The 60,948-nt window shown below is 42.9% G+C and overlaps 1 protein-coding gene across 1 annotated transcript; it reads left to right on the forward strand.

Annotated features, from left to right (window-relative positions):
- The first annotated feature begins 42,335 nt into the window (after nt 1–42,335).
- Nucleotides 42,336–60,663, forward strand: LOC129859377 (delta-type opioid receptor-like). The gene is made up of 4 exons (XM_055929096.1): nt 42,336–42,508; nt 42,760–43,061; nt 54,154–54,506; nt 55,145–60,663. The coding sequence occupies exons 2-4, from the start codon at nt 42,823–42,825 to the stop codon at nt 55,678–55,680; spliced, it is 1,128 nt and encodes a 375-aa protein (XP_055785071.1). The 5' UTR covers nt 42,336–42,508; nt 42,760–42,822; the 3' UTR covers nt 55,681–60,663.
- The last annotated feature ends 285 nt before the right edge of the window (nt 60,664–60,948 follow it).

Genomic DNA, 60,948 nt, shown 5'->3' on the forward strand with positions numbered 1-60,948 from the left:
ATCACCTTCATGTATTTGTCAATAAAAGCCTTTGACGCTTATGAAATGCTTGTAATTATACTTCAGTATTCCATAGTAACATCTGACAAAAATATCTAAAGACACTGAAGAAGCAAACTTTGTGAAAATTAATATTTGTGTCATTCTCAAAACCTTTGGCTACGACTGTACATATGGGGCAGGTAGCCTAGTGGTTAAAGGATTGGGCCAGTAACTGAACGTTTGCTAGATCGCATCCCCGAGCTGACAAGGTAAAAATCTGTCGTTCTGCCCTTGAACAAGGCAGTTCCTAGGCCGCCGTTGTAAATAAGAATTTGTTCTTAACTGACTTTAAATAACGGTGAAATAAGTGAATAGGGATAAAGTGACTAGGCAATAGGATAGATAATACATAATACAATAACAAAAAGTCTAAAAACAAAAATGCACACAGGAGGAACTCAAAATCCAAAAACACCTCACGGCCATCGAAAAAAAAATAACATGTTAAATTAAGTGCTTAATAAAATAGAGTAAGTAGTATTATATAACACACACAGGACTCACATTTAATTTATTCATTCTGAGCAGCACATCTGTCCAGGGAGGAGACATCAGTTGAACGGTTTTAAACGTGGCAGTATTTTAGTCCTCGTCATGTCTGGCAGTGACTTGGTTTTAAACGTGGCAGTATTTTAGTTCTCGTCATGTTTGGCAGTGACTTGGTTTTAAACGTGGCAGTATTTTAGTTCTCGTCATGTTTGGCAGTGACTTGGTTTTAAACGTGGCAGTATTTTAGTTCTCGTCATGTTTGGCAGTGACTTGGTTTTAAACGTGGCAGTATTTTAGTCCTCGTCATGTTTGGCAGTGACTTGGTTTTAAACGTGCCAGTATTTCAGTCCTCGTCATGTCTGGCAGTGACTTGGTTTTAAACGTGGCAGTATTTTAGTACATTTTAGTACTACAGCCCACACTCCTATGCAAAGACGAATTGTTGGTCAATATTTTGTTTATCAATACATGGTTGTGTTTCTATCCCCTGCCGGCCCTGAAATGAATGACGTCGCACTCCTAATCCTATCGCACAGCAATACTGTAGTCTATACTGTCGTGTACTGTCAAGGCTACTGGTCTATTTACTTTCGAGCATGCTTAGCTATTGAATGAGCGATTGATAAATGGTATCCAACTATTTGTTGTGTAGCGGGAATCATTTAGACTAGTTATGTCAGAAAATGAGAGACATGTCCTGCAATGTGATTATGATTTAAAAGTAAAATAAACATATTAGACGACATGCTGCTATGCGATCTCCTTACCAACGGCAAATGCATCTGTTTTATCATTAGGCCAAGTTTAAAAAATGTATTAGCCTACCATTATTATAATTCCCGTGCATCAAACACCTCGCATTTCTCCAAAACGAACAATAACCCTCGGCCTATTTGCTTGCAATACAGTTGACCAACCTTCTAGAAGTTGTGCGCACACAGGGTTTGAGATGTGGGTGGAGATACGCACACTTTCTTGTTCGTCATGGATAAATACCAACCTGTGCAGGAAAACTTGCGCACGCAAGGTTTAGAGTATTTTCTGCCGCGCATGCACCTTTGATAAAAGAGACCCAGATCCGGCATAGACATCCTGTGTCAAGTCAAGGTACCAGCGCTGGAGGATAGATATAAGATATATAAGAAAACGCTCTCGTCTTCAAGGGACATCTCAAACAAAACTCTAAATGATAGAATAGGGCTAAATCAAATCAAACTTGAAATGCAATTAAATAGAGTTTGATTTGATTTAGTCCTATTCTTTAACTTTGATTTTTGGATTGAGATGGAGACTGAATCCAACATGGCAATGATTAATTTGTAGACAAACTGGAATTAAAGCCAGACTAAGTATATGGCACAGATGGAACTATCCAAGCAGAAGATGCATCCCCTTCAAATGTTGATATTTGGTTGCACTGACAACCAATCACAACTCAATATCACTAAATATCATCACATTTGAAATCAACCAGAGCTTATAACCCTAAATTGTCAATAAAAAAAAATCTGAGTTGAATTTAAACAATAGCTTTTGATGACTTTGCAAATGCTATAGAGTCTGAAATAGTATCATTGGTGATATGCAGTGTGAGTGATTTAATTTACTCTGTTAAACCTACCCATTAGAATGACTTCAATAGCAACAGTGGATCTATTTCGTTTTTAAGTGGAGATCTCTTTACAATCATTCTCACAATAGCACATTGGTCATTTATTATTTACTTTCATTTATTCAGTGGAGCCCAATTGAGACCAGTGTCCCATTTGTAATGGTGCCCTGAGGACCAAAATTCCATAAACACAACAGAAAGATCAAAACTACAAGACAGCTATAAATACATTACATCAGGTTATTACAACAAGTTATACTAGTCAATTGAAACAATTGCACACTTCCATAAACTAATTTAACAACATAGTTTTAACATGCCCTATCGGCACCAGGTAATCCAGGTGTCATTGGTTTTGTAAGGTATTCCAATACTGTGGTGCGTTAAAACTATTTACCAGTAGGTAGTGTCAAATATCATAGCTAAGCAGGGCTTGGTTGAAACCCTGGATGGGAGACCAAAGGGTAGCTGTAGATAGATCAATTCTCCAGTAGGAGGTGCTGCCCAGCCTATTGTTTTATATTTTATAGTAGGCTTATGTGTCTATGTTGAATTTTGGTTACCATGAAGACATAATCCTGTGGTTGAAATTTCACCCTCAAATCCAATGTATTTCCCACGTAGATTCCACGCCACAATACGTTGACAAAATACACGCCTAGTGGGTTTTAACCAGATCCTTATGGTCGAAAAGTAGTGCACTATACAGGAAATAGGTTGCTATTTGGGATGCAGCCTGAATGTACAGACTCCCATTTTAGGTGGAGATATATATATATATATATATATATATATATATATATATTAATCTTTCTTTATCTCCTGTCCCTTATAGTTTATTGATCTTTGGAAAAGACTGATTATGTCAGGCAGTCAAGTGAAATGAAGAATGCATCTGTTTGAGTGGGCTTGAAATTGGGAGTGGAAACGGGTGCGGAATTATCATCCCCAAAATGTTATTACGTGCCCCTGTAATTCTGACTGGGGAGAGGGAGATGTAATATCCCTGAAACAAAAGCAATTTGAGAGGAACTCGGTGCACAAACCCTGAATTCACAATGACTTCTCAACGTCTCACAGGACAATTTTTCTCTTGACTTCTAATCCGAGCTAATCAGCTCCATCTCAGCCAGTGAGAACTCAATCATGTCCTCATACATCCTCTGACTTTGAGAAAAAAACAGATGGATCTGGAATTTGGACTGTCCTTAGTGTGGTATTAGCATGGCAACGTCATCCTTGTTTTAGGCATTCAAGGTGGACTGATGTCTAGGGGCAGGATTGAGGATGGATCTTTCGGCTGTCCCATTTTGACAGGGCTTATTAGTAAGAGTAATGCCCACTGTCAGGATGCCACCTCTGCCCCCAACTGATTGCATCTACCTGGCACTGCAGGATGAGCTGTTACTTTGGGCTTCTTTCTCTTGGTTTGGGGAGGAGGGTAAACATGTCATGCCTGCCGGAAACAGACATATTATGAGCTCTGAGTCTGTCGGGCACTGTCTGGGTAAAAGGGTGAGAGAACCATGTGAGAGAACAGTCATTGTACTGTAGATTTACTTCTGTAGACCTGTGACAAGCTATGACAGACATTGTCAATCACCCATACAGACAGATTTAGTTCTTTCTGAGATTTTTCTGGCACCCCCGTTGCGGTCCCTGCAAAAGCCTCTGGTTGTTTTAGCATGACCCATTCAGCTTTTATATATAGCTCAGTCGTTTGTTGTTTCCCAGCATGGCGTGGACAACCCTAAAATGAAACATCATGCCCAGCAGAGTAAAAATAAAATGTCTGTAGAGTGGAGCGGTACTTTAAAGAAATTAGGGGGAAACAGCGCCAATGGCCATTATTAATGATTTTGTTTTGTTGACGAAGCAGAGGTGGGGGTCGCCGGGGGGAGTGTGGCGCATCGGGCCCAAAGAAATTGGGGTACATATGCTTCTGCTCTATTGCAAATGATGTCAGAGGGGGAAAAAAATACAGTGTTCGTTGTTTGCAGTAACGTCGTTGTTGTTGTAACTTCGCAAATGGACAAGGCAGTTTCACCATTAAGGATTCTAGCTTTAAAGCCTTGAGATACTGTCACCAATCAATACCAGTCACCAAAACAGTGTGCAAAGGGTAAACTCAGACCTTCACACAATCTATCCGCACCTTCTCATCTGGGGAAGAATCGGTCTGAACGAGCTCTGGAGCGATATAATTAGAGCTTCTGTGTTGGACCAGGAAGAGTAATGAGACATACTGTAAGGCAGATCATTGTCTGTGTTTGCTGGGGGAAAATAGGTTGCTGTATAAATAGGTTGTTAAGAGGTTGTTGTTGGTCCAAGGTGAGATGCTAATGGGACAAAATACACCTGTTGCCTGGGCTTATGGTGAGGTTCTCTGTGATGACTGATCCATGGTAACATGCAACCCCATTCTCCATCCTCCATCCTCCATCAATAACAGTTGGTACCTAACTGACTGGTATCTGTTCCTTCTCACACTTGTACAATTTGACAGGGACTTACAGTATAGCCTGCTCTAAGTCTGTTTCCTTGCTGCCATGGAAACAGCGTAGGCCTATGGTGAAGCTGTTTGGATTGGATGCCATTTTTAGCCTGTGTTTGTGTTATACTTGCCGTATATGACAAGACATCACTTGGCAAGTTGCAAGTGCTCTCTCCTGTTGACTGTCTCGTTTACATTCGGCTTCGCAGAGAGATTTCATTAATAGAAACCCATGAAAAGAGAGCTGGTATTGATTTTAAAACACATTAATGATGCAACAGGGTATTATTTACGAGCCTCACACCCATCTCCATCACACACTCTCTGTGAGTACACACTCACACTTGCCAACGTCTGAATTAAAAAGCAGCAAACAAGAGGTCCATGCCAAAGAGGGAGTTGTGCTCGGGGCATCGTTATACTTCAGAAGCAATGGAATCCTTCCCTGTGCTAAACCTTTGCCGTTGAAGAAAAAAACACTCCTCAAGACCTCAAGCTTTGAATAATACACCTTCTCTGTATGACTCCTCGCAGTGGTGACTCAAATACATCTGCTTACCTACATGTAAGCAGTACACAGTAATGCACATTGCTATGGTACCCCCATTCACTAGGAATTGTAGAGAGTCTATATATATATCAAAAAAATACCTTGGAGAAGGAGAGTTTCTATAACACACAATCACTCCGAAGGCTCAGGGGATGCATTCCAAATGGATTTCCTATTCCTTATATATTGCGCTACTTTTGACCAGAGAATAGGGTGCCATTTGGAATGTAGCCTTTGAGTGGTTCTCGTTTGGTCTCCTGATTAGGATCCAAGCTCTGACGAAGGGTCTCCTAGATGAGGGAGAGAGAGGGAGAGAGTATACGCTATCTCAGCCTTAATCTGATGCAGTCTGTGATGAAGAGGCCCATCTGTGTCATATGCGGCTGCCTAGCGCCTGATTAGTTTGGGCTTATCATTATACAACATGGCTTAGGGAGAGACAAAGAAGTCACAAAGTCAGGGTCTCTATATGCAGTCCATTCAGTCAGCGGGAATTTGAATCAATGTGCAACATAAAATTCCACCACACTGAGGGCTCGATTTTAACAAACCAGTAGCGCCACAGGTTCTGAAATATTTGCGCTATTTTCACAACCAGAATTATGGGTGCAGTAGCTTGCAGTGGCGTGAAAGGGCTGTGTTTTGATGAATAAATACGTTTGTAGGTATGTCGAGGCTTGACCCCTCACTGGCCAAACAGAACGTGCTCCATGGCTAAATACTGTATGTGGTTGCTTCAAGTTGTGTATTTTATGTATTGAGTTGTCATCAACTCCAATTTGAATGTTAGTCTGTTATAGCCGTGTGGAAATAACAAGTATTGAAGCCATGTAATTACTTAGAACCATGTGGACTGAAAACATGTTCAATATATCTAGCAAATGTGGGATAGGCCTATATTTTGTTACGTTGTTTCTGTAGGATATTTAAACATAGCATTCACTCTGATATAGGCCTACTGTAAAATGTGTTATGTCTGAGTGTAACGGTTCTCCTCTTCCTCCAAAGAGGAGGAGCATGGATTGAACCAAGACGCAGCGTGATACTTAGACATGATATTTATTTAGACACGACAAAACAACAAAGACAAAAAACGAACTATACTTGATTAACTACAAAACAACAAACGACGTAGACGCACCTGAACATAAGAACTTACATATAACGAAGAACGCATGAACCAGGAACAGACTACATAAACCGAAAAAAACAAACAAACAGACAACAGTCCTGTGTGGCGCAATGACATACACAGACACAGGAGACAACCACCCACAACAAGCAGTGTGAAAACACCTACCTTAATATGACTCTCAATTAGAGGAAACGCCAAACACCTGCCTCTAATTGAGAGCCATACCAGGCAACCCTTAAACAAACATAGAAACAGAAAACATAGACTGCCCACCCAAACTCACGTCCTGACCAACTAACACATACAAAACTAACAGAAAACAGGTCAGGAACGTGACACTGAGCCATGGATGCGCCAAACATTGTCTATAAGCAAGATTAAATTCACTATTGATAAGACCTAAAAAGACAGTGAATAATTCTAATCAAATTCTAATAAATGAAGCAACAACTTGTTTTAAGTAGGCTATGTCAAAATACAGTTAAAGGCACCATAATTGCTCCCTGTCAGCATATTAGGCCTAAACTCTTAGAAAAAAAGGTATTTCAGTTTTTATATGACGAAATTGCAAACTAACATGCGTTTGACATTTTTGCCTCCTTAGGAGAGGAATAGAGCCCTAAAGACTAAGACTGTCTCATAGTTTAATGAGCCAGTCAGGGGCTTACTGATTCATTCGATTTCATACAGAATCAGTTTGTGACAAACAGAGCCAGTCAGTCTTATACAGGGTTTTATATTGCGGGCAGTTTCTCTGTCTCTACTGGCATACTGATTTTTCAGGATTATGCAGTCGCCAAGGTCCTCGACTTTTGTCATGAAGTGTCAGCCTTGACTGGAGCTGCTTCTTTAATTAATGTGCATTTTGGAGAGTCTGCTCTGCCTACATCATCATTATGATAATGGAGATGTAGGCTACATGAAGTGCAAACAATCTCTCTCTCTCTCTCTCTCTCTCTCTCTCTCTCTCTCTCTCTCTCTCTCTCTCTCTCTCTCTCTCTCTCTCTCTCTCTCTCTCTCTCTCTCTCTCTCAGAAACACACACACACCCTCTCCTTGTCCTTGAGACTTTCCGAACAAGAATCCGTGGAGAGAGAAAGAAGAGAAGGTGATTGCAGGTTTTCGTCATCTGAAAGACTTTATTATAGCCATCAGTGGAAATCTATTTAGAGGGAATGGCATGTTCTGTACCCCTAAATGGAAACCAATATGTCCGCTCTCCCCAGGTAGCTGCTCGCTAGGCATACGTGGTAGATTCTATAGATAAAACCAGCGCACCTTGAACACCTGACTGTTTCTCAGTCTGCATCTATGATCCTTTCAGTTCCACATCCTTTCTTACTCCTCCTTTTTGTTTTGAGCACTCAGTGACATGGCTGTCTTCCTATTATTCATAATCACATCCTCTATTATAGCTCCATAAGAACTCTTTGGGCCGATTGCGGCTTGCAGGGCCTCTCCAGTCTCTATAAGTGGCAGTGGTTGCATGCTCCGCTGCTTCCCCTCCTGTTTCTCAGATGCTGACGCTTTCTGGATCTCCGATTCATCTTCGGATGAATTGTCATCAGCTGCATCTTTCTAAGTGAGCCTTTCTGAATGAGTGTGATTGAGTCTCAAAGAACACTCTGCTGCTTTTAAGTCATTACATTCTAGAAAGCCTTTGGCCTGCAAAAGGCTTCCCCTTAAGTTTAGCTGTGGTTATTTCGAATTGATGGGCCGGGGGAGTGAGTCGGGGCAGAGAGTGATGATTCTAGTCCTCTCGTTTACAGACAACCTCTGGGACGAGGCCACTACTCACTCTCCCAGGGAAGACCACGCTCCTGGTCGCCTGGCTTACGAACCCACTCTCTTTCCTGTAGCTTCTCATGTTGTTTCTATCAGACGGGCTTTGGGCCAACTCGTGGATCTTCATTTGTGACCCCCTGCTGTTAAATCACAGTAGCCAGAGTGAGGTAGTGGTCTTCTCAGTGTGAGTGTCTCAGTAGGAAAGCATTGACACTAATTACTCGGGCAGGAAATATCAACAGGTAACTGACTGCATAGGCTACTCATATTCACTCGCTCATCATCCCAAATGGCATCATATTCTTTTTAACCAGGGCCCCTAGGGTGCCATTTGGGACACAGGATAAAATGTGTCCACTATCTCAGCACCCCCCCCCCCCGAAGTATTATATTTGATTGATTTTGGTGTTACAGAAATATTGTGTCTGAGACTATCCTAACCTCTCCATGCCCATGTGGCAGTGCAGTGATTGGTCAAAAAAGTATTCCACAGAGATAGAGATTGGCTGCTTTTATAGGTTGAATAATTTGTTTCCATACCAGGCTCCATAATAATTTGACCTTTTCTGCTAGATATCTAAACATTCAGTAATGCCTTTATCAAGCTCTGTTTATCCTCTTAAGCATCCAGATAGTAATTATGCTGGAAATCAACAATGCCAAATGTGCTACAATGGGGATAGTTTTGTTGTTTATTTTTGTCTCACCTTACAGTATTTTTTCTGCAATTATTTGATCTGCTCACGGAAGCCTTCAGAATATCAGTTGAATGTGGACACATGAAAAAAGAAAAAGGCTTTATACCTTTGCCAGATGCTGTCACCCCTCCCCAATCAGAAACAGTTTGGGGAGGGGAGGTATTTTTCCAACATAATTTATTAGCAATACAAAACTAGATGATTACTCTAAGGCCATTCATTTGATACATTTCAAAAGAGACTAATAGACTCACCTGTGTATACAGTATGCCTTTATTCAATTTAAACCAATTTATCATCGTAATTATACCTCTATTTGACATAATGTGAGTAAAATGTCATAGGCCTACTCTACTGAATACAGTATGGAAAAGTTGCGTCAAAGGGCTACCCATTGAGCCACCCTTGTTTCTAGGAAACCACACACAACGTAAATCATTTGACCAAATATTTAGGAAGAGGTCAACATTTCAAGGAGTCTGTGAAGTAGGAAAAAGTGGTAAGCAAATTATGTCCGAAAAACTGATTTTCACCAAGTCAAATGAACGTATTGTGTCAGAGGTTTTATGATGCTTGTATCTAAACCAAAGTAGGTCATTTTAAAATTATTCTATACATCAATTGGGGTCTCTATAAGTTTCAATATGAGGTCGTCATGAAAGTGCATCCTTGTAGTTGTGTGGGCTAATATAGTCAAAATGTTTGCCTTGGGTTATGTTGATCCAATGGTTGAGCCAATGGCCATGGGGTAAGTTGAGCCAATGGTTGAAGTGTTTTCTCCCCAGGCGTAATGCAAGGCATTATCGCTGGGATATGAGGTAACAACAGGTTTGGCCTATGTTGAAAGTGTTTAAAAAAGCACAAAGTGTTTGTTAGGTGTTAAACCTGTTAAAATATGTTTAAAACTATTAAAATACCCCCAAAATAGATTGTGTTGAGTCCTGTTTGGGAAATAAAGATAGACATGGTTTTAAAAAGGTGGTGGTAGTATTTAATTTAGTATAGAAATGTGCAGGCGGCTTAACTTACCCCATACAAGATATATTTTCAAAACTGTAATGTTTACATGAATTCTGATTATTTACAGGAATACACAACATCCTGAAATATATGTAGATATCTTTGTTAGAAATAATACTATAATTCCATTGACAGAGTGATGCTGAATGTAAACAATAGCTCAACTTACCCCACTCTCCCCCAATTAATTCTTCTTCTTCCCTTTGAAAATGAGATGAAAGGAAGAGGATAACACATTGTACACTTAAGCAATAAGGCACGGGGGGGTGTGGTATATGGCCAACAAGGGCTGTTCTTAGGCACAACGCAAAGCCCTTAGCCGGGGTATATTGGCCATATACCACAAACCTCAGAGATGCCTTACTGCTATTATAAACTGGCTACCAACATAATTAGAGCAGTAAAAATACATGTTTTGTCATACCTATGGAATACGGTCTGATACACCACGGCTGTCAGCAAGTCAGCATTCAGGGCTCGAACCACCCAGTTTATAAATCCTTTTGAGGAATGGTGGGAACAGACTCAAAGTCACTGCTCAATATTACATTTGATTAAACTGTATATTCTGGAGGTGCTGCATCTCTCCTCCATCCCCCGTCGAAACCTATAGCCAATTCTACATTCATACCAGTTCAACATTTGTTATACACTGAGCTCTCTGCCTTTACATCCATCCGAGATATGCACATGACTATGGATATCTGAGCCCGCTAAACAGGGAATTAATGATTTAGGCCTATAATGGTTACTTCTCACACCTTTGCCTTCATAATATACACTGTATATATATGTTTTTTTACCCCCTTTTTTCCCCCCCAATTTCGTGGTATCCAATTGGTAGTAGTTACAGTCTTGTCTCACCGCTGCAACTCCCGTACGGACTTGGGAGAAGCGATGGTCGAGAGCTGTGCGTCCTCCGAAACACAACCGCACTGCTTGACACAATGCCCATCCAACCAGCCGCACCAATGTGTCGGAGGAAACACTGTACACCTGGCAACCTGGTCAGCGTGCACCATGCCCGGCCCGCCACAGGAGTCGCTAGTGCGCGACGAGACAAGGATTTCCCTGCCGACCAAACTCTCCTTAACCCGGACGACGCTGGGCCAATTGTGCGTGGCCTCATGGGCCTCCCGGTCGCAGCTGGCTGCAACAGAGCCTGGACACGAACCCAGAATCTCTGGTGGCACAGCCTTAGACCACTGCACCAACTGGGAGGCTGCCTTCTTACATTTTAATCATTGCTGGATGTGTGAAATTGCTGCCTCTAAACCTACCATCAAATGTTGGCAAGGTGGTCCTCCCTAAAGTAACTTTAATGTGTCTCAATGGTCCCCTTTAATGCAGTAGGTTTTCTATTCAAAACTTGACTTGTCTGTCTTCATGATCTAATGATAGATCAGTTAGGGAGGAACTGCATTTACAGTCCTGTACCTCCTCTTTATATTACCTTCCTCTCTCTGTCTCATCCAAGGAACACCCTTAAAGGGAAAGTTCACCCAAATTACTAAATCACAATGTTGCTAGCGTTTGGAGACAGTGTCCAGGTAAACAAAGCAAGGTATGGATTGCTGTCTTACCTTGTCCATAGACTGCTTACAGGGTCATTTGGGTGAACTATCCCTTTAAGACAGTACAGGTAGTTTATTTAACAGAACATTTATGCTTGACTGGCACGTCAAACCAAGAGATTAAGGGGAAGCAATGTCAATGGAGGCCAGCTACATGAAATATCAATGACTGTTTCCCCATTTAATTCACTGGTTAATTATGGATTAACTTCAGTCCTGCTTTTATTCTGTAGTTATTCTGACCTAGGAGAGCCACTGTCTTTGCTTCCCATCTCTCCTGGTCTGGATGAGTTGATTGATCTGGAAATACAGGCCTATTTTCTGTCCAGAATGGCACCCTGTTCACTATGTGGTGCACTACATTTGATCAGGGCCTATACTGTAGGTCCTTACCAGGCTTTGGTCAAAAGTAGTGCACTATATAGGGAATGGGGTGCTGTTTAGGAACCAACACAGCACCCAGAGGTCAGGAGAAAGTCAGTGTTATTGTGGATATTTATCATCTGTATATTTCCTCTTGGCCTCTGTTTGTGGAGATTTTCATACTGGTCTGTATAGGTATCAGCTGTTCGAGGGTTGATTCATTAATTTAATATACTGAGCTCAACACCCCGGGGGATTATGATGAGGCTATAGGAACAGTAACATTGAAATAGAATTACTATTTCATGAATTACATTTCGATGAGCAGAGACAGGCCTTCAAATCGGGTTTCCTCAAGATGGCACCTGAGGTAATGTTCTTGTAAGTTCATGTACTGTAGGAAACTTAATCACAATTTACACTGAAATGTACAGTGAAGGGTGGATGGGAAAACATATTGAGACCATTACAAGTCGAAATGATTGTACAGGTGTTTGCTGTGGTTAGGCTTTCTGTGAACTGTGATGACAGGAAACAGGAACATTTTATAATGTAAATAAAACAATGTCATGTGGAAAATCACATGATTTCACATGTGAAATTCTACATTTGTAAACGTGTTTCTGGAACACTTAACATGTGACATTTCACACGCGAAAATGTATTTTTAGAACACTTTGCAAATTATGTGTTTCTGAAAAAATGTTACGTGAAATGTCACTTGGAAAACGTGTTCTTGGAACACCACGTGAAATCATGTTTTCACATGTGCTTACATGTTGTCACATGTGTAGTGTGTCACAAACCTCACATAAGATCATGTGATCTCAGGTTTACACATGATCATAAGTGAAGTTTGGGTAAAACGATTATCACATGTTGCTTTACATGTTGTCACATGTTGTCACATAAATCCCATGTGATCACATGATATCACGTGAAACATGTGAAATTCATGTGGGTTTCACAAAAGCGTGAGGACCATGTTAGGATGTCTGTAAGATGTTTTCAAGACTCTATCAGTCGTCAGGACATCACATGATGTTCCCAGATGTTCCAAAAATCATCCCAAACCATTAAAAGTTAAACATTTAATGATATTGGGGTTTTTAAAGGAAGTGGTACGCTAATCAGCTAAAATATGACTCCACCTGGGATTTGAACTCAAAAACATCTGGATTTTAGGTGCACTGAGCTTTCTGCTACACCACAAAATCTGTAACATTCTCAAGTCCTCTACACATTCTGTACCTATAATACATCTCTGCACTTGGGTAAAAGAGTGCCACCTATTCTCATAATTGATTTCATTTACTTATTTCAGCAATTTGAGGGGTTTTCTGTATAGTTGTAAAATGTTGGCGGGGCATATTATTCTGTTTGAATATTCCTCCCGAATTCCTATGATAAATATTATAATTCAATCTTGAGCGTATTTCTAACAAAGCTGAGAGGTACTTTGAAGTCCGAAGTGTAGGAATACAGGTGTAATCAGTTATTCACACAGACATGGTGTCGTAGCAGGAAGATTTGGATAACACCTTATAAATAAACATACACAATGTAGTCAAATATGTACATTGATAACAATGTACAGTTGAAGTCGGAAGTTTACATACACCTTAGCCAAATACATTTAAACTCAGTTTTTCACAATTCCTGACATTTAATCCTAGTAAAAATTCCCTGTTTTAGGTCAGTTAGCGTCACCACTTTATTTTAAGAATGTGAAATGTCAGAATAATAGTGGAGAGAATGACTTATTTCAGCTTGAATTTCTTTCATCACATTCCCAGTGGGTCAGAAGTTTACATACACGCAATTGGTATTTGGTAGCATTGCCTTTAAATTGTTTAACCTGGGTCAAATGTTTTGGGTAGCCTTCCACAAGCTTCCCACAATAAGTTGGGTGAATTTTGGCCCATTCCTCCTGACAAAGCTGGTGTAACTGAGTCAGGTTTCAAGGCCTCCTTGCACCCACATGCTTTTTCAGTTCTGCCCACAAATTTTCTATAGGGTTGAGGTCAGGGATTTGTGATGGCCACTCCAATACCTAGACTTTGTTGTCCTTAAGCCATTTTGCCACAACTTTGGAAGTATGCTTGGGGTCATTGTCCTTTTGGAAGACCCATTTGCGACCAAGCTTTAAAACTGTAGCGGAACCCCTCGACAACATCCGCTGAAAAGGCAGAGCGCGAAATTCAAAAATATTTCTTAGAAATATTTCACTTTCATACATTCACAAGTGCAATACACCAAATTAAAGCTTAAATTCTTGTTAATCTACCCATCGTGTCCAATTTCAAAAAGTCTTTACAGCGAAAGCACACTGTAATAGCTGTCGCTCTCCTCATCCTCAGATGAGGTGAGGAGAGAAGGATCTTCAGACCAATATGCGGAGTCAGGGAAATAAGCCATTTTTATTACAAATACGACGTAGACTAAACAAAACAAAACACTTTCAAAACTTACAAAATAACAAAACGACGTTGACGCAACCTGAACATAAACTTACATAGACAAACGTAAACTCACGAACAGGAACGTACATCGAAACATATGAACAGCCAAACAGCTCCGAAAGTGAATACATCGAACACAACGACGAAAGACATCACAGGAGACAATCACCCACAAACAAACAGTGAGAATGCCCTACCTAAATATGACTCTTGATTAGAGGAAAATGCAAACCACCTGCCTCTAATCAAGAGCCATACCAGGCAAACCGAAACCAACATAGAAACAGATAACATAGACTGCCCACCCAAAACACATGCCCTGACCATAAACACATAAAAACTAACATAAATAGGTCAGGACTGTTACAGTACCCCCCCCCCCAAGGTGCGAACGCCGGGCGCACCAGCACAAAGTCCAGGGGAGGGTCCGGGTGGGCAGTTGACCACGGTGGTGGTTCCGGTTCAGGACGCTGTCCCCGCACCACCATAGTCACTCCCCTCTTCTTTCTACCCCTTCTAATGCCCACCCTAACACTACCTTCCCCTAAATAAACAGCTAGCACCGGGACAAGGGGTAGCACCGGGACAAGGGGCAGCACCAGAACAAGGGGCAGCACCAGGATAAGGACCATCACTGGAATAAGGGGCAGCACCGGGACAAGGGGCAGCACCGGGACAAGGGGCAGCACCGGGACAAGGGGCAACACCGGGACAAGGGGCAACACCGGGACAAGGGGCAGATCCCGGCTGAAGGACTCTGGCAGGTCCTGTTTGGACGGCTCTGGCAGGTCCATGACGGCTCTCGACGCTCATGGCAGACTGACGGCTCTCTACGCTCATGGCAGGCTGACGGCTCTCGACGCTCATGGCAGACTGACGGCTCTCTACACTCATGGCAGGCTGACGGCTCTCGACGCTCATGGCAGGCTGACAGCTCTCGACGCTCATGGCAGGCTGACGGCTCTCGACGCTCATGGCAGGCTGACGGCTCTCGACGCTCATGGCTCTCTGACGGCTCTGGCTGCTCATGGCTCTCTGACGGCTCTGGCTGCTCATGGCTCTCTGACGGCTCTGGCTGCTCATGGCTCTCTGACGGCTCTGGCTGCTCATGGCTCTCTGGCGGCTCTGGCAGATCCTGTCTGGTTGGCGGCTCTGGCAGATCCTGTCTGGTTGGCGGCTCTGGCAGATCCTGTCTGGTTGGCGGCTCTGGCAGATCCTGTCTGGTTGGCGGCTCTGGCAGATCCTGTCTGGCGGGCGGCTCTAGCGGCTCCTGTCTGGCTGATGGCTCTGTAGGCTCATGGCAGACGGGCGGCTTTGCAGGCTCCTGGCAGACGGATGGCTCAGATGGCGCTGGGGAGACGGATGGCTCAGATGGCGCTGGGGAGACGGATGGCTCAGATGGCGCTGGGGAGACGGATGGCTCAGATGGCGCTGGGGAGACGGATGGCTCAGATGGCGCTGGGGAGACGGATGGCTCTGGCCGGATACGGCGCACTGTAGACCTGGTGCGTGGTGCCGGAACTGGAGGCACCGGGCTAATGATAAGCACCTTCCTACTAGTGCGTGGAGCAGGGACAGGGCACACTGAACTCTCAAAGCGTACTCTATACCTGGTGCGTGGTACCGGCACTGGTGGCACCTGGCTGAGGGCACGCACCTCAGGACTAGTACGGGGAGAAGTGACAGTGTGTACAGGACTTAGGAGACGCACAGGTGGCTTAGTGCGTGGGGCCGGAACTGGAGGCACTGAACTGGATACACGCACTATAGGGAGAGTGCGTGGAGGAGGAACAGGGCTCTGGAAATGCACTGGTAGCCTAGTGCGTAGTGTAGGCACTGTAGGTACTAGGCTGGGGCGGGGAGGTGGCGCCGGAAATACCGGACCGTGCAGGCGTACTGGCTCTCTTGAGCATTGAGCCTGCCCAACCTTACCTGGTTGAATGCTCCCGGTCGCCCGCCCAGTACGGGGAGGTGGAATAACCCGCACCGGGCTGTGTAGGCGAACCGGGGAAACCCTGCGTAAGGCAGGTGCCATGTATGCCGGCCCGAGGAGACGCACTGGAGACCAGACGCGTTGAGCCGGCCTCATGACACCTGGCTCAATGCCCAATCTAGCCCTACCAGTGCGGGGAGGTGGAATAACCCGCACTGGGCTATGCACACGTACAGGAGACACCGTGCGCTCTACTGCGTAACACGGTGTCTGCCCGTACTCCCGCTCTCCACGGTTAGCCTGGGAAGTGGGCGCAGGTCTCCTACCTGCCCTTAGCCCACTACCCTTTAGCCCCCCCCCCAAGACATTTTTGGGAGTTACTCACGGGCTTTTCGGGCTTCCGTGCAAGACGTGTCCCCTCATAATTCCGGTTCCTCTCTCCGGTAGCCTCCGCTCTCCTCAGTGCCTCCAGCTGTTCCCATGGGAGGCGATCTCTACCCGCTAGGATCTCCTCCCATGTGTAGACACCCTTTCCATCCAGAACATCGTCCCATGTCCATTGCTCCTTCTTCTGTCCCTTACTCCGTTTATTTTTCCCATACCGCTTGGTCACATTTTGTTGGTGGGTGATTCTGTTATAGCTGTCGCTCTCCTCATCCTCAGATGAGGTGAGGAGAGAAGGATCTTCAGACCAATATGCGGAGTCAGGGAAATAAGCCATTTTTATTACAAATACGACGTAGACTAAACAAAACAAAACACTTTCAAAACTTACAAAATAACAAAACGACGTTGACGCAACCTGAACATAAACTTACATAGACAAACGTAAACTCACGAACAGGAACGTACATCGAAACATATGAACAGCCAAACAGCTCCGAAAGTGAATACATCGAACACAACGACGAAAGACATCACAGGAGACAATCACCCACAAACAAACAGTGAGAATGCCCTACCTAAATATGACTCTTGATTAGAGGAAAATGCAAACCACCTGCCTCTAATCAAGAGCCATACCAGGCAAACCGAAACCAACATAGAAACAGATAACATAGACTGCCCACCCAAAACACATGCCCTGACCATAAACACATAAAAACTAACATAAATAGGTCAGGACTGTTACACACACCATATGATTATTTTAGGTCAGAGCCTAGTCACAAAAAACATACAGCCATTTTCCAGCCAAAGAGAGGAGTTACAAAAAGCAGAAATAGAGATACAATTAATCACTAACCTTTGATGATCTTCATCAGATGGCACTCATATGACTTCATGTTACACAATACATGTACGTTTTGTTCAATAAAGTTCATATTTATATCCAAAAATCTCAGTTTACATTGGCGAGTTGTGTTCAGTAATGTTGTGCCTCGAAAACATCCGGCGAATTTGCAGAGAGCCACATCAATTTACAGAAATACTCATCATAAACTTTGATAAAAGATACAAGTGTTATGCACAGAATTAAAGATATACTTCTCCTTAATGCAACCGCTGTGTCAGATTTCAAAAAAGCTTTATCTAAAAAGCACACCATGCAATAATCTGAGTACAGCGCTCAGACCCAAAAACAAGCAATACAGATACCCGCCATGTTGTGGAGTCAACTTAAGTCAGAAATAGCATTATAAATATTCACTTACCTTTGATGATCTTCCTCAGAATGCACTCCCAGGAATCCCAGTTCCACAATAAATGTTTGTTTTGTTCGATAAACTCCATAATTTATGTCCAAATACCTCCTTTTCGTTCGCGCGTTTAGTTCACAAATCCAAATACAAGAGGCAAGTCCAGGCGAAAGTTCAGACGAAAAGTCCAAAAAGTTATATTACAGTTCGTAGAAACATGTCAAACGATGTATAGAATCAATCTTAGGATGTTTTTATCATAACTCTTCAATAATATTCCAACCGGACAATTCCTTTGTCTTTAGAAAGGAAAAGGAACAGAGCTCGCTCTCACGGCCACACTCATGACTGAGCTCATGGCATTCTGCCAGACCCCTGACTCAAACAGCTCTTATTCTCTCCCCCTTCACAGTAGAAGCTTGTAACAAGGTTCTAAAGACTGTTGACATCTAGTGGAGGCCTTAGGAAGTGATATATGACCCCATTTACACTATATCTTGGAAAGGCAATGAGTTGAAAAACTACAAACCTCAGATTTCCCACTTCCTGGTTGGATTTTTCTAAGGTTTTCGCCTGCTATATGAGTTCTGTTATGTTCACAGACATCATTCAAACAGTTTTAGAAACTTCAGAGTGTTTTCTATCCAATTCCACTAATCGTATGCATATATTAGCTTCTGGGCCTGAGTAGCAGGCAGTTTACTCTGGGCACACTTTTCATCCAAACGTGAAAAGGCTGCCCCCTATCCCAAACAGGTTCTTCCTGACTGATGTCTTGAGATGTTGCTTCAATATATCCACATACTTTTCTATTTCCTATTTTGTGAAATGCACCAGTCCCTCCTGCAGCAATGCACCCCCACAACATGATGCTGCCACCCCCGTGCTTCACGGTTGGGATGGTGTTCTTTGGCTTGCAAACATCCCCCTTTTTCCTCCAAACATAACGATGATCAATATGGCCAAACAGTTCTGTTTTTGTTTCATCAGACCAGAGGACATTTCTCCAAAAAGTATGATCTTTGTCCCCATGTGCTGTTGCAAACCGTAGTCTGTCTTTTTTATGGCGGTTTTAGAGCAGTGGCTTCTTCCTTGCTGAGCGGCCTTTCAGGTTATGTCGATATAGGACTTGTTTTACTGTGGATATAGATAATTTTGTACCTGTGTCCTCCAGCATCTTCACAAGGTCCTTTGCTGTTGTTCTGGGATTGATTTGCACTTTTCGCTCCAAAGTACGTTCATCTCTAGGAGACAGAACGTGTCTCCTTCCTGAGCGGTATGATGCCTGCGTGGTCCCATGGTGTTTATACTTGCGTACTATTGTTAGTACAGTTGAAAGTGGTACCTTCAGGCATTTGGAAATTGATCCCAAGGATGAACCAGGCTTGTGGAGGTTTACAATTTATTTTCTGAGGTCTTGACTGATTTCTTTTGATTTTCCCATGATGTCAAGCAAAGAGGCACTGAGTTTGAAGGTAGGCCTTGAAATACATCCACAGGTACACCTCCAATTGACTCAAAGGATGTCAATTAGCCTATCAGAAGCTTCTAAATCCATGACATACTTTTCTGGAGTTTTCCAAGCTATTTAAAGGCACAGTCAACTTAGTGTGCGTACACTTCTGACCCACTGGAATTGTGATACAGTGAATTATAAGTGAAATAATCTGTCATTAAACAATTGTTGGAAAAATTACTTGTGTCATGCACAAAGTAGATGTCCTAACCGACTTGCCAAAACTATAGTTTGTTAACAAGAAATTTGTGGAGTGGTTGAAAAACGAGTTTTAATGACTCCAACCTAAGTGTATAAACTTCCAACTTCAACTGTATGTTGAAAGCACTGTGTGTATCCTAACAACTAATTGCAGGGCATCACCTGTTTCATCCACGTGAAATATCATCACATGTGAAGTGTTCCAAAAACACAGTATTTAATTTGGGAAATTAATTTGGGAAATGTGCAAAACATGACAGAGGCACATACCGTAGATTCAGATACCGTAGCTAGGCTAATTTTAGCCACAGCCAAACAGTGGTTGTAGGCTTGTAACGCTTATGTCATGGCGCAAACTCCATCTAGCTAGCTACCGGAGTTGTTTACGGCAGGGCTCTGGAAGGATTTTCTGGTGCCCAACTCCGCCCTTTCCTCTCTGCCAAATTGACGTTGGTTTAAGCACGGAAGTGTATGCTAGAACACTGGTATGTTGTTGGAAGCAAATCTCTATCTAGAGAGACTATGTTCTTGCCAATATCACTTAAGCCTCGTTAATACCTGGTTCTAACATCCGTTCTTTGTCCTGATCTTGTCCACATTCTGATGGTGCCCACGTTTTTAGACAGGTGTAGACGATTAGAAGACACATTGTGGTCTGATTGTGATTAGACCTTCCTGACCACTTCCGGAGTTAGTCAAACTAACATTGTGTCTGGGTATCTTCGAAGTGTCGATGGATCGGGACAGTGAAACCATTTAAATCACCCTTTTTCCACCTCTAAAATCATTGACAGGTGACGTGATTGACTTGTGGCATCAATAAAGTAAATAAACAAATATCATTTTGAAAGAATATGCATACATGGTGGGAACAGGTCACAGGGATGGAACTTAAGGATTTTGGGCACTGGCCACCCGGGCTAGTAGACGGCAATTTTTACTAGCCCAGTCTGAAAAGTACTAGCCACAGGCTAGCGGACTAGCTTCATTTTCATCCTTGGACCAGGATATCTTGTCACAGTGTGGACACAGTGGACGGATAAGAGACACATTTTACTAACATTTGTAGATGCAACGGCTATAATGTGGGCACAATAAGAATGTGGATAAGATCAGGACAAAGAATGCATGTTAGCACCAGGTATAAACAAAGCTTTAAGTTATGTAATCTTGTGAATCGGTCTGTTGGCCTTCGTCAGAGCTTTTGTGATTTTCTGGCAAGAGCAGTGGAAGATACTGTATCATCAAATGATTCCCACGCACCTGCAACAAGCAAACTCAGATGTGCGAGGGCTTTATCTATTAGGAAATAGATACATTTAAGTATGTTTTGCTGTTGTGCTCATCTGCCTTGACAGTGCAGGACTCTTACAAGATATTCAGTTTAGGACATGCATAATTGTCTGAGTCACTGTGTCAGTGCGAATCTTCAGCCATTGTCGTTGCACTATAGTGAAGTGTTGAAGTGGTTGTGTACTTCTAACTGGCTACACCGTGAATTTTAATGGGTCTGTTTTTTCAGCGGCATTTGAAGACCTATTGGGATCAAATGATGTGTGAGTTAGAGGGGGACTGTAGCTAAAAGAATGATATACAAACTCCCATACCATCATTATACCATAGCTGGAGGTGGCTTTTAATTGGAGGCAGTAGAGAGTGGGGGGAGAGACAGAGAGAGACGGAGAGATGGAGAGACTTTCTCCCACTTTCTCCCCTCACTTTTGTTATCGTAGGCATTTTTTCTCTTGATAAAACTCAGGTAATTATACTCTCTTGGATACTTTACACTACCGAAATCTCTATATGTGTGTGTAAAGTTCCAATCCGTACGGGCTGGTTGTCAAGTGTTAGGCTCCCACAGGTGTTGAGTGTCAAGTCCCGATTACCTCAGAGAGTGTGTAAGTGATAGAATATATATTTCTTCCCCACTCGTTTGATCCAGACACATGCCTCCACCCTGTCATCCCTCCTTTAGATATGGTAATTACACACTTCGCTTCTCTCCTCAGTATAAATGTACAGCTATTAGGAAAGCCTGTGCTCTCTGGCACAACATTATATTCTGGTTATTCAGGGTTGCCGACTGGGCTATAATAGGCCTCAATTCTCTCTCCTTCCTTCAGAATGAATGGTTGCCAGAGGCACTCCTCCACCATTTGCAGAATTAATGGGAATGAGGTGGCTTGATTTATTTGTCATTGAGCCTTTACACAGAAAGTTCCTCAAAACTTCATGATTCGTTCACCTCGGACGTAATCCAACAGTGGGTTTAGGCTTGGATTTTTAGACTTACGCTGAAGTTCTGGGGTGTTGAGAAATTGTCCCTGTCCTCTCCTCACAGCAAGAGTAAATCATTGGACTTAATTTATTTACGCGTGGCAAAGCGGTTTGAATTTATAACTTGGATACAGATGAACCTGAAGGATTAAATGTGGAGCTCCAGCCGGAACCCCACATGAATGATGTCTCCGCTCTATGTTTTCATTTCTGTGGCACCCATTATAAATTCATATAATATGTAGATTGTTAAAGGATTACCTTGGTATTTTGACAATGAAGCCCTTTATCTACTTCCAGGTGAATTTATGAATAAAAAAACGTGTGCCTCCACTATAAAAAGTTAGAGGTAGTCAAGCCAATGCTAATGTCCAAATGTTGTAAATGAATTAATCAGTTTGACAGTAATCTATCTCCATAGTAAGACTCCATAGTCAGACCATAGCCTGTTTGTTAGAACAAGTTCAAAGACAACAGAGTGGATATCCAATGTTTGAGAGTGACCTGAGTATGGTATTTTTGAGGTGTTGTGTTTGTTCACATTGCTGCTGTACAAACAGTCTAACTGTGCATGCATGCCTGTTTGTGCCATTTCATCCCAGTGCCATGGGGAGCGATTTGAACATTGCATGCAAATCAGGAACACATCATAAATCAAATCCATTCTTTTACCTGATGATTAGCCAGATCGATCAGTTTCCCATTTATATTCTGTTGAAAAGCTCAATAATTATTGACTATTTTAGGGCCTGATTCAGTTTTCCCCAGTTTTTTCTGGTTTTCGATTTCAAAAATCACACCTTGTTCATAGAAAAACAACTCAATTCGAAGGCTCTAAGTCCACAACAATGGTTAAACCTCATCAGGAGACCACATTTGAGGTCTGGGAAAAAGTTGAGAATTATTTTGTTGCCATTTAATTCCAGTGAGCACCTAGCAAGAGGCTGTTATTTAGCAAGAGGCTGTTATTTAGCAAGAGGCTGTTGTTTAGCAAGAGGCTGTTATTTAGCAAGAGGCTGTTGTTTAGCAAGAGGCTGTTGTTTAGCAAGAGGCTGTTGTTTAGCAAGAGGCTGTTGTTTAGCAAAAGGCTGTTGTTTAGCAAGACGCTGTTGTTTAGCAAGAGGCTGTTGTTTAGCAAGAGGCTGTTGTTTAGCAAGAGGCTGTTGTTCATCAAGACGCTGTTGTTTAGCAAGAGGCTGTTGTTTAGCAAGAGGCTGTTGTTCATCAAGACGCTGTTGTTTAGCAAGAGGCTGTTGTTTAGCAAGAGGCTGTTGTTTAGCAAGAGGCTGTTGTTTAGCAAGACGCTGTTGTTTAGCAAGAGGCTGTTGTTTAGCAAGACGCTGTTGTTTAGCAAGACGCTGTTGTTTAGCAAGAGGCTGTTGTTTAGCAAGACGCTGTTGTTTAGCAAGACGCTGTTGTTTAGCAAGACGCTGTTGTTTAGCAAAAGGCTGTTGTTTAGCAAGAGGCTGTTGTTTAGCAAGAGGCTGTTGTTTAGCAAGAGGCTGTTGTTCATCAAGAGGCTGTTGTTTAGCAAGAGGCTGTTGTTCATCAAGACGCTGTTGTTTAGCAAGAGGCTGTTGTTCATCAAGACGCTGTTGTTTAGCAAGAGGCTGTTGTTCATCAAGACGCTGTTGTTTACCAAGAGGCTGTTGTTTAGCAAGACACTGTTGTTTAGCAAGAGGCTGTTGTTTAGCAAGAGGCTGTTGTTCATCAAGATGCTGTTGTTTAGCAAGAGGCTGTTGTTTAGCAAGAGGCTGTTGTTTAGCAAGACGCTGTTGTTTAGCAAGAGGCTGTTGTTTAGCAAGACGCTGTTGTTTAGCAAGAGGCTGTTGTTCATCAAGACGCTGTTGTTTAGCAAGAGGCTGTTGTTTAGCAAGAGGCTGTTGTTTAGCAAGAGGCTGTTGTTTAGCAAGACGCTGTTGTTTAGCAAGAGGCTGTTGTTTAGCAAAAGGCTGTTGTTTAGCGAAGAGGCTGTTGTTTAGCAAGAGGCTGTTGTTTAGCAAGACGCTGTTGTTTAGCAAGACGCTGTTGTTTAGCAAGACGCTGTTGTTTAGCAAGACGCTGTTGTTTAGCAAAGGGCTGTTGTTTAGCAAGAGGCTGTTGTTTAGCAAGAGGCTGTTGTTTAGCAAGAGGCTGTTGTTCATCAAGAGGCTGTTGTTTAGCAAGAGGCTGTTGTTTAGCAAGAGGCTGTTGTTCATCAAGACGCTGTTGTTTAGCAAGAGGCTGTTGTTTAGCAAGAGGCTGTTGTTTAGCAAGAGGCTGTTGTTTAGCAAGAGGCTGTTGTTCATCAAGAGGCTGTTGTTCATCAAGAGGCTGTTGTTTAGCAAGACGCTGTTGTTTAGCAAGAGGCTGTTGTTCATCAAGACGCTGTTGTTTACCAAGACACTGTTGTTTAGCAAGAGGCTGTTGTTTAGCAAGAGGCTGTTGTTCATCAAGATGCTGTTGTTTAGCAAGAGGCTGTTGTTTAGCAAGAGGCTGTTGTTTAGCAAGACGCTGTTGTTTAGCAAGAGGCTGTTGTTTAGCAAGACGCTGTTGTTTAGCAAGAGGCTGTTGTTCATCAAGACGCTGTTGTTTAGCAAGAGGCTGTTGTTTAGCAAGAGGCTGTTGTTTAGCAAGAGGCTGTTGTTTAGCAAGACGCTGTTGTTTAGCAAGAGGCTGTTGTTTAGCAAAAGGCTGTTGTTTAGCGAAGAGGCTGTTGTTTAGCAAGAGGCTGTTGTTTAGCAAGACGCTGTTGTTTAGCAAGACGCTGTTGTTTAGCAAGACGCTGTTGTTTAGCAAGACGCTGTTGTTTAGCAAGACGCTGTTGTTTAGCAAAGGGCTGTTGTTTAGCAAGAGGCTGTTGTTTAGCAAGAGGCTGTTGTTTAGCAAGAGGCTGTTGTTCATCAAGAGGCTGTTGTTTAGCAAGAGGCTGTTGTTTAGCAAGAGGCTGTTGTTCATCAAGACGCTGTTGTTTAGCAAGAGGCTGTTGTTTAGTAAGAGGCTGTTGTTTAACACTGTTTTTGTAGCGCCCGTGATTGTAGAGTTTGCAATAGAAATATCCACTGGATTGATGCAAATAATCATGATATCATTCTGCCAGGTAAGAAGAGGTTACTTTGTAGTTAACATTTAACTGAGAAGCCTTTTAATTAGCATCATGACAAGTCATTAGATTTTGTAGGGCCCCACTATTTGCTGGTAGGAAAAAAGTGCAAATTCCACAAGTCGTAGAGAAATAATCTAGTGCAAGGGAGTGTACTGTAGGCCATATTTGGCATTGCTCTGCTAAATTGATCAACTAACTTTATTTCACTGCCACTTGGGAGTCAGTCAGTGATGAAGTGGACAGAAAATCATCAGTCCATATGTAATTAACTGAAACTAGCACGACAGCTGAATTACATTAAAGCAAGGCCCTGCAGCCACACAGAGAGCACTGCATGTGAGTGCTCCTTACACCAACTAGTTAAAACAAGGACATTGGCATAGCGACAAACACAGATTGCCAGAGTATGCAGATTGCAATATTAAGATAAACATTTGTATTTATTTATTTAACAAGGGATGTCACTTTGAGATTGACTACTTACTGTGAACACAAAAACCATGATGCAGTAGACTGGTGATATAGATTATGATATAGGGCGGAGTTATAGTTCATGGGTTTGAATCCAGACTGGTAGCTATGATGGAGACATGGCCTGCGTCCCAAATGACACCCTATTTCCTTATGTGCACTACTTTTTACCAGGGCCCATAGAGCTCTGGTCAAATGTAGTGCACTATGTAAGGTTCTATTTGGGACGCACACCCATGGATTCACACAGGTAGCATGATTCACATACCACAAAACCAACCTACCAAATCTGTGTCTGTCCTTCAATGACTTCAATGTGTATAAAACCAGCTATGGAGAGTGACACGTTAGATTTTTCCCTGACATACAAAGCTAACCTTTCCCTTTGTGAAACGTGGTGGGCATACAGAATGGAAGTTGGCCATGCATTCAGGAATGATCTTCTCACACATTCTCCTATCCATCCGTTCCAGCCTAGCATGTAAGCATGTTATCTTCATTACACACGCATTGGTTCATCAAACTCAGGGTGCGTCCCAAATGACACCCTATTACCATATAGTGCACTATTGTTGACTTGAACCTTATCGATCCTGGTCAAAAGTAGTGCACAATATCGGAAATAGCGTGCCATTCGGGACGCAGCCTCAGACTGGTGACACAATGACAAACCAACACAACAAACAGTTAATGCACATGTTACAGTCACCTATATCGCAATCAATGTCAATCTTACGTGATCAGGTAATAACAATAACCCTAACTAGACAGGACCATTAGAGTAGCTGTTTAAGTGATTACACATCACAAACCAATCATATTAGAGTGTGGTGTTTAAGCGTGCGTTTGCATTTAATGCATGCATTTGCATGTGCGTAGGATGAAGCTGCTGAGATAGGCAACACCACTATCGATTCTGCCACTACTGACTGCTCTGCTCTCACCTCTGGTTCAGTCACACACATCAATCACAATCTGTTGGTACCCCTGGGGATGTCCCTATGGAACTTGGAAGGTTCTCTTGCTGGGGTCCACACAAAACATGACATAATACATAACATTAATAGACAAGTACAGAACAAGGACGCTTATATTCCATGTATCATCAAATCAAATCAAATTGTATTGGTCGCATACATGTGTTTAGCAGATATTATTGTGGGTGTAGCGAAATACTTGTTCTTCTAGTTTCCGACAGTGCAGCAATATCCAACAAGTAATATTTAACAATTTCACAACATATATCTAATACACATAAATCTAAGTAAAGGAATGGAATTAAGAATACATAAATATATGGACGAGCAACGTCAGAGTGGCATGGACTAAGATACAGTAGAATAGAATACAGTATATATATATGAGATGAGTAATGCAAGATATGTAAGCATTATTAAAGTGACATTATTAAAGTGACTAGTGTTCCATTTATTAGAGTGGCCAATGATTTCAAGTCTGTGTGTAGGCAGCAGCCTCACTGTGTTAGAGATGGCTGTTTAACAGTCTGATGGCCTTGAGATAGAAGCTATTTTTCAGTCTCTCGTTCCCAGCTTTGATGCACCTGTACTGACCTCTCTTTCTGGATGATGGCGGGGTGAACAGGCAGTGGCTTGGGTGGTTGTTGTCCTTGGTGATCTTTTTGGCCTTCCTATGACATCGGGTGCTGTAAGTGTCCTGGAGGGAAGGTAGTTTGCCCCCGGTGATGCGTTGTGCAGACCGCACCACCCTCTGGAGAGCCCTGTGGAAGGTGCAGTTGCCGTACCAGGCGGTGATACAGCCCGACAGGATGCTCTCAATTGTGCATCTGCAAAAGTTTGTGAGGGTTTTAGGTGACAAGACAAATTTCGTCAGCCTCCTGGGGTTGAAGAGGTGCTGTTGCGCCTTCTTCACCACACTGTCTGTATGGGTGGACCATTTCAGTTTGTCAGTGATATGCACGCCGAGGAACTTAAAAATTACCACCTTCTCCATTGCTGTCCCATCGATGTGGATAGGAGGGTGCTCCCTCTGCTGTTTCCTGAAGTCCACAATCATCTCCTTTGTTTTGTTGACGTTGAGTGAGAGGTTATATTCCTGGCACCACACTCCCAGAGCCCTCACCTCCTCCCTATAGGCTGTCTTGTTGTTGTTGGCAATCAAACCTGTTGTGTCGTCTGCAAACTTATTTAATTTTTATTTATTTTATTTTATTTTACCCCCTTTTCGTGATATCCAATTGTTAGTAATTACTATCTTGTCTCATCGCTACAACTCCCATACGGGCTCGGGAGAGACGAAGGTCGAAAGCCATGTGTCCTCTGAAACACAACCCAACCAAGCCGCACTGCTTCTTAACACAGCGCGCCTCCAACCCGGAAGCCAGCCGCACCAATGTGTCGTAGGAAACACCGTGCACCTGGCTACCTTGGTTAGCGCGCACTGCGCCCGGCCCGCCACAGGAGTCGCTGGTGCGCGATGAGACAAGGATATCCCTACCGGCCAAACCCTCCCTAACCCGGACGGCGCTAGGCCAATTGTGTGTCACCCCACGGACCTCCCAGTCGCGGCCGGCTGCGACAAAGCCTGGGAGCAAACCCAGAGTCTCTGGTGGCACAGCTAGCGCTGCGATGCAGTGCCCTAGACCACTGCACCACCCGGGAGGCTGTCGTCTGCAAACTTGATGATTGAGTTGGAGGTGTGCTTGGCCACGCGATCATGGGTGAACAGGGAGTACAGGAGAGGGCTGAGCACGCACCCTTGTGTGGCCCCAGTGTTGAGGATCAGCAAAGTGGAGGTGTTGTTTCCTACCTTCACCACCTGGGGGCCGGCCCGTCAGGAAGTCTAGGACCCAATTGCACAGGGCGGAGTTCAGACCCAGGGCCTCAAGCTTAATGATGAGCTTGGAGGGTACTATGTTGTTGAATGCTGAGCTATAGTCAATGAACAGCATTCTTGCATACAGTAGGTATTCCTCTTTTCCAGATGGGATAAGGCAGTGTGCAGTGTGATGGCGATTGCATCATCTGTGGTCCTATTGGGGCGGTAAGCAAATTGAAGTGGGTCTAGGGTGACAGGTAAGGTGGAGGCGAAACGATCCTTGACTAGTCTCTCAAAGCACTTCATGATGACAGAAATGAGTGCTACGGGGCGATAGTCCTTTAGTTGAGTTACCTTTGAATTAATGTACTAATCCTTTGCTCTACTGTTACAATTGCTTTGTCTACGCAGGTTCTGATATCCTAATCTCACTGCACCAGTTGTTCTGTCAACACCAGAGAGAATCCCACAACATCAGGAACCATCCGTGTCCTTGGTTCTTCCGTTTGACGTCAATGCCTGAGCATGTCATTCATAGATGCTACTGAAAGCAAGTGTAACACACGGAAATGGAAATGCAATAATCATGTGGAGTTTCACCAAAGTTGTTAACTCTTTCCCAGTTCCCCTGGCGTGAGCAGAGCCACATATCATATCGTATGGAGTTGGACTTCACCCCTGCTATGTTCCCCTAATGTGAACGCAGCAACCTTGAATCATATGGGGTTGAACCTAAGTATCACAACACAACCATAGAAGACACCCCAGGAGACCTGCACTGTGAGAAACATTGTGAACGCGCCTCACTGCATGCAGAATTGACCGGAACTACAGTTGCCAAAGAAGAGAGAGAGAGAGAGAGAGAGAGAGAGAGAGAGAGAGAGAGAGAGAGAGAGAGAGAGAGAGAGAGAGAGAGAGAGAGAGAGAGAGAGAGAGAGAGAAAGTGTGTGAATGTGTGTGCAGCTGGAACACATGTCCCTGAACTTGTTTTGGATACTGTAAAGGCAGAAAGGCTGGCTTTTGGCCATGGGTAGCTGAAACAGTCCAGTGGTGTTAAACTCAGCCCTCGGATACAGAGCTAGTCAGCCCTCTAAATGGGACACGTCTGTTGGTGTGAGAGTCAGATGGTGCTCGGGGCATCTCTCCACTGATGACTTCCCAGGCATGAGTGAGTCCAGTCCTTCGTGTTTGGCCTCAAGATGGGGTGTTGTATATCTAACTGGGACAGTTACTGTTAACCATTATGCTGGAATGACATGTGAAAAAAAGGTCTGTATTCAATAGGGCACATTGTAGCAAAATGTTTTTCCACTGAAAATATTGTTTGTTATTGGACGTTTAGGTAATCCCTCTCTGTTTCTGTCTGTTTTCTTCAGTTTAGTGATGAATGAATACGACCGGATGTATTTGTTCACTGCGTTTATACTAATATTGGAAATATGTAAACACAGAGAGGAATAGGTGACGCGAGAAAAATCTCTCAGCGTAGATTAAGCAGACTTGGGGTTCTACACTGAGTGTACAAAACATTATGAACCCCTGCTCTTTCCATGACATAGACTGACCAGGTGAAAGCTATGATCCCTTATTGATGTCACTTGTTCAATCCCCTTCAATCAGTGTAGATGAAAGGGAGGATACAGGTTATATTGTGTATGTATGCCATTCAGAGGGTGAATAGGCAAGACAAGAAATGTAAGTGCCTTTGAACGGGTTATGGTAGTAGGTGCCACATTGTGGGAAGAACTGCAACGCTGCTGGGGTTTTCAAGCTCAACAGTTTCCCGTGCGTATCAAGAATGATCCACCACCCAAAGGTCATCCAACCAACTTGGGGGAAGCATTGGCATCAACATGGGCCAACATCCCTGTGGAACGCTTTCCACACCTTGTAGTCGACGCCCCGAACAATTTAGGCTCTTCTGAGGGCAAAAGTGCGGTGGGGGGTGCAACTCAATATTAAGAAGATTTTCTTAATGCTTTGTACACTCACTGTATTTTCGGCTGGCATTAATCCAGTACAATTGTCGAACACACGCTCGTTTGCAATTTCGACGTGTGAAAGCCGGCGCTCATCTATTTTCAAACCCTAGAGCCATGATCGGTAATGTACCTGTCTTATATCAGCTGACTTGAGCTGAGGTGGCAGGGGTGGCAATATCTGAGGTGTGTCCTTAATTTGGGGTAGGGGGCCGTATTTTCACGTCCGGATGAAAAGCTTGCCCAGAGTAAACTGCCTGCTACTCAGGCCCAGATTATAGGATATGCATATTATTAGTATGTTTGGATAGAAAACACTCTGAAGTTTCTAAAACTCTTTGAATGATGTCTGTGAGTATAACATAACTCATATGGCAGGCAAAAACCTGAGAAAAAATCCAACCAGGAAGTGGGAAATCTGAGGTTTGTAGTTTTTGAACGCTTTGCCTATCCAAGATACAGTGGAAATTTGTTCCGATTGCACTTCCTAAGGCTTCCACTAGATGTCAGCAGTCTTTAGAACCTTGTTTGAGGCTTCTACTGTGAAGGGGGAGAAAATAAGAGCTGATTGAGTAAGGGGTCTGCCAGAAGGCCATGTGCTCAGTCAGTCGCACGCCCGTGAGAGTTAGCTGCGTTCCCTTTCATTTCTAATGGAATTCTCTGGTTGAAACATTATTGAAGATTTATGATAAAAACATCCTAAAGATTGATTATATACAGCGTTTGACATGTTTCTACGAACTGTAATATAACTTTTTTGACTTTGTCTGGACCTAGTGCCTGCGCATTTGGATTACTGTACTAAACGCGCAAACAAAAAGGAGGTATTTGGACATAAATTATGGACTTTATCAAACAAACAAACATTTATTTTGGAACTGGGATTCCTGGGAGTGCATTCTGATGAAGATCGTCAAAGGTAAGTGAATATTTATAATGCTATTTCTGACTTTTGTTGACTCCACAACATAGCGGGTACCTGTATGGCTTGTCTTGGTCTCTGAGCGCTGTACTCAGATTATTCCATGGTGTGCTTTCGCTGTAAAGCTTTTTTGAAATCTGACACAGCGGTTGCATTAAGGAGAAGTATATCTTTAATTCCATGCACAACAGTTGTATTTTCATCAACATTTATGATGAGTATTTCTGTAAATTGGCGTGGCTCTCTGCACTTTCACCGGATGTTTTGGAGACAAAACATAACAACGCGCCAATGTAAACTGAGATTTTTGGATATAAATATGAACTTTATCGAGCAAAACATACATGTATTGTGTAACATGAAGTCCTATGAGTGTCATCTGATGAAGATCATCAAAGGCTAGTGATTTAATTTTATCTCTATTTCTGCTTTTTATGACTGGAAAAATGGCTGTGTTTTTTGTTGTTGTCAGTTTTGTCACACAACACAATGCCACAGATGCCTACATTTTGAGGGAGCGCGCAATTGGCATGCTGACTGCAGGAAGGTCCACCAGAGCTGTTGCCAGAGAATTTAATGTTCATTTCTCTACCATAATCCACTTCCAAAATCGTTTTAGAGACTTTTGCTGTACCTCCAACCCGGCCTCATAACCACAGACCACGTTTAACCACACCAGCCCAGGACCACATCCGGCTTCTTCACCAGGCTGGTGATACTAAGGAGTATTTCTGTCTGTAATTAAATCCTTTTGTGGGGAAAAACTCATTCTGATTGGCTGGGCCTGGCTCCCCAATGGGTGGGCCTGTGCCCTCCCAGGCCCACCCATGGCTGCGCCCTGCCCAGTCATGTGAAATCCATAGATTAGGGCCTAATAAATGTATTTCAATTCACAGATTTCCTTATGTGAACTGTAACTCAGTAAAATCGTTGAAATTGTTGCATGTTGCGTTTTATATTTTTGTTCAGTGATGGAGTGTTTCTGTTTATTACTGTCACTTTCTGTGTGAATTATGAGTGGACGGGTCTTGTGTTGCCCGGGGTTCAGTGCGGGGGAAGGCTGCATTTGGGATAGTGCACAAAGTTTAATAGGGGCATCCAGACGCTGTCTGGGCCTCCTTCTGCGCTGTGCCCCCGCTGAGTCAAGGAGTGTGTGCCTCACATGGTATGGTTAGATCTATGACAGTCTTTAGTTAAACTGACACTGTTTCCTTTTCTTTTTTCTTACTAGACAAAAGAAGGAAACGAAAACAACCGCGTTGGAGGTCTCCTCTTGCTTTATCTTTATTTTGAGTTGCCAAGTGCAACATGGAATCATACTAGGAGCAACACTAGGGGTCCAACCTCCACTAGAAAGACAGGTTGGGACAGGGATTAGACTTCTGGGGGTAATTGTATTTTGTAACAAAAATCTATAAATTGTGGGAGTGGTATTGGAGGAAAACTGGACGTTGATTTACAGTTAGTGTGGATAAGTGTATCAAAATGATGGTAAGGACAGTGATAAGTATCTTAAAATGTAACCCATCATGGTAATCTGTGAATTAAGATTAGCTAGCTATAATTCCATAATAAGAATAGAAGAGCAGTGTTTACATGGCTTAAGGAGAAGGGTTGCCATATTTATTGTCTTCAGGAAATTCATTCAATATCTTCTGATGAAGTGGTCTGGGAAAAATAATGGGATGGTGAAAACCTATTTCAGTCATGGGTTTCAAATTCAACAGGTGTTATGATCCTACTCAAAAACAATTTGGATCTTGAGATAAAATCAGTTAAAATAGATCCTCAAGAAAGATGGATTGCCTTGAAATATATGACTTGATGACAAACAGTCATGGCTCATAAATCTATATGGAAAGAATAATGAAGATTCAAACTTCTTTGAAAATATTTACAATAATCTAATTAGTCACCAAAATGTAAGTAACTCTGTTATAATGGTATGGGACTACAACACAGTATGAAGTAGATCACTAGACCATAAAGGCAATCATACTACCAATTATCACCCTTTGGTGCTCAAAGAGATTACGAATATGCCTTCGGGAAAGTATTCAGACCGCTTGACGTTGTCCACATATTGTTACGTCATAAAATGAGTTATTTACACCCGGGGAACCCTTTGCAGGATAGATAGGTCACAGAGAAGGAGTTATTTTCATACGACAGGGTAAAAAAACACCTGTAATTCCGAGCCTCCAGAACTGTAAATCTATTTCGAAAATGAATGAGAGGAAATGGGTAATGTTACAGGGGAGAAAACACAATGTGATTTAAAAATAGTAAATGATGCCCAATCGTTTATTTTTCTCTCTCCCTCACTTCCCCCTCTCTCATTTTCTCCCTCCCTCTCTCTCTCTCTCTGATCTGCAATCCTGCTTGATCTACCCCTGTCCCCTTGCTCATCATTTCTGCCCCCCCCCTCTCTCTCTCTAGCTCCCTCACTCTTTGATGTAGTGTGCACTGAGCAGTGGGTCTGCACTCTGCAGTCCCGTTGGCTCTGGCACCGGCTATAAACGCCCAGGCGTCCCGTCGCGCACAGTCAGCGCTTTGGAGAGATGATCACCTGTTCCTCGGGGCCACACATCAAACGGGGAGCCCTGCTGACTGTGTGCACTAAGGCTGAGCTGACCCTGGCCATGGTCCCAACCACACACACTTACTCAGCACCCACCCAACGTGAAGCAAATCCCGCCTCTGGAAGGCGTTCTGCTTTGTTTGCATCAGCGGGCTTCTTGGACCCGAAGGGGTAAACTTCAAAGTAGGATCAATGAGTTAGCCAGCTAACTTGCCTAAATATTCTGAAATAAACTTGAAAAGGCCATGGTCTAATTGACTCAGCAAGCAAAAACGTATATCTAAGTTTAACTTTCTTAACGCTCCAGAAAATCAATAGTTATTTCCGGTTGTTTATCAAAGTTAGCCGGCTAACTCATTGATCCTGCGTTGTAGTGTACCCATCTGTCCTTGAGTTGTAGTGGTTTTGGTTGTTTTGACAGTGATTTTATATGGATTTTCGGTATACTCTAGAGGTCCCCATTTAAAGATATGAAGTGTAATAGTTTATTTTACGAGGTGGAAAATATGAAATAGGCCTGCGCACTGCTTATAAATGTATCTATCGCGTGATGCTCAGCTGTTTTATTTGATCCAAATCATGTTTTCATGCTAGTCAAGCTGCTCCTCCTGTTGAAACATGTTTAAGCTTAGCCCTGTCGAGAGTTGATGACGGATGAGATTTTCTTCCTCTTCTACTCCATGCTGTATGAGGCAGACTGGTTGGTAAAGATTATCCCTGTTTGATTATTCTTTACGTCAGCTCACCATTCCTGTTGCCAAAACACATTCAGGCCTTATGACATCATTGTTAGAAGTAACTCCACACAGACAGCACGACAGCAGCTTCCAGAAAGACACGTACTTAATCAGGGCAGATAAGCTGCAACTTCACACTTTTTTGACAGCTGGCTTCTCAATTCCTCACTCTCTCACCAGTGGCCTAAACTAGCCAGCGACAGCTTAACCTCAGCCGTAGACCCATACTAAAGGGGAGAAGTGAAAGCAATCGGAAACTTTGATTAATCAGAACAGGCAGGCAGGCAGGCAGGCAGGCAGGCAAGCAGGCAGGCAGGCAGGCAGGCAGGCAGACAGACAGACAGACAGACAGACAGACAGACAGACAGACAGACAGACAGACAGACAGACAAATGTGTTCTCATGGAGCCTTGAGCAGATATAATACAGCAGGATGTTTATTACTTCTTATGACACCAGAGCATCATTGCAATTAACTTCTGAGAGAGGCAGTGGGGATTTTTCAGCAAGTTCTCTAAGTAAGTAATTAAGCCTATCTATACTCTGGCTGTTATTCCCTTCTCACTTCTCGGTTTAATGACACAGAATTGCAAAGGTGTCCCAGTACAATAATTACGCAAAGTTGGGACCCGTTCAGAAATGGACCTGGATATACCCCACCCGGACCCGATATGCATAAATCATTCTTTTAAATATAGAGACCCGTTCCGAAGTGACCCCAGGACAATTAGACCTGTTCCTGGTCAGATCCTAACCCTGGTCGAGCCGAGTGAGGGAAGCAGCAGAAAAGAATTTTTTATGCTACTTTATTAACCGGAGCTGATAAAGCGTGAGAGGAGGGAGAGAGGGAAAGAGGTGCCGCTTTAGCAGGAGGGGCCATACTGTGAGGGAGTTACAGAGGGAGGAGGGAGGGCGAGATGAGAGATGAGAGACAGCAACCAAACAAGCTGAATGCATGCATTAAAAAGAGACATGTAGAGAGAGCGAGAGAGAGCGAGAGAGAGAGAGTTCATGGTTCACTGGTTCACGATGTGATTTTCTTTTTCTTTTTAATCAAGCTACATTTTATCCTCCTGCTGGAAAAGGGTATTTATTCTACTTGTTTGTGTTTGTCAGCAATCCCTTCAAGTGAAATCCAGGAGAATGGCATTGACCCTGACCCCAAAAATACTCACAAAAAAATAAACGAAGACAGAACCCAACAACAAAAACAAGACCCTGCATTAGACATGCCAATGCTAAACTGAGATTAATTCAACCACACATCTTATAGGAGTTGGCTCACTGGCTATAGGAGTACCCAAGTGTCAGTATGCCACTCACTGGTCATCTGAGTGTATCACTCACACAAGCACACATGCACACACCCACACACACCCACTATTTTAAATCATTGCGATCCAAGAGATTCTTCCAGGGAATAGATACAATCATCTGGCGCAGATTTAAAGCCACACTAATATTGATCTTTGTCCCTCACTATTTCAATAAACAGAAAGATCATAAATTCATTTCCAGCAACAATAGGTTCGTGGGAGGATAGAAACGTAAGCTGCTAATCAAATTGGATCTCTGTGTTTTCACACTGCACAGTATTCTTGTTTGCTACCATGAGATTGAAACCCTTGGTTTGTGGCCTGCTACTGACCAAATAGACAGTCAGCAAATATTACAACATATGTGTAAGAGATGTAGTCTAAACATGGAAGATTAAATGGAATTCTGTATAAAATACAGAGCAAACATCTTAGCTGTAGGCTAAATAGTTACTTGACATGTACTTGTAAATTGTAACACATTGACAAATGTTCAAATACAGTGCATTTGGGAAGTATTCAGACCCCTTGACTTTTTCCACATTTTGTTACGTTACAGCCTTGTTCTAAAATCAATTCAATTCAAGTTATTCATCAATCCATACACAATACCCCATAATGACAAAGCGAGAGAAAAAAAGGTTTAGACATTTTTGTAAATTTATTAAAAATAAAAAAGACTCTTCCTAGAGCTGACCTCCCAGTCAAACTGAGCAATCGGGGGAGAAGGGCCTTGGTCAGGGAGGTGGCCAAGAACCCTGTGGTCACTCTGACAGAGCTCCAGAGTTCCTCTGTGGAGATGGGAGAACCTTCCAGAAGGACAACCATCTCTGCAGCACTCCACCAATCAGGCCTTTATGGTAGAGTGGCCAGACGGAAGCCACTCCTTACTAAAAGGCACATGACGGCCTGCTTGGAGTTTGCCAAAAGGCTCCTAAAGGACTCGCAGACCATGAGAAACAAGATTCTCTGGTCTGATGAAACCAAGATTGAACTCTTTGACCTGAATGCCAAGTGTCACGTCTGGAGGGAACCTGGCACCATCCCTACAGTGAAGCACTGTGGTGGAAGCATCATGCTGTGGGGATGTTTTTCAGCGGCAGGGAGTAAGGATCGAGGCAAAGATGAATGGAGCAAAGTACAGAGAGATCCTTGATGAAAACCTGCTCCAGAGCGCTCAGGACCTCAGACTGGGGCGACAGTTCACCTTCCAACAGGACAACGACCGTAAGCACACGGTCACGACAACGTTGGAGTAGCTTCGGGACAAGTCTCTGAATATCCTTGAGTGGCCCAGCAAGAGCCCGGACTTGAACCCAAACGAACATCTCTGGAGAGACCTGAAAATAGCTGTGCAGCAATGCTCCCCATCCATTCTGACAGAGCTTGAGAGGATCTGCAGAGAAGAATGGGAGAAACTCCCCAAATACACGTGTGCAAAGCTTGTAGCATCATACCCAAGAAAACTCGAGGCTGTAATCGCTGCCAAAGGTGCTTCAATAAAGTATTGAGTTAAGGGCCTGAATACTTATGTAAATGGGATCTGTTTTTTTTGTTTTTTTTGTAAATTAGCAAAAATGTCTAAAATCCTGTTTTTGGTTTGTCATTATATGGTATCGTGTGTAGATTGATGAGGGGGGAAAATATTTAATCAATTTTACCATAAGGCTGTAATGTAAAACAAAAACAAAAAGTCAAGGGGTCTGAATACTTTCTGAATGCACTGTATACTACCTTGCAAAAGTATTGGATTTCTTCACATTCTATTGTGTGACAAAGTGGGATTAAAATGGATTTAATTGTAATTATTTGTCAACAATCTACACAAAATAACCCGTCTTTGCCCAGTAGGACATGACTTGTACAAGGTTGATTTTATCCTGCACTCATGTTGAAATTACAGCATATCTCATCTGTGTCTCTCATCTCATCTGAGTCCTCCTAATCAAATGCAGTCAATCCATTTTGCAGTTGATGAACAGTGTGTGCCCCAATCCCACCCCTTCAAATCAAGCCATTTTCTAATACCATTTGAAAATGCAATATCCAAATGTACTACCATCATTGTCCCTGAGACCTCTAATCAAGAAAGCTGCTTATGCAGAGTAAGTTAGCATTCCAAATGGAACCCTATTCCCATAGGGCTCTGGTCAAAAGTATTGAACTATATACAGACGTGCTCAAATTTGTTGGTACCCTTACCATTGAAATAATGCTTAATTCCTCCTGAAAAGTGATGAAATGAAAAGCTATTTTATCACGTATACTTGCATGCCTTTGGTATGTCATAGAATAAAGCAAAGAAGCTGTGAAAAGAGATGAATTATTGCTTATTCCACAAAGATATTCTAAAATGGCCTGGACACATTTGCTGGTATCCCTTAGAAAAGATAATAAATAATTGGATTATAGGGATATTTCAAACTATTTTCTTTCTTTAATTAGTATCACACGTCTCCAATCTTGTAATCAGTCATTCAGCCTATTTAAATGGAGAAAAGTAGTGAATGGGCTGTTTGGTATCATTGTGTGCACCACACTGAACATGGACCAGAGAAAGCAAAGGAGAGATTTGTTTGAGGAGATCAGAAAGAAAATAATAGACAAACATGGTAGAGGTAAAGGCTACAAGACAATTTCCAAGCAGCTTGATGTTCCTGTGACAACAGTTGCAAATATTATTAAGAAGTTTAAGGTCCATGGAACTGTAGCCAAACTCCTGGGCGCGGAGGCACGAGGAAAATCGACCCCAGATTGAACAGAAGGAGAGTGCGAACGGTAGAAAAATAACCAAGGATAACTGCCAAAGAGATACAAGCTGAACTCCGAGGTGAAGGTACGTCAGTTTCTGATCGCACCATACGTCGCTTTTTGAGCGAAAGTGGGCTCCATGGAAGAAGACCCAGGAGGACTCCACTTTTGAAGAAAAACATTAAAAAATCCAGACTGGAATTTGCTAAAATGCCTATTGACAAGCCACAATCCTTCTGGGAGAATGTCCTTTGGAGTCAATACTGGAGCTTTTTGGCAAGTCACATCAGCTCTATGTTCACAGATGAAAAAATGAAGCTTTCATAGAAAATAACACCATACCTACAGTGAAACATGGAGGAGGCTGGGTTATGCTTTGGGGCTGTGTTGCTGCGCCTGGCACAGGGTGCCTTGAATCTGTGCAGGGCACAATGAAATCTCAAGACTATCAAAGCATTCTGGAGCGAAACATACTGCCCAGTGTCAGAAAACTCTCTCAGTCGCAGGTCATGGGTCCTCCTACAGGATAATGACCCAAAACACACAGCTCAAAGCACCCAAGAATGGATAAGAACAAAACATTGGATTATTCTGAAGTGGCCTTCTATGAGTCCTGATCTGAATCCTATCGAACATCTGTGGAAAGAGCTGAAACTTGCAGTGTGGAGAAGGCACACATCAAACCTGAGACAGCTGGAGCAGTTTGCTCAGGAAGAGTGGGCCAAACTACCCGTTAACAGGTGCAGAAGTCTCATTGAGAGCGACAGAAAACGTTTGATTGCGGTGATTGCCTCTAAAGGTTGTGCAACAAAATATTAGGCGAAGGGTCCCACCATTTTGTCCATGACATTTTCATTTGTTTCATTATTTACAATATTATGTTGAATAAAAAAATCAAAAGCAGTCTGATTTCTATTAAATATGGAATGAACATTGGTGGATGCCAATTAATTTTGTCAGTTTCAACTTATTTCAGAAAAAATTATGCATTCTTTGGTTTTTGTGGAGGGGTACCAACAAATTTGAGCATGTCTGTACAGGGAATAGGGTACCATTTCCATTACAACCTTAGAGATAGCAGTCCAGGCTTCTCTGCCTGGCTTACTTTTGGGGATATCTTAATGAAATGTCCAACGTAACAAATGAAAGTAGACTCCGCCAGGTGACACCATCATTATTTCCATTTGTCTGATTTGCCTGACGTTGTGAGATCCGTTTGTGATGGAAGTTGTGAAATACAGTTTCCATTCAGGTCAGGAAGATTTCACTCCTTAAACCCAAAGATGAGCCTTACATCAACAACTACCAGAAGAGCAAGACATGGGATGTGATCCACACACAAAATGTCAAAACATCCACATTGACAATTGATACAGTGGGAAAATAAATCACACTGTCATTTTAAAGAAATGTATTACATTTCAAAATGGCCGTGATACGTTTCAAGCATTGCAGTTGAAAAAGCCATTTCACTTTATTATATTTTCATGAATAACACAAGGTTGAGCCATTGATGCTTTTCCTTTATGTAATACAGAGTGTTGCTGGAATGTCATACCATATTACTTCTATTTTGACAGAGAAACAAACCAGTTTACACTTTCAAAAAATGATGAGAAATGCATCAGGAAATGCATTAGAACCCCATCCCAGCAGATAGAACATATTGTTCAATGCTTAACAGAGAACTTCCAGAAAAACATTTTGCTCTTCTGTAGTGTTTGAACACAATGTCAGAGGATCTTCCACGAAAATACAACTGTTCAACCAAAATAAGTTATTTTTTGAGGAAAAAGGGGCTTGAAAATAGGACCCTTTAGAGCAGAGTTTCCTAAACTCAGTCCTGCCCAACCCCACCCCACCCCCCAGGTGCACGTTTAGTTTTTTCCTCTAGCGTTACACAGCTGATTCAAATAATGGGGAGGGGGGCGCTGCTTTAGAGTATGACTAAAAGCTCTTGCACAGCGAAGATTGACGTGGAGAGCTATCAATCAATCACATATATTTATAAAGCCCTTTTTACATCAGCAGTTGTCACAAAGTGCTTACATGGAAACCCATCCTAAACCCCCAAAGACCCCAAAGAGCAAGCAATGCAGATGTAGACGCACGGTGGCTGAGGGTTGAAACAGCAGGTCCAGGACAAGGTAGCACGTCCGGTGAACAGGTCAGGGAGGATATAACCCCAACCACTTTGCCAAAGCGGACGCCCTATGCTCCCAAAGGGGCCAAGAGGATCAAGTCAAGTCAGAGTTTGACTCAGTAATCATCAGTACTATAGCAATATAGAATAAAAGTGCACTAATCAATAGACATCTATGGAGATGATGACTCTTAAACATTGCATGACCTGTGCTTCCTGCTGTTTGTGTATCTGCTGAACTCATTTGAACTAGGGACCCATCATGCATCATATCCACAATGTGAGCATTTTGGCTTGTGCTAACGAGGTTTGATTGCTCATTTGCTTTCCCCTCTGATTAGCTGTAATTAGTGGTAAGAACTCATGGATCCTTGGTTTCCCTCAGGCTACCCAGGATACTACAAATCGAGACTGAGACCCAGGATTTCCAATCACATCAGTTACAGCTTGTAAATGCATTTCCAGACATACACAGAGTAGCCTATACACTGAGTATACCAAGGAATGCCTTCCTAATATCACCCCCCCCCCCCTCCCTATTTACCCTCAGAACAGCCTCAATTCATCGGGATGGATCTACAAGGTGTCGAAAGCGTTCCACAGGGATGCTGGCCCATGTTAACTCCAATGCTTCCCACAGTTGTGTTAAGTTGGCTGGATGTCCTTTGGGTGGTGGACCATTCTTGATGCATACGGCAAACTGTTGAGCGTGAAAAACCCAGCAGTGTTGAAGTGTTTGACACAAACCGGTGCGCCTGGCATCACCTACCATACTCAGTTCAAAGGCACTTACATCTTTTGTCTTGCCCATTCATCCTCTGAATGGCACACACAATCCATGTCTCAATTGTCTCAAAGCTTAAAAATCCATCTTTAACCTGTCTCGGACTGAAGTGGATTGAACAGGTGACATCATAAAGGGATCCTATCTTTCACCTGGATTTACCTGGTCAGTCTATGTCGTGTTCTTAATATGTTGTATACTCTGTGTATTTACCTACATTACACGATAGAGGATACGCACTGTGTCACTATCAGTAATATGCATACTGCACAGCATATGATTATTCACAGTGCATTATCACATAGCATACATCCAGAACATCCTCTTTGATAGAGGGTCTTTTGTGACTCTGATAAATGATTAATGATGATGGATGACTGGTTTTGTGCTGCTCTAACATACATTTTCATGCAATCAGCGGTTAGAACAAGAGGCACAGCGGAATTATCTGATTTCTATGATCAATCGGATTATTGATGTATGTTATATCAACTGGTATTATTGTTTTGATGTGATGGTCAAATGTTTTTAAATTATTTAGTAAATTAAACCAATTTATTACACAGATGTTCTCCAATAACTTGTTGAAGACCCCTGCAGAATAGAAAAGTGTTGAAGTGAATTCAAACAATTCAAGTGAGTCTAGAGCAGGTTAGCATGATATATTACTCATGGTCAATAACTTCCACATATAATATTATATAGTGTAATAATAATTGATATGATGAAGATAATGGATGTATGTATTTTCTTTGCGCACTTCGTCTCTCACAGTTGTAGGCTATTCCATGGTTACATCGAATTATATGGTTACATGGGGACGTAGACGTTGCCTTGAGGTTCATAGAGATCCTATGTTGAGGTTCATAGAGATCCTATGTTGACGTTCATAGAGATCCTATGTTGGGGTATGGATATTTCTCTGACGTCATATTTGAGCGGGAGGGCGCGGCACAGCCCGCGCTGTGCGTGTGCTCGAGTCTCCGCTGAGCCGCGTTGTTGTGCTTGTCTCTCTCATACTCCGCTCTACAAAGTTTGGTGAGCCATATCCTTCTGCAATCAAACAGCAAATATCTAACATCGTTTCGCTCAGCACAATTTCCATATTTTACTGACACAAAAAAAAGGAACAGAAGGAACTAATATCCAGAGGGTAAGTTACCAATTGCCCGGATTGGTGAAATTATGCATTACGCAGTAAGCTTTAATTGTGTTATCACATTAAAAATACGATTAAATTACTATGTATATATAATGGAGTTGGATCGTTTTCATTCTTTTTTTGAACGGCACATAAGAAAGTTGGTTAAATATACAAACGTAAATTATGAATTATAATTTGACGCACACCTTCAACTTTTTAATCGTTCTTTTTTCTCTCTCACTGGTTTCATTCCCGCATAGCCAAAGGCATATGCTGGTAGCCCCATTATCTCCTTTTCGTTAGGTGGTCAAGCATAACCAAATATGGAAGGCACCCCGGTTGAAATTTTCAAAGAAGACAAGTGCCTCACGGCGCTCGTCGAAAACTGTTTTATGAATGCTACTTCGCAGTCTGAATACCCAGAAGGTCACAATCTGACTTTTGACTCTGACTGGGAAGAGGATCCCATGTCCCCAATCATCCCCATCATCACAGCTGTGTACTCCGTGGTGTTCGTGGTGGGCCTGGTGGGCAACTGCCTCGTCATGTACGTTATCATCAGGTAAGGTTTTATCGTGATCTATTTGTTCACTCACCTCAATATTGCATTGATATCAACTTTGACAATTTATAGGCTACTGGTAAAGATTTTGGGGGAAATGAAGGGTATGCAAAAAATACAACAATAGAGTAAGATGCCCATGCAATACACCTGACTACATTTCAGCACAGAAAAACAAAAAGTACACCTTTCTGACATCTGCAACACTTGTGAGCCACCCAGTGGCAGGTGCATGTTTACACGTTATTGTACAAAGTGTACAAACACCATATGGTTTGTTGATTATTTTGTTTCAATCATGACCCATACCGAACATATACTGTACCGTTCTATTGGAGGGAACAATACCTTTTCATTATCGGGCTTTTTGACAGTTGGAATGCTACCTTTTTGGGGCAATGTTTAAAAGTGTTTTAAATGTGTCATTTAAAATCAGTGGCCCTCTATAATGCCTGCACCTCATTGGGTTTTATTTATGTGGTGTAGACAAATAAATCAGAGCTGGTGTCGTGTGCATTGCACCAACGCCTCATAAAGTGCTCCAGACCAGACAATGACCGCAAATCAGATTGATCGCACATTACCTGTCTTCCATAGGGCCATTCCGTCACCTCCCCAATTTTATTCAATTCTATTGGTTAGCTAATTGTGATACTCTCAGCTCTCCGTTTTTTTGTAGCCAGCTCAGTTCAGAATTTGTATATTTTTTATCTGGTTGACTTATTTTTTATCTTCACATTTTCTTCTTAATATAATTTTCCTACGTTATACATTTAGTCATTTATTTTACCCAGAAGTCAAATTCTAGCGCAAATTTCTGTCCACGAGAGATTATACATTTAGCAATCAGGAAATTGAATGCACTTGCAAAGTGGATCCAAATATGCCTTATTTCAAATGATTTATTAGCATATAACCATATGGGCATAATGGAATTCCTCTACTGTACTTCTGAACTGAAGTGGCAACATGTCTCTGTTGTTATGGTTAAATTACCACCACAGAGCTGTGATTGATTTTAGGGAAGATTGTGGTTTCATTCCTGTAATGGAGTTATTTCATGTGGGTCTGTCCATAAATCACCTGTGACAGAAGTCATTGGAAGATGGAGGCCTCATCACCCCTGCAATGGCTGGAACTTTATTATGTGCTCCTAAGGACTAGGATTTGACTATGGTTATGTCCCAAATGGCACCCTATTCCATATATAGTGCACAATTTGACCAGAGCCATATGGGTAACATACAATATGTTTTGTGCAAAATGAGAGACAAGCTTTTTATGGGAGGGTTAAACGATATGCAAATATACAGTGCCAGTCAAAAGTTTGGACACACCTACTCATTCAAGGGTTTTTCATTATTTTTTACTATTTTCTACATTATAGAAATAATAGTGAAGACATAAAAACTATGAAATAACACATATAGAATCATGTAGTAACCAAAAAACTGTTAAACAAATCAAAATATATTTTAGATGATAGATTCTTCAAAGTAGCCACCCTTTGCCTTGATGACAGCTTTGCACACTCTTGGCATTCTCTCAACCAGCTTCACTTGGAATACTTTTCCAACAGTCTTGAAGGCGTTCCCACATATGCTGAGAACTTGTTGGCTGCTTTTCCTTCACTCTATGGTCCAACTCATCCCAAAACATCTCAATTGGTTTGAGGTCGGTTGATTGTGGAGTACGGGTGATTTGATGCAGCACTCCATCACTCTCCTTGAGGTGTGTTGGGTCATTTTTCCTGTTGAAAAACAAATGATAGTCCCACTAAGCGCAAACCAGATGGGATTGCGTATCTCTGCAGAATGCTGTGGTAGCCATGCTGGTTAAGTGTGCCTTGAATTCTAAATAAATCACAGATAGTGTCACCAGCAAAGCACCCACACACCATCACACCTCCTCCTCCATGCTTCACAGTGGGAACCACACATGTGGAGATCATCCAACACGATTGGAACCAAAATTCTCAAATTTAGACTCATCAGAACAAAAGACAGATTTCCACTGGTCTAATGTCCATTGCTCGTGTTTCTTGGTCCATTCAAGTCTCTTCTTATTATTGGTGTCATTTAGTAGTGGTTTCTTTGCAGCAATTTGACCATGAAGGCCTGATGCACGCAGTCTCCTCTGAACAGTTGACGTTGAGATGTGTCTGTTACTTGAACTCTGTGAAGCATTTATTTGGGCTGCAATTTCTGAGGCTGGTAACTCTAATGAACTTATCCTCTGCAGCAGAGGTAACTCTGGGTCTTCCTTTCCTGTGGCGGTCCTCATGAGAGACAGTTTCATCATAGTGCTTGATGGTTTTTGCGACTGACTACCTCATGAAGCTGGTTGAGAGAATGCCAAGAGTGTGCAAAGCTATCATCAAGGCAAAGGGTGGCTACTTCGAAGAATCTATAATCTAAAATATATTTTGATTTGTCCAGAAGGACAACCATCTCTGCAGCACTCCACCAATCAGGCCTTTATGGTAGAGTGGCCAGACGGAAGCCACTCCTCAGTAAAAAGCACATGTCAGCCCTCTTGGAGTTTGCCAAAAGGCAACCTAAAGATTTTCAGACCATGAGAAACAAGATTCTCTGGTCTGATGAATCCAAGATTGAACTCTTTGGCCCGAATGACAAGCGTAATGTGGCACCATGCCTAGAAGCATGGTTGTGGCAGCATCATGCTGTGGGGATGTTTCTCAGTGGCAGGGACTGGGAGACTAGACAGGATCGAGGCAAAGATGAATGGAGCAAAGTACAGAGAGATCTTTGATGAAAACCTGCTCCAGAGCGCTCAGGACCTCCGACTGGGGCGAAGGTTCACCTTCCAACAGGACAACGACCTTAAGCACACAGCCAAGACAATGCAGGAGTGGCTTCGGGACAAGTCTCTGAATGTCTTTGAGTGGCCCAACCAGAGCCTGGACTTGAACGAGATCGAACATCTCTGGAGAGACCTGAAAATAGCTGTGCAGCAACGCTCCCCATCCAATCTGACAGAGCTTGAGAGCATCTGCAGAGAATAATGGGAGAAACTCCCCAAATACAGGTGAGCCAAGTTTGTAGTCATACCCAAGAAGACTCTATGCTGTAATCACTGTCAAAGTACTGAGTAAAGTACTGAGTAAAGGGTCTGAATACTTACGTAAATGTGATTTTTTTGTTTTTTTGTTTTAATACATTTGCAAAAATGTCTAAAAACCTGTTTTGGCTTTGTCATTATGCGGTATTGTGTGTAGATTGATGAGGGGGAAAAACTATTTAATACATTTTAGAATAAGGCTATAACGTAACAAAATGTGGAAAAAGTCAAGGGGTCTGAATACTTTCCGAAGGCACTATATATGTTAGTGTATATTCTTCATTATAAACTGGGTGGTTCGAGCCCTGAATGCTGATTGGCTAACATCCGTGGTATATCAGACCATATACCACGGTTATGACAAAGCATTTATTTTTACTGCTCTAGTTACGTTGGCAACCAGTTTATAATAGCAATAAGGCACCTCAGGGGTTTGTGGTATATGGCCTATATACCACGGCAAAGGGCTGTATCCAGGCACTCCGCGTTGCGTCGTTGTTTAGGTTCCACCTCCGAAGAATGATGAAGGTTACTTATACATATTCACGAATTTGGTGTGGGAATTTCCTCACGGATTTGATAAACATCAACAAATAGGGCACTTACAGCTGTCAGTGTAACTAGCTAGCATGTTAACCTAATCTGGCTAGCTAATATTATCTCTTGTTTTTTGTGTTTTTTTTTTACTACACCATATTCAAACGATTAGCCAGATGGCTCTATGGCTGGACCTGGAGATGGATTTATCATAAGCATTGATTTAGGGAAAACTTTACCACAGATGGAAACCACTGGCCTATCTTTGACTTCGCAATCTATCTCCTAAGTTTTGGCATCTTCCAAAAAATGTGGGCCGCGAATCCACCATATAAATAATTTGAAAGAATAAGATGAAGCTCATGGTTCTCACATGGGAAGTGAAATGATAGGCTACAATGACTTTGCTCATGATCGTGCAGGCTGTAAATCATCAGTGGTGGAAAAACTGCTCAATTTTCATACTTGAGTAAAAGTAAAGATACTTTAATAGAAAATAACTCAAGTAAAAGTGAAAGTCACCCAATAAAATACTGCTTGAGTAAAAGTCCAAAAGTATTTGGTTTTAAATATACTTAAGTATCAAAAGTAAATGGAATTGCTAAAATGTATTTAAGTATCAAAAGTAAAAGTATAAATCATTTCAACTTCCTTATTAAGCAAACCAGACAGCACAATCTGTAATTTTTTTTAAAATATTGATGGATAGCCAATGGCACACTCCAACACTCAGACATAATTTACAAACAAAGCATTTATGTTTAGTGAGTCTGCCAGATCAGAGGCAGTGGAGATGATCGGGGATGTTATCTTGATAATTGTGTGAATTGGACCATTTTCCTGTCAAAATGTAACGAGTACTTTTGGGTATCAGGGAAAATGAATGGAGTAAAAAGTACATTATTTTATCCCCCCCCCCAAAAAAACGATGTACGTAGTACTTTAAAGTATTTTTACTAAAGTACTTTACACCACTGCAAATGACATGTTTAATTTTCTTTCGTGGTTTCTAGCTAGCGTTACATCAATCAAAGCAGTGGAGCATGTAGTGAAATAAAAACTTTAGTGGCCAAAACCATTCATCTTGGGGGGAAAACTGACAAATAATCTTATGGATTTTTCTGGGGGGGGAAATAGTGGAGGTGCAAAAACATAAGTTTGTTCCCACTATTTTTATTTGCTCCATGGCTCAGGTGGCTAATTGGACATATAAGGGTGTTTGGCTCATCTCAGTCGCGAAGAGGAATAACTTCGCAGCGGTTTCTGATTAAAAAGACAATGCCATGCTGGTGGGTGGTAACATTCAAATTAACTCAGCCCTGAAACTAACGTAGGCTGAAAACAATTTGTATGTCATATCATATGAAAAGACACCGCATTCACATAGATTTGCACGAAGAGTGTAGTTCAGATTTGTCACTTCAAGCCCAAATATACACTATATATACACAAGTACGTGAACACCCCTTCAAATTAGTGGATTTGGCCATTTCAGCCACACCCGTTGCTGACAGGTGTATAAAATCGAGCACACAGCCATGCAATCTCCATAGACAAACATTGGCAGTAGAATGGCCTTACTGAAGAGCTCTGTGACGTTCAACATGGTACCATCATAGGATGTCACCTTTTCAACATGCCAGTTCGTCAAATTTCTGCACTGCTAGAGCTGCCCTGGTCAACAGTAAGTGCTGTTATTGTGAAGTGGAAATGTCTACTGTATGAGCAACAGCGGCTCAGCAGTGAAGTGGTAGGCCACACAAGCTCACAGAACGGGTGCTTTAGAGTGTAGTGCGTAAAAATCGTCTGTCTTCAGTCGCAACACTCACTACTGAGTTCCAAACTGCCTCTCGAAGCAACGTCAGCACAATAACTGTTCGTCGGGAGCTTTATGAAATGGGTTTCCATGGCCTAGCAGCCGCACACAAGCCTAACATCACCATGTGCAATGCCAAGCATCTGCTGGAGTGGTGTAAAGCTCGCCACCATTGGACTCCGGAGCAGTGGAAACGCTTTCTCTGGAGTGATGAATCACGCTTCATCATCTGGCATGTCCGATGAAAAAATCTGGGTTTGGGGGATGCCAGGAGAACGCTACCTGCCCCAATGCATAGTGCCAACTGTAAAGTTTGGTGGAGGAAGAATAATTATCTGGGGCTGTTTTTCATGGTTTGGGCTAGGCCCTTTAGTTCCAGTGAACGGAAATCTTGATATAACAGCATACAATGACATTCTGTTTGATTCTGTGCTTCCAACTCTGTGGCAACAGTTTGGGGAAGGCCGTTTCCTGTTTCAGCATGACAATTCTACCGTGCACAAAGCAATGTCCATACAGAAATGGTTTGTCAAGATCGGTGTGGAAAAACTTGACTGGCCTGCACAGAGCCCTGACCTCAACCCCATTGAACACCTTTGAGATGAATTGGAACACCAACTGCGAACAAGGTCTAATCGCCCAACATCAGTGCCTGACCTCACTAATGCTTGTGGCTGAATGGAAGCAAGTCCCCGCAGCAATGTTCCAACATCTAGTGAAAAGCCTTCCCAGAAGAGTGGAGGCTGTTATAGCAGCAAAGGGGGGACCAACTCCATATTAATGCCCATGATTTTGGAATGGGATGTTCGACGAGCAGGTGTTCACATACTTTTGGTCATGTAGTGTATTATACTTTGACTAAAACAATGACTTATTGACTTACATTGTTGTGCAACATCATGGGTAAGCTCTGGCCAACATCTTTCAGCTCGAAAAAGTGGATTTCAACTGGTGTGGGCGTTTAAAAGTTTGACAGCTGCTAAGCTAGCCCTGCCAAGGTTTTTTTTCTCCAAATCAAAATATCAGACAGAAAGGACTTTACTTATTTATACCGTACATGACTGTTGTCATTTTCTCCCCTAGTTACATATATAGTTGTTTACGGATAAAAAATACCTTGCATGATAATTGTATTACTTTTAGTCTGCCTCATGTTGTTGGGACTATCAATAGAATCACCAGTTTAGATGATAACAATTTAACAGATGGAAGAGTTTTCCCATTGGGTTTCATCAAGTTCTTTAATTAACTGTCAATAACAATCTTACATCACCTCAGTTCAAATACTATTTGAAATCTTTCAAATACTTTTGGACCCCCAACCATTATTTTAATTGTATTTAAACTATTCCATGGACAGCACACCTGAATAAATTATTCAACTAATAATCAAGCCCTTGAATCAGGTGTGCTAGTTCAGGTCTACAACAAAATTGTGAAATGTCCCAAGTATGGATAACACATAGACTTAGATAGACATCGCATCATTGTATCTGCCTCATTATGCCATTTTTGAGAGCTTGGGCAGTACCATTGAGGCAACCTTCATTTTGAAGTAGTCAATTTGCTTCTTCTACTACTTTTATGAGTTTGCAAACAAACAAGATGGGTGCATACTGCCACCTAGAGGGTGTTGTTTGAACAGGTATAAAGTCCAAATTTGCGATTTAGTGCCATCTGCCATTATGGAATGTTTGCTCACGAGTATAATTAATTGGCTGATCCCTGTTGATGACCCGGATGGAATCATGTGATCCTTCCTAACCCATAGGAAGTCCACCCAGTTGACAATTTAAAAATTGCTAAAATGGTATTTTGGGCACTAGAGTCCGCTATCTATCTCTATGTGGTAACTGCCTACGTGAAATGTGTCTGGAAGTGGGCATGGTGAAATAAGTGGGTGGATCATCGGCGATGGACGTAACATTACATTTACATTTAAGTCATTTAGCAGACGCTCTTATCCAGAGCGACTTACAAATTGGTGCATTCACCTTATGACATCCAGTGGAACAGCCACTTTACAATAGTGCATCTAAATCTTTTAAGGGGGGGGGGGTCAGAAGGATTGCTTTATCCTATCCTAGGTATTCCTTAAAGAGGTGGGTTTTCAGGTGTCTCCGGAAGGTGGTGATTGACTCCGCTGTCCTGGCGTTGTGAGGGAGTTTGTTCCACCACTGGGGCGCCAGAGCGGCGAACAGCCCCGACCGGGCTGAGTGGGAAGTGTACTTCCTCAGTAGTAGGGAGGCGAGCAGGCCAGAGGTGGATGAACGCAGTGCCCTTGTTTGGGTGTAGGGCCTGATCAGAGCCTGAAGGTACTGAGGTGCCGTTCCCCTCACAGCTCCGTAGTCTTGGTCTTGTAGCGGATGCGAGCTTCAACTGGAAGCCAGTGGAGAGAGCGGAGGAGCGGGGTGACGTGAGAGAACTTGGGAAGGTTGAACACCAGACGGGCTGCAGCGTTCTGGATGAGTTGTAGGGGTTTAATGGCACAGGCAGGGAGCCCAGCCAACAGCGAGTTGCAGTAATCCAGACGGGAGATGACAAGTGCCTGGATTAGGACCTGCGCCGCTTCCTGTGAGAGGCAGGGTCGTACTCTGCGGATGTTGTAGAGCATGAACCTACAGGAACGGGCCACCGCCTTGATGTTAGTTGAGAACGACAAGGTGTTCTCCAGGATCACGCCAAGGTTCTTAGCGCTCTGGGAGGAGGACACAATGGAGTTGTCAACCGTGATGGCGAGATCATGGAACGGGCAGTCCTTCCCCGGGAGGAAGAGCAGCTCCGTCTTGCCGAGGTTCAGCTTGAGGTGGTGATCCGTCATCCACACTGATATGTCTGCCAGACATGCAGAGATGCGATTCGCCACCTGGTCATCAGAAGGGGGAAAGGAGAAGATTAATTGTGTGTCGTCTGCATAGCAATGATAGGAGAGACCATGTGAGGTTATGACAGAGCCAAGTGACTTGGTGTATAGCGAGAATAGGAGAGGGCCTAGAACAGAGCCCTGGGGGACACCAGTGGTGAGAGCACGTGGTGAGGAGACAGATTCTCGCCACGCCACCTGGTAGGAGCGACCTGTCAGGTAGGACGCAATCCAAGCGTGGGCCGCGCCGGAGATGCCCAACTCGGAGAGGGTGGAGAGGAGGATCTGATGGTTCACAGTATCATCAGTGCTATGTGATTGGTTAGACGGTTTTGATTGAGCGGTGTTGTTTTTAAATTCTTAAAATGTTTTCATTGGTCAGTTCCTGTGTGGTGATGCTGGTTTTATCGGGACTGATAGTTTGTTTACGTAGCAGTTTAGGAGAACTAACGTAGATGATGGCGGTTCCAAGATGGCGTAGCAGTCGGACGTGTGTTTTGCCTTGTCCCATTCTGTCCCGTGTAAATATCATTTTATTTTCGTATATATTTCATATACATTTTAATCTTACTTTCCATCTACGGACTGAGTATACTCTCCTGCAACCCTCCTCACCCAATGTGGTACGGATCTGCTATTTTTATACTTTAGAACCGGAGCCCCCATCAGAGCTAGCCAACTAACTAGCTACTAGCTAGTGGTCAGTTAACCACTGCTAGCGTTCCTCACCTTTAACTAGGACACCAGCCAGCCTCAGCTCAGTCAATACCTGCCAGTCTACACAGAGCGATATCAACCCAGAGCATATCTGACTGCTTTTTCTCTACCACATCTCCGGATTCCTGCCGCAAGCTCTGAAACTTTACAGCAGATCATCGCAGCTAGCAAGCTGCAATCCGAGTGGTTGACGTCTCTGTCCCGAAGCAAGCACCAGTTATCCTTAAGCTAGCCTCGAGCTAGGCCCATCTCCCAGCCAGCCGAAGAGGTCCACCAGCTAATTCTTGGGATACAATACCTCTTTTGCCAATTGGCCTGGACCCTTTACTGCCGACACGGAGCCCCGCCGATCCATCACAACTGGTCTGGTGGTTTCAACAGGCTCTTCCGTTGTGACGTCGCCAAAGGCCCATCTGCTTGTCCCGGCACACTAGCTGTCTGGATCGCCGTGTCTCCAGCTCGCCTAGCGTAGTAGCGACTATTGAATTGGCTCCATGACTCACCTATTGCTACTCATTGGACCCTATGATCCCTCGGCTACACATGCCTCTCCCTAATGTCAATATGCCTTGTCTATTGCTGTTTTGGTTAGTGATTATTGTCTTATTTCACTGTAGAGCTCCCAGGCCTGCCCAATATGCCTTAGATAGCCCTTTTGTCCCACCCCCCACACATGCAGTGACCTCACCTGGCTTAACTGGTGCCTCTAGAGACAAAACCTCAATGCCGTCACTCAATGCCTACATTTACCTCCACTGTACTCACATCCTACCATACCCTTGTCTGTACATTATGCCTTGAATCTATTCGTCCACACCCAGAAATCTGCTCCTTTTACTCTCTGTTTTGAACGCACTAGACGACCAGTTCTTCTAGCCTTTAGCCGTACCCTTATCCTACTCCTCCTCTGTTCCTCTGGTGATGTAAAGGTTAACCCAGGCTCTGCAGCCCCCAGCATCACTCCCATTCCCCAGGCGCTCTCATTTGTTGACTTCTGTAACCGTAAAAGCCTTGGTTTCATGCATGTTAACATCAGAAGCCTCCTCCCTAAGTTTGTTTTATTCACTGCTTTAGCACACTCCGCCAACCCGGATGTCTTAGCCGTGTCTGAAACCTGGCTTAGGAAGGCCACCAAAAATCCTGAAATTTCCAGCCCCAACTACAACAATTTCTGACAAGATAGAAGAGATAGTCTGCAGAGTTCTGTCATACTATCCAGGTCTGTGTCCAAACAATTTGAGCTTCTACTTTTAAAAATCCACCTTTCCAGAAACAAGTCTCTCACCGTTGCCACTTGTTGTAGACCCCCCTCAGCCCCCAGCTGTGCGCTGGACACCATATGTGAATTGATTGCCGCCCATCTATCTTCAGAGTTCGTACTGTTAGGTGACCTAAACTGGGATATGCTTAACACCCCGGCCGTCCTACAATCTAAGGTAGATGCCCTCAATCTCACACAAATTATCAAGGAACCAACCAGGTACAACCCTAAATCCATAACCATGGGCACCCTCTTAGATATCATCCTGACCACCTTGCCCTCTAAATACACCCCTGCTGTCTTCAACCAGGATCTCAGCGATCACTGCCTCATTGCCTGCGTGCGTAATGGGTCAGTGGTCAAACAACCACCCCTCATCACTGTCAAATGCTCCCTAAAAGACTTCAGCGAGCAGGCCTTTCTAATCAACCTTGCCCGGGTATCCTGGAAGGATATTGACCTCATACCGTCAGTATAGGATGCTCTCGCTCACAGAAACAGTCTTGAGTGGCAACAAATCCGCGCAATTAGCTGTTTGCTTTCCCATACACTCACTTGTGTTGATACGCCCGTCTTATGTTGACACACCCATGTTCCCGCAGCCATGTTGAGTTGCAGTTACCCATGACTTAAACGTATGGGGGTCACCGAGGAGAGGTTTGAAAAAGGCTGCTCTAGTCTGCCAGATGGCTGGAGTTTGCACTGTTGCACTGTTTGCACAGTATTTAAGATGATTTCAATGATTTCAATTTGTATTTAAACTCAGATGTGGACCTAACACATTCTACCCTCCATTCTTGACTCTGGTTTGAAACAGGTATACAAAGATGAAGACAGCCACCAACATTTACATCTTCAACCTGGCTCTGGCCGACGCCCTGGTCACCACGACGATGCCTTTCCAGAGCACTGACTACCTGTTGAACTCGTGGCCGTTTGGCGAGGTGGTGTGTAAGGTGTTCATCTCCATCGACTACTACAACATGTTTACCAGCATCTTCACCCTGACCATGATGAGTGTGGACCGCTATGTGGCCGTGTGCCACCCGGTCAAGGCCCTGGACTTCCGGACGCCAATCAAAGCCAAGATCATCAACATATGTATCTGGATGCTGTCCTCTGCAGCAGGGATACCAGCACTGCTACTGGGTGGCACCCAGTCCAACAATGGTGAGAGCGCTGGTATGCATACATGCAGGCACACGCTAAATCATAAAAGCATGCATACACACACACTCATGAAGCACGCACACAAACATGAATGCATGAATATGCACGTACGCAGGCAAACACACACATATATACACACACACACAGTTCTTATGGGTGAAATTGTCCCAAGAGAACATAATGAACATGCCTTACACTGTGTGCACAGATTGAGCTGGTTCATTTTGTTTTTACTCTCAGATTCCGTAGGTGGAGTGAATCAAAGTGCAGAAGTGCCCTTCTAATGCCAGAACATAAAGGTCTAATACAGACCATCTCTCCTCTACTTTGTAGAGGGGAAATGCATTACGTCTAAGCCATCTGTTGGTAATGAGCTTGCCGTTATCCTTACACCACATATTGTTTCTGAATACAGATGGAGTTGTGGATAAGTGAAAAAGAAATCTGCTCTATTAGTGAGATGTTCCCTTTTTGAGTGCGCATTAGCCGTTCCATAACAGTGTCGCAGAGTGAGAGATGAACCAGACGCAGCGTGAAATGTTATGTGTTCTCAGAACACTTTGCTTGAGCGTAGGTGCATTTCATCAGTGCTTTTTCTTTCTCGACCTCCCCTCCCTCCCTCCCTCCACTCCCTCTAGGAACCACGGAGTGTGCCTTGCAGTTCCCGGAACCGTACGTGTACTGGGACACCTTGATGAAGGTCTGTGTGTTTGTGTTTGCCTTCGTGGTGCCCGTGCTCATCATCACCGTGTGTTACACCCTCATGGTGCTGCGACTCAAGAGCGTGCGTCTCCTCTCGGGCTCCCGGGAAAAGGACCGGCAGCTGCGGCGCATCACCCGCCTGGTCATGGTGGTGGTCGTGGTGTTCGTAGTGTGCTGGACGCCCATCCACATCTTCATCCTGGTCAAGGCGCTGGTGAGCGTGCCCGAGACCACCGCCGTCATGGCCGCCTACTTCTTCTGCGTGGCGCTGGGCTACACCAACAGCAGCCTCAACCCCGTCCTCTATGCCTTCCTGGATGAGAACTTCAAGAGGTGCTTCAAGGACTTCTGCCTGCCGAAAAAGCTGAAGGGGGACAATGCCTCAGGGAAGAACAACAGGAGCACCGTGAGGGGAGGAAGGGAGGCCCCACTTCCACTGGAGAACCCAGATGGGACTAGAAAGCCGGCATGACTAGCCATGGAGATGTCATCCACTTCCCGCGTTGGAAAGGAAGACTCCAATGATCTGGGCCTAACCCAGGTGACATCAGGAATGTAAGCACACACAACAGTGCTAATTTAGATGACTGGTGTTCGTTCCATTTGTTTTACTGTTAGGCCCAAATCAATGGTCCGATTCCTCACACTTAGAAAATTATATATCAATATTCTTTGATGTCCAAATTTATTTGCACACATCAAGAAGGGGGGGGGGGGACATTTCACATGCCAACTATATGACACACTTCAAAATGATAAGAACCTATATTATCTCAGCTTTACTGTGTTCCTTCATAGTTACTTGTTATGCTGACTCTGCGTCTGCACAGTTCTAAATGGATTGCAAGGTGCAACGCCCTCCTTCTAGCCTCTGCCATTCAATTAAATAGTTATCCTTGACAAAACATCAATAATGATTGGGCAAGCGCTTTAAAGGGGCAACCTGGGATTGGCACATCCATCGATTTTGCCATATCTGTCTCTACCAACCAATGTGTATGTGGTGCAGAGCTCTATTACCTCCTTTGGGAGTGGGGCACCCTTATGGGTGGCAGGTAGAACAAGGCAGGTAACCCACTGTTCCTAGGCCGTCATTGAAAATAAGAATTTGATCTTAACTGACTTGCCTAGTTAAATAACGGGTAAAATACATTTTTTAATGTCATGATAACACAAAAACCTTGATTTGTCACATGCACCAAATACAACAGGTGTAGTAGACCTTACAGTGAAATGCTTACTTATAAGCCCTTAACCAACAGTGCAGTTTTAAGAAAATACCAACAAACAAAAAAAGAGATAAGAATAACAAATATTTAAAAAGCAGCAGTAAATAACAATAGTGGGGCTATATACAGGGGGTACTGGTACAGAGTCAGTGAGCGGGGGTAGAGTTATTAAGGTGACTATGCATAGATAATAACAGAGAGTAGCAGCAGTGTAGGGGGGGGGGGGGCAATGCAAATAGTCTGGGTAGCTGGTCAGGAGTCTTATGGCTTGTGGATATAAGCTGTTTAGAAGCCTTTTGGACCTAGACTTGGCGCTCCGGTACCACTTGCCGAGCGGTAGCAGAGAGAACGGTCTATGACTAGGGTGGCTGGAGTCTTTGACAATTTTTAGGGCCTTCTTCTGACACCGCCTGGTATAGAGGTCCTATCTATATATCTTTTTGGGGCTAGGGAAAGCTTGTATTCTATGGAGATGAAACGCAGGCCTCTGCATGGTGGTCTGCAGGATGGTAGCTACTAAAGAGCTGCTGGAAATGAGTCAGTCAGAATATCCTTTATACATGTTGATGAAATCCTCAGGGACATAGAAAGTACTGGGTGTTAGACATTTTGCCTTGTAATATACTGACCGGACAGTTTTTTAGGTACATCAACACGTTCATAGAAATGGATCGCTTCTACAGACAGTGAGCCACGTGGCCATGGCTTGCTTTATAAAGCAGGCAGACAGGCATCGAGGCATTCAGTTACTAATCGATTGAACGTTACAATGGGCAAAACAAGTGACCTAAGCAACTTTGAGCGTGGTATGATCGTCGGTGCCAGGCGCGCCAGATCCAGTATTTCAGAAACGGCCGCCCTCACGCACGACAGTGTCTAGGAGAATAGTGCGACAAACAAAAAACATCCAGTCAACGGCAGTCCTGTGGTTGATAACAGCTCGTTCATGAGAGAGGTCGAAGGAAAATGGCAGGAATTGTGTAAGCTGACAGGCGGGAGCCATAAACAGACAAATAACGGTGCAGTACAACAGTGGTGTGCAAAACTCGTCGATCTTTGTCACGGATGGGCTGTTGCTATCACGTTTGCAGTAGACGACCACACCGGGTTTCACTCCTATCAGCTAAAAACAAGAAGAAGGGTCTCCAGTGGGAACATGATCACCAACACTGGACAGTTGTGAGTGGAAAAACATTGCCTGGTCCGATGAATCTCAGTTCCTGTTGCGTCATGGTGATGGCAGTCAGGATTTGGCGTAAGCAGCATGAGTCCATTCTGCCTGGTGTCAACGATAGAGGCTGGTAGCGGTGGTGTAATGGTGTGGGGAATGTTTTCCTGGCACACGTTATGTCCCTTGATACCAATTGATCAACGCTTGAACGCCACAACGTATCTGAACATTGTTGCTGACCAAACCCAATAGAGCATCTTTGGGATGAGATGGAACGGGCTGTTCGAAGCATGATTGTACCGCCATCCAATCTGCAGCAACTGCATGATGCCATTGCATCAGCATGGACCAACATCCCTGTGGAACATTTCCAACGCCGTAGAATCCACAGCCCGAAGAATTCAGGCTGTTATGTTGGCAAAGGGGGGTCCGACCTGGTACTAGATGTGTGTACCTAATAAACTCTCCGGTGAGTGTAGCTGCTGATGAAAATTCACTACAAAAAAGATGTTATGCTTAGAGTTTTATTTGCTATATTCTATAAATGAATGTAGTTGTCTACTTATTTACATATCTTATTGACTTTATTTTGGGTCCATTTGTGTTAATGTATCTATTTATCTTACTGTATTTATCTTGTATGCATCCCAAATAGCACCCTATTCCTTATATATTGCGTATGTAATCCATGGACCCTGGTCAAAAGTAGTGCACTATATGGGGAAGAGGGTGGCACTTTTTTTTGTGATGCAAGTTTGTCATTTTCTATGTTTCCGGGCCATATGTTTTGCCGAAGCAGCAGCAATTCTTCCTGGGGTCCACACAAAAACATAAAACACGACAAGTAACAAAGCACTGAAACACTGATAGACAAGAACAGTCACACAAATGTAAAATATGATATACAACAGCAACAAAAACAGAAATATATATATATGTGCCTTTTACGTCCAGGATAAAGCCTCTCCAGCCAGAAGAAAAGATTTGATCCTACAACATGGACACTGGGGTCAATTCGGCACTCACATTTATCAAAATACAGCCTTGCCAAACCCAAAGTCAAGCATGTATCAGTGTGCTGTTTGACCCTAGTCTGGCTGATGCTTGGGGGACATTGAGAAGCCAACAAACTTCCCAGTGAGTTAAATTTGTTTAAAAGGACGTTGAGAAGATGATGTAACGACGTTAAAAAGACGTCTTATCAACCAATTTTGCTCACTGGGAACATGTTCGTTAAGAAGAGTTACTGTAGGTGACTTGAGACAGGCTCATGTGAAAATCCTGGACTTGAATGTTTTTTTCAAATTTGACAGAGGGCTTACATCAACGTTGACGTCTGGAGCTATCTCCTTTGTGTCAAGTTGCTCGTTTTATGATATCAATCGCGTGCTGTTTATATGGCTTGCGCCTGGATACACGTATTCGTATTTGTATATTCTTACCGTAGAGAAACATGAGTATATCAATGCAACCTAAGAAAACAAATACATTCAGTTTGCTGTGTGATAAAATAAACATAAATAAATACTATATGCATCGTATAGATAAATTGCGAAGTCAGAAAATATAATTGCATAGGCATTTTGAAATGTGCCAGTATTTCATTCATGTCAAGGAGCATTGCAATGGGACATATTTAAACTAAATCATTCAAGTGTTTCAAACGTTTGGTCAAGCAGCGTTGGCGAAGTAAATGCTTGATAGTCAGCTCAGTTTGTAAATGTTCCAATTCCCACCGCATATCCGTTGGAATGTCTATTCAATGACTTTAAAGATGTACTGTGTAACTTACACGTCTTTCATTCTTTGAACCATGGCATTCGTTAAAACATACGATTCATTCTCAGAGCCATGTAGTACATTATAAATACACTTCTCTTCAGTTTCAAGGGGCAATCTGGGATTGGTTCATTCATTTTTGGACTATTAAATGAAATACAACCGTTGATTCTTAAAGAATATAACTATATAAGTGCTTCATGAGTTTCGTTCAACTATTATACCAGGACTCAAATGATAAAGTTGTTTGTCATTTTGTTTTCATGAATGGGTCAGTCCTCGCATCAATAGCTCTGTCTATGAATTTTTGAGTGGTTATATTACCTTTCTCCAGGCCCATCCCTCAGCTGTTTTACCAAATCAAGTGGCGTTGTGACTGCTTTGTTGTTTTTCAAAATCCCAGATTGTCCATTTATGAGAGTTTGATAACCAGCTTAATTCAGTCCATCGTATCTGAATAAGGACCTGGGTAGAGAACTGTTGATAATAGCCTTCGAATGATTTTAACAAGAAGATACATAAACACAATCTTGGTGTATTTTTAGACCTGTTTTACTGTGTCATCGGGTCCTTTTCTTTGTGACTAACCGCGGTGTATTTGTTGGAGTACAGGCACCCGTTTAGTCCTATCAACGGCACAGACACACAGTTATGTAAGTGGCTGTCTTGCTGTGAAAACACAGAAACACTTTTTTTTACGTGTTTAGAGTTGAGGGCAACAAGACTTTGAGATATGATTCAAAAATAATAACAATAGTTTATTAATTCATATGAGACCGAAATGTGTCTTCTGCTGTACCCAATTCTGCGGTAGTTTGAGAAAACATGTCCTAATTTGTTATTAACTGTTGTTTAATATCATTGTTTCAAAATCTCATTCACCCGTTCAGTTTTCTTTCAAATGTACAGGAGGTGCTCAGCAGTGGCGTCATTGGGCCTGGGTTTCCGTGTCTTCAGCCCCGCATGTTTTTGATGCAGCCCCGAACCATGCAGTATAAAAATGAAATATATGTTTTACTGACAACTTTAATGACAAAAAAAAACAATCCAATATACTGTGCTAAGCAGTAGCAGGCACTGCAAGTTACGCGGTGCCAGCTGTGGTTTCAGAACGCAGTGGACCACTTTATTTTTATTACTCTTTTTATTCACTTAGCTACTTACGTTTTCTATGGTTGTTGCATTGCCAAGATGTTAACCTGCAAGTAAGAATTTAATTGCCCTGTGTACTCCATGTATGTTATGTGTATATGACAAATAAACAAACTTGAACTTAGACGGGAAGGGTAAGGGCTGCCAGAAAAAGAGGGGAAAAGATAGCCAGCTTTGCGGTTAGATTCTTGATGAACAAAACATTGAAAATGCATAGGCCTTTAAAGATGTTACATACAGGATTTTGGGGGATTTTTGCATAGTAATTTCAGAACATGTCAATAATACACTGCATTCGGAAAGTATTCAGACCCCTTTACTTTTTCCACATTTTGTTATGTTACAGCCTGATTCTAAAATGGATTAAATACAATAAAAAATCCTCATCAATCTACACACAATACCCCAT

Source organism: Salvelinus fontinalis, chromosome 7 (genome assembly GCF_029448725.1).
Source record: "Salvelinus fontinalis isolate EN_2023a chromosome 7, ASM2944872v1, whole genome shotgun sequence".
NCBI lineage: Eukaryota > Metazoa > Chordata > Actinopteri > Salmoniformes > Salmonidae > Salvelinus > Salvelinus fontinalis.

Bases quoted from the DNA above. Each gene is read 5' to 3' on its own strand.
- LOC129859377 (XM_055929096.1), top strand. From the start codon at position 42,823: ATGGAAGGCACCCCGGTTGAAATTTTCAAAGAAGACAAGTGCCTCACG. The intron at 43,062-54,153 runs GTAAGGTTTTAT...GGTTTGAAACAG, and splicing joins GTCATGTACGTTATCATCAG to GTATACAAAGATGAAGACAG. The intron at 54,507-55,144 runs GTGAGAGCGCTG...CACTCCCTCTAG, and splicing joins TGGCACCCAGTCCAACAATG to GAACCACGGAGTGTGCCTTG.